Source organism: Nicotiana tabacum, chromosome 10 (assembly GCF_000715075.1).
Source record: "Nicotiana tabacum cultivar K326 chromosome 10, ASM71507v2, whole genome shotgun sequence".
NCBI classification, from domain to species: Eukaryota; Viridiplantae; Streptophyta; class Magnoliopsida; order Solanales; family Solanaceae; genus Nicotiana; species Nicotiana tabacum.
This window is the reverse complement of record NC_134089.1, coordinates 96,989,615-97,061,703: the sequence shown is the minus strand read 5'-3', so window position 1 is coordinate 97,061,703 and position 72,089 is coordinate 96,989,615. Positions and strand designations below refer to the sequence as shown.

At 36.5% G+C, this 72,089-nt stretch overlaps 4 protein-coding genes across 4 annotated transcripts; 2 read left to right on the top strand and 2 right to left on the bottom strand.

Moving 5' to 3' along the window:
* Window positions 1-33,993: 33,993 nt before the first annotated feature.
* LOC142165260 (uncharacterized) lies at window positions 33,994-36,932 on the bottom strand. Its single transcript, XM_075223852.1, has 4 exons — window positions 36,815-36,932; window positions 35,557-36,084; window positions 34,856-35,466; window positions 33,994-34,362 (listed from the first exon to the last, which is right to left on the bottom strand). The coding sequence occupies exons 1-4, from the start codon at window positions 36,930-36,932 to the stop codon at window positions 33,994-33,996; spliced, it is 1,626 nt and encodes a 541-aa protein (XP_075079953.1).
* Window positions 36,933-37,714: 782 nt separating this feature from the next.
* On the top strand, window positions 37,715-41,802 carry LOC107825786 (uncharacterized). Its single transcript, XM_016652701.2, has 5 exons — window positions 37,715-38,119; window positions 39,744-40,410; window positions 40,500-40,740; window positions 41,150-41,212; window positions 41,565-41,802. The coding sequence occupies exons 1-5, from the start codon at window positions 37,837-37,839 to the stop codon at window positions 41,637-41,639; spliced, it is 1,329 nt and encodes a 442-aa protein (XP_016508187.1). The 5' UTR covers window positions 37,715-37,836; the 3' UTR covers window positions 41,640-41,802.
* Window positions 41,803-45,510: 3,708 nt separating this feature from the next.
* On the top strand, window positions 45,511-47,379 carry LOC142165259 (protein FAR1-RELATED SEQUENCE 5-like). The gene is made up of 3 exons (XM_075223851.1): window positions 45,511-45,946; window positions 46,122-46,732; window positions 46,936-47,379. The coding sequence occupies exons 1-3, from the start codon at window positions 45,511-45,513 to the stop codon at window positions 47,377-47,379; spliced, it is 1,491 nt and encodes a 496-aa protein (XP_075079952.1).
* A 2,234-nt stretch (window positions 47,380-49,613) lies between these two features.
* LOC142165257 (uncharacterized) lies at window positions 49,614-50,872 on the bottom strand. The gene is made up of 6 exons (XM_075223850.1): window positions 50,861-50,872; window positions 50,622-50,753; window positions 50,434-50,539; window positions 50,265-50,345; window positions 50,068-50,148; window positions 49,614-50,003 (listed from the first exon to the last, which is right to left on the bottom strand). The coding sequence occupies exons 1-6, from the start codon at window positions 50,870-50,872 to the stop codon at window positions 49,822-49,824; spliced, it is 594 nt and encodes a 197-aa protein (XP_075079951.1). The 3' UTR covers window positions 49,614-49,821.
* Between the last annotated feature and the right edge of the window lie 21,217 nt (window positions 50,873-72,089).

Here is a 72,089-nt window from a genome sequence, read left to right as displayed (position 1 = left end):
AAAAGAAATGACCACAGGTGGCTGTTCTTGCAAAAACAGCCTTCCGGCGCCCTTTTCAAGGACATTCGGCTATTTCTGACAAGAATGGCCTCACCCTAACTATTTTTCAAATAATAGTAAAATTTTGTTCTTTTGACTATTTTTGCGAAAAGGAAGTTGGACCCGATGAGGGTTGCCTACGTATCTCACACCCTGTGAGAATCAAACTGGCGTAGTTCGGGCAATTTTGACAACACAAAAACCAACTTTTTTTTTCTTTTTTTTTTTGAAAACAATAAAATTCACATTTTTTTGTTTTTTTTTTTTCAAATTTCGGCAGAGTTTCGGTATATATAGGTTTTCAAAACAGGTAATTACCTCCCTTAGCCCTCACACTGCTATTTCTTTTCCAAACTCTTTTCTTTTATTCAAAAACCGGTCAACATGCAAATCCGAAGCAAATAAATGCACAAGTAGCAAGTAAGATGCATCAGGATGGTCTTTTCATTTTTTTTTGTACACCTGTCCTAGACAGACCCAACCCATGTGTTGAGTCTCCAATGTTAAAATGCATGTGATGCAGACAAACGTTCCTACTAGGGATCCGGTATGAGGTCTTGTTATACTAGGTTAAAAACCTGGGTTTATTTGTTCTAGACCTGGCTTACCCGAGTGGACAACTCGAGCCGAGGGGGGGCTGCGTACCGGTAATCAAAAGATCATTCGGCTTTGCAACTTGTCCGAACCTCATTCTATTTGGAATAGGACTCTAACAGAAAGAAGTCACGACCAGCGTGCACTCCTCGGGAGAGAGAAGAGAGGGGTTTCGTAGCAATTTATATACAGTTCAGATAATATCAAAGCGGTAAAAAGCAACATTTAGCACATTAGGCCCAAACATGTAAATAAGACCAGATAATAAATAAAGCCAAATATAACAATTATCTTAAGCTCGAATTCTGAACCCTGAACCACAGATTCTGGGTTCGGTTCCCCAGCAGAGTTGTCAGAGCTGTCACACCTCCGTTTTTTACACTACACCCCCGTGAAGGGTGTATAAAGGGAGTTTTTTTCAACTTAAAGTGACAATCGAAACGGAATTTATTTTAAGAAATTCAGAGTCGCCACTTGGGAGATTTATGGTGTCCCAAGTCACCGGTTGAATCCCGAATCGAGGAAAAGTTTGACTCTGTATTATAGTCTGCGAACACAGAAATCCGGGTAAGGAATTCTGTTAACCTGGGAGAAGGTGTTAGGCATTCCCGAGTTTTGTGGTTCTAACACGGTCGCTCAACTGTTATTATTGGCCTATTATTTTGGTTTAAAACACTTTTAAGCCTATGTGCCTTTTCATTTTAAAATCGCTTTTATTTAATTATTTTTTGGGAAAAGATTCAACATCATCTGAAATGCGTCTTGATCCACGTCACATAAATGCACCCGCCGTCCAGGACACATTTTATCTAACGTTGTTGAGATTTGGATTTGGATTTGGGTCACATAAATGCGCACCCGAGTTTAGGGAAGTAAATTTTAAATAGCGCGCCTAAAGCAACTACGCACTTTCAACTTTGCGAGGCCCATAGAAATTCAACTAAATGACATGCCTCGATTTCTAAAGATTCAGATTAATTAAATGAGGGTCATGCATTTGAGATTTTATTTGACATGGCACGCCTCAATTTTATTAAAGGACAAGCATTCAACTAAGTAAACTATGTATATTCATAATTATCTTTAAAACTAAATCGGGATTTATTGTGATTGGTCTCATAGTTATGGACAAGAATTATGGAAGAGGTGGCTGAAATTCTTTTGCACAATATAGTTTAAATGAGTAAGACAATGGTTTGTGCTATCAGGTTGTGCAAATAGGAAAATAATTTCTCAATAAAGTTATACTCAAGAAAATGAAAACCAGCACCTTTTCACGTGATTTTGCGCCTAGCATTCAACACCGTAATTAGCAGCACAAACACAACAATATACTGGTCATTTTAGGCCTTGACCAACCAAAAGCACGTTGGTATATTTTACCATCTTCAAGTTATTTCTTATTTACTTTATGGAATTACAAAATCCATACAATAGACAAGACATTCTATGAGGAGCATACTCAGTATTGAAGTTTAGCTACCAAGGCAATAGTTCTAAACACAACAACTGGTGATTTAATCCGAGGCTGATTCACAATTTCGACTTCAATACAATTTCGAGAGTGTAGCTGGAAGTAAAGATGAAACAGAAGGGTGAGGATTTCAGCAGTAACAGCAGCAGAGTTGGATTTAGATCCAAGGAAATAGTGCACCAAATTAGTTCAAAACCGTGAAATGCAACCCAGAATACCAAGGATCCAATTTCGGATTCACAGTTAAACCAACAAACTCAACATCCAAGCTAAATGACTGAAACTCAAACTATTTCTAGGTCCAAACAGTTAAGAAATTGATTCAAGGAGAGAAAAATTTCAGCTTAGCAAATTCAAACTCAATGGAACAGTGCTAAAGTTTTCAACTGTTTGCAGATTTTTTTTTTCAGATTTGTTTTCTCTTAGTCTCTATCCGTTAAGGTATGTATTCTCTCTATTCCTCGTATCTCAATGTGTGTTCTCCTTTTAAAATTCAAGCTTCTCTCCCTTTATCTATTAGTTAATCCTTCTTTCTAACCTGTGTATTCTTTTACACTTGTATTCCTTTTCCTTTCATCATTGCCCCCATGTTATCTTATTTCCAACTTTATCAAAAAAATACACTAAATAGAGTGTCATTTCCGCTACCAACCCCTTTTCAATTCTCAATTAACCCCCCCCCTAACTTAATGCTTTTTTAATTTAAACAACTATTGCAATTCCAACCTCACCACTACCAAAAGCTTCCTAAGTAGGTGAATACCTTTTTTTTATCAAACAACTCTCAAGCTAAATACAACTAAATGTGTTCAAGCCAATATAATTGGAGGGCCAGAGATGTCATATTATTCTAGCTAACATCTACAAAGTGTACATGGTTAAACCTACGCTACTTTGAAGTTCCCAGTGAAGGTCTTTATAGAACATAATGTTGGAGAAGCATATGACTTATGTGACTTATTCATGAATTTAAATACAAGAATATTAGTAGCGAAAGAGAATGAGCCGACTCAACCATTTCGTTCCCAATCTTGAATGGCCCAATTCACTACAGTAATCAATTAACAAATTCCAATCAAAGCATTAACTTATCAAAAATATGCAAGACCAAACAGTTACCCACATAGCATTTGAATCTACACATAATCACACTAAAGAATCTCATTTTATACAGCTCTGCAATGCTCAATCACTCTCTTTATATATATCACTTCGACATGGTTCAAAATAAATAAACATATGATAAAATATTAGCATTATTTATCTATCTACTAACAGACTATTACCACCCCAAAAACTTTCCATTGATTTCCATCAGAAAATTACCACAGACACAAAATTTGGACTGATTGGGGAAAAACCTCATACAAGTATCCTATAATCAGCATCTTTGAATTACCTAGGATATACAAAATATACAAAGAAGACATGCCAATTGAGGTAATTTCCAGCTACGATTAATTCAAACTCAACCACGAGAAGCTTAGACGAACAAAACCAACAATCAACTGGCCAAGCAAATAAACCAGTAATTCAGAACATCTTTCACCAAACAAACAAGGCACTCAGTCACATTAAATATCAAAGCAAGTAATAAGGAAAACGATAAACAGACCTAAAATTAAAGGTCAATTAACAAAAATTTCCAACAACTCAAGCAACATAAGTCAACTATAAATGCCGAAATTGGAGACGAATGGAATTTGAAAAAAATGTCTTCGAACAGCACCCCCAATCAATCAACCTTGGATCTTCAATAAACTCAGTTCAACAATGGCAACAAAAACAACTGCTGGATTTTTAAAAGAAAAGAGAAGACGATGGAGATGAGGTGAGCCGCAGTGGACCCGCCTGCATGTGACCGTGTGTGTGCTCGATCTGTCCCTAAAATTTCCGTCCTTATTCGATTCCCCTCTACTGTTTTTCATTGTTCTCTTGCAGTTGTTGGTGGTTGACGAGAGAGAAGAGAGCTCTGTTTGGTTTCAGGGGTGGTGGGGTGCGACGGGGATGAAGTTTTCAGGGGGGGATTTTGGGTGTTGCGGCTGGTTACTGAAGGGTGTAGGTCTAGGTTATTTTTAAGAAGGATCCGGGTCGGGGATGGGTTTTGGGTCGGGTCGTGGGCGGGTTTTGGGCCGGATTGGATTGGGTCTGGGGTGGGTGTTTGTTTTGGGCCTGGGATTCTCACTAAATTGGCCCAAACCAGATTTTCCTCTTCTTATTTTCTTTTTCTTTTCAATTTTCTTTCTAATCAAAATAAAATACAAACCTAAATTTAACCTTGACCAAATTATCCTAAGAATATTAATTAACTCTAAGTAGTTATTATCACAAATAACTAAATACCAAATTAAAAGAAAATCACACAATTTTGACATTAAACACTAAAATGCGAAGTACGTTATTTTTGTGATTTCTTTTTTTCATTTTTGTAAAAGAACAACTTACTTAACTAATCCTAATTGTAAAATTAAATCCTAAATGCTTGCAACATATTTTTGTATTTTTATTAATTTAACAAATAAACATGCACAGACAAATGCAAACAATAACATAAAATACCACAAAAATCCAAAAAATTGCAAACAACGGAAAAATTATTTTATTTTGAATTTTTGGGGAGTAAATCTCATAGGGCAAAAATCACGTGCTCACATGTAGTATTTAAATAGCCCATCTGCGACCCTTCTTCATTTTTCCACAATTTTTTAACGAGATTGAAACTTTTGAGGGTGATTTTTGAGAAAACCAGAGGGGAATCACTTAGAGGTAACATTTTTGACTTCATAACTCGCTTATAGGTGATTAAAGACCTAATTAGTTGTGAAAAATTTGGGAAAAATTGGTAATTAGGGCTTGAGATTAAGAGACCTTAACATGGGTATTTGAGGGGTCAATTGAACTCCGATTTCCATGTTCTTGTTATGTATAGACTCGTGAGAGTATGAAGATTCTGAAAATGTAAATTTCACCTGATTCTAAGATGTGAGCCTGAGGGGCATTTTGGTCATTTTACTTAATTTCGCGTATTAGCTTAGAATTTATTTGTAGAATCAGTTACTTGAAGTGTTATATACATTATGCAATTGAATTGAATAGATTTGGATCATTTGGAGTTAACTTTTGAGTTGGTTCGAGGTAAGTGGCTTGCCTAACCTTGTGTGGGGGACATTCCCCTTAGGATTTGGTATTGTGGTAATTGAAATGCCTTGTACGTGAGGTGATGAGTGCGTACTTGTGATAATTATTGAAAATCATGTTTTCACTTAAGTATCTTTAATTGTGTTTTCCTTTCCTGCTTACTCTACTTGAAATTTAAATATGTTGTTAGCTTAGAAAAGCATGTTTACTTAATTGCTTTATTGCTTAAATTGTCGTAATTGTATTATGTGAAGCATGTTAGGTTAGAATTACCTGTTTTGCTTGGTACGAAATTTAGCTTAATTGAGTGTTCCTTGTGTTGTTGTTGTGTGTTTTACTTTGGGACTACGGGATGACATCCTGGGAGATCCCCTGTACGTATTTATGATTTGAGTTGAGGTGCGGGATACCGAAAGATCCCTAGCACGTATATTGAGGATACCAAGAGATCTTCGGGATACCAAGAGATCCCTAGCATATATTGAGGATACCAAGAGATCCTCGGGATACCAAGAGATCTCTGACATGTATTGAGGGTACTAAGAGATCCTCGGGATACTGAGAGATCCCCGGTTATTATCTTTGAGAAGAGTGGTATCCCTAGCGATTGTTTCTGTTTTGTTTCAGTTATATGTATCCTTATTATATATTGATTCTTATTGTTATCTTTCAATTGTATTGCTTTATCTTATACTGTCGCAACTTATATTTCATTTAATCTCAGTAGGGCCCTGACCTTCCTCGTCACTACCTGATCGAAGTTAGGCTTGGCACTTACTGAGTACCGATGTAGTGTACTCATGCCCTTTCTGTGCATGTTTTTCATGTGCAGATTTAGGTACCTCCACTTAGACTCATCACGCTTGAGACGGGGCACTTGTAGAGACTCCGACATATATCTGTCGCGTCCGCAGACCGAAGAGTCCCTTTCTACTCTCCCTTTTTAGCATTAGCCCTTCTGTATTTTCCTTTTCTTTGTTAGATGTTCTGGAGTTAGATACTTGTAGACATTTAAAGGCTTGTGATCATGAGATTCCGGGTTTTGGGAAGTGTATTCAGATTTCGAGAGTTGTTATTGTGTATGCCGAGCGGCACTTTTAAACACTGTTTTATTTCACTATTTCATTTTTATTATTTCTTCCGCAAATTGGTTTATTTTCCACATTGTTAGGCTTACCTAGTCGTAGAGACTAGGTACCGTTACGATGGTTCACGGAGGGCGAACCGGGATCGTGACACAAATTTAATGTTAACAACGGATCCAATCGAACAAATGAGCCAGTAAAAAGATAAGAAAATCTTACCAGAGAATAAAGCTGGCTTCCCCTATTTTGAATCCTTTATTTGATCAAGCGATCCTCCTCGCGGTCTGAGGTTAGAGAAGAAAAAATCTGTAGGTTCTTTATTCCATTCTCTAATCCAAACAGTGCTTAAATAATAAAGGAAATATCTTTACAATAATAAAAGGTAGTAACAAAGATGGGTCCCCAAATAGCCCTTCACCCAACTGGTTAAACTAAAAATAGCCGTGAAAAATATAATATATACATAATTTATATATTATATAAGTATTATTGTATATATCGCTAAAAGGGATAAACATTAAATATAGACGGCTATTTGTGTAAACATTTAGAGTGGTTAACTGTTTTATTCTTTGAGCTCGTTTGTCGAGTCTTTGGGCCGCTTGGTTCTTAGGCCCTTCAGATACAAGTGTGCATGTGGCCGTAAAATTGGTACAGAGCTCCCTATTGATCGTCCCCATTTAACCTTTATACATTTTTTAAAATATTTTAACTAGTACCTAAAGTATAAACAACTTCAGTCATTTTTCTTCTTCTTCTTCTTCGGGTGACAGTCATTTTATATAGTGTTTGTGAACATATTTTAAGGCAGTTTATGATGTTTTACAGTGGTGAACTGTTGTGGTGCTTTATTTTTTACTATTGCTTAGGGTTTCTTCTTTTTCTTTTTCTTAATTGCAAAAAGGATTCATTAGATTTATTGTTGTTTTCTACAAATTGATAATTGAGTTTTGTTCTTGATGATTTTTGGAGGTTATATTTTAAATTTGAGCCCATTTGGAGTATATTTAGGTGTAAAATCGTATATTGGATTTGTTAAAATTCGAAGAACAAATTTAGATTTCTAGGCAATTTGCACTTCAGCCTGATTTAGCCTTAAGTGCATGAAAGCGTAAGTTGTACTTCAGACCTATTTGGCTTTAAGTGCGCCTGAAGTGTAATTTTTTCACTTCAGACTTATTGGCCTTAAGTCCATGAAACCATTGGTTGCACTTTAGACATATTTGGCCTTAAATACATTTGAAGTGCAGTTTTTTCACTTAAGACTTATTTGGCCTTAAGTGCATGAAACCATTGGTTGCACTTCAGAAATATTTGGCCTTATGTACATCGGAAGTGCAATTTTTTCACTTCAGACCTCTCTAACCTTAAGTGCATGAAAATATTTATTGCATTCAGATCTATTTTGCCTTAAGTGCATTGCACTTCAGACATTTTTTTAAACTTAAGCCTCAATTAGTCTAAAGTTGATCGTAAAGCGGGTAGGCTTGCAAATTTATTTGCAAAGTGGATATAGCTTTGAATTGTTATCCCGAAATCGGGTATAGATGCAAAATCCCCATGCGGGCCTCCCCACATCTTTTTATAGGGGACCCTTTGCAAATATCCACCCACCAGCTATTTACCCGCCCTACCCATAAAGTTTTTTCCCTACCAATTTTATTTAATGCCCAGTCCTTCCAGCCAAAATAAAATACTAAGCTACTAAAACCAAGCCAATTCATACTAACACAAGCCATGCCAATTCAATCCAAATCAAACCAATCCAAGCTAAATCAAGCTATGTTAAGCCAAATGAGTAGGAAAAGTAGGGTGTGTAGGCGGTGGCGGAGCTACATTGAAGCAAGGGGTATCAAGCGACATTACTTCGCCGAAAAGATAATTTTTTTTTTGTTTTATGTATATTTACTATACGTTGACTCCCCTCGGCTTTTTGATGTATCTAATTTTTTGTATTTTGAAATTCCTGAATGAAAATTCTGGATCCGCCACTGTGGGCAGGTAGGTTGGGTAGTTAGTTTTAATTGGGTAGGTATATATTGTAATTAGCTTTCAAATAGTCTAAGCTCAATAGGTATTTTACATAAATTGCTCCTTTTTATAAGGAAAAAATATAAATAAGCAATATTTAAGAAAATGTTCAGAAACCTAATAAATATATTCCATCACTCAATTCCATTGAAATATGAACGTTATTTAATAATTCTTAAAAATAAGCAAAAACAAAAAAGGAAAGAGAATAACTTTAATAAATTAATCTTCCAAATTCCACTAAAATAGGCATACCACTTAACCACACATATAAACCATATAAACTACTGAACTTTCATGAATTACTACAATATTAATGTCACGATTCAAAATCCGACCCGATCGTAATTGCGCCTATTGTGGAACTAAGTCAGCTACTTATTCCAATTTTTCATTTTTCCCAAATTATTAACTTTAGAAAACATCAATTTTTAAATAGAATTCCATTAATAAAAGATAGAGGTATCAAAACAGCGAAAAGAAATACAACACCGACCTGGGGTATCACTAGTCATAAGCAAACTAATACAACTGTCTGAAATACAAATCTAGAATAGTTTGAAACATCCAATAAGTAAAGCTAAAAGAAGATAGGGAAGGAGAAGGCGGAATTGCGGTCACCAAGCAGCTACCTTGCAATCTTCGGTGGAAGTCCGCACAACGAAGATCAACAACCGCTACCGTGAACACCTGGATCTGCACACAAGATGCAGGGGGTAATGTGAGTACACCAATTCAGTAAGTAATACGTCCAACCTGTGGACTGATAGGTAGTGACGGACCAAATCTCAACAGGCAATTAGCAATTAACAGAACAGAAATGTAGACATGCTTACAGTTCAAGTAAAACTCAACAGTAATAGATGGAACTGATCAATAAAGAGTTCAAAACTCAGAGATTTCATATATGTACCAATGCACAACTAGCATGATCAATGTTCCACAACCTCCACTCACAAGTGCTCAACCACTCGGTACTGTATATGGTCATCCGGCCTAGGGAAGATCCATCCCAGAATATATATCACTGACCGCAGTCATTCAGTACTAAGGACACATGCCAATCCAGCCTCACAGAGAAGATCTATCTCCCGGTATAGTACTTCGGACAAGATCCATGTCCAGGGAAGATCCATCCCTCAATATAATCATCTATTGCGCTCACTGGGTGTGTAAAGATTCCGGAGGGGATTCTCTGAGCCCAAGCTTTATATCAATGCCAGCGAAGGCATGACCAATATAATTGTTGTGGCGTGCAGCCCGATCCCATACTGTCAATCAATATTCGTCTCTCGGTCTCACTCAGTCAATACTCTCCAGTCTTACACACATGGGCTAAGATGTCATAATACAAGCCCGAACAATGATATGATATGTCAAATAGCAATAATCGAGACTGAGGCATGATATAATATGCATGAACAGGACTGAGTATAGAATATACATGAATCTAATGACATGATAGCAAAAAAAGACTTCTCGGGTCTCAACAGTGTTGGCGTGAAGCCTTAACATGATAATTAATATGATTTGCAGCTTATCAACTTAATCACATGATTACAACACATATATCAACATAAAGGAGTAGCTAAGCAGTGCCATGGAATGATCCAGGCCACATTTCTCATGGTGCACGCCCACACGCCCGTCACTTGGAATAGTGTCACCTTCATAATAATCATAGAACACATCGTTCGGTATTTCGAATCCGCAGAACCAAGATTGGAAGCGTTACTTACCTAAAGTCAAGCTAAAACTCTAGCCCGCGACGCCTTTTCCTCTCTAATCGACCTTCGAATGCCTCGAATCTAAAAAAAATCAGTTCATAACCATCAACCCCATACGAAATTAACCAAATTACAACACAAAATCCGAAATTGACAAAACCCAATCCTCGGGCCCACGTCTCGGAATTTGACAAATTTTACGTCAATAGATTCTTATTCCGCCACGAGTCTATTCATACCAAAAGTACCAAAATTGGACCTCAAATGGTCCTTCAAATCACCACTCAAAGCTCTCCAATTAACCAAGCCTTAACCCCCAATTACCACAAATTTTCCCTTAAATGCTAACAACGATAAAAATCATCATAATAACAAGCTTAGGAACCAAGGACCTTACCTTAATGAATCCCTCTGAAAATCTCCCTTGAAATTGCTACCAAAAGCTTCACCCCAAATGAAATATTGAGAAAAATGACCAAAAATTGCAAAGGAAATCTTTTATACTTTCTAACCCAGGCTTTTCGCACCTGCGATCTATTTCCGCTTTTGCGGTTTTTCACTTAAGTCTTCTTTCTGCACCTGCGACCTAGACTCCGCATCTGCAAGCCTGCAGGTGCGGCTCACCTCTCGCATCTGCATCTTCTACTCTATTCACCTGTGACCGTATCTGCGGCTCCATATCTGCTTCTGTGAGTCCGCACCTGCGGTACCCTAGTCGCAGGTGCGGTTATGACAGCAATAGAAAACTTCAGCTGCCAAACCCAACTCAAAATTTCCCGTAAACCAGAAATCACCCTAAGGCCACCGGGACCTCAACCAAAAGCACGAACAAGTCATATACCACTATACAAACTTATACCAATCTTAAAAACACCTCAAACAACATCGAACCAACCAAATAACATCGGATTCAAGCCTAAGGTTCCAAAAATCTTCTAAATTCTGCTTTTGATCAAAAAGTCTATCAAACCACGTCCGAATGACCTGAAATTTTGCACACACATCCTAAATAATACAACGGACCTACTGCAACACCCGGAATTCCATTTTGACCCCTATATCAAAATCTCTCCTATCAACCAAAAAATGTCAAAATTTCAATTTCGTCAAGCCTAAATCTACTACGGACCTCTAAAACACGTTCTAATCACACTCCTAAGTCCTAAATCATCTCCCGAAGCTATCCGAACCATTGGAATTCACATCCAAGCCCATTTTCACATAAGTCAACATTCGATTGACTTTTTCAAGCTAAGCTTACTCAAAAGAGACTAAGTGTCTCATTGCTTTCCAAAACTATTTCGGATTCGAACCGACTAACCCGATACCACATAACACGAATAAACAAAGCATAAAGAAGCAGAAATGGGGAAACCGAGCGGTAACTCATGAAATGATCGGCCGGGTCGTTACATCCTCCCCCTCTTAAATAAACGTTTATCCTCGAACGGGTCAAGAAACATACATGAAGTCCTAAATAAGTGAGGTTATCTGCTCTGCATCTCCCGCTCGGTTTCCTAGGTATCCTCCTCCACGGGCTGACCTCTTCACTGCATTTTCACTAAAGCTATATCCTTTGACCTCAACTTTCAAACCTGACGTTCCAAAATAACTACTGGCTCCACATAATAAGTCAAATCACCATCCAACTTAACCGTGTTGAAATCCAAAACATGCGACGGATCGCCAATATACTTCCGGAGCATAGAAACATGAAATACCGGATGCACACTTGATAAGCTGGGTGGCAAGGCAAGCTCATAAGCCACCTCTCTAATCCTCTGAAGCACCTCAAAAGGCCCAATGAACCGAGGACTCAATTTACCCTTCCTCCTAAATCTTATAACACCCTTCATGGGTGAAACCTTCAACAGAACCTTCTCACCAACCATGTAGGCCACATCACGAACCTTTCTGTCAGCATAACTCTTTTGTCTTAACTGCGCGGTATGAAACCTCTCCTGAATCACAGTGATTCACCTTGTCTAAAGCATACTGCACTAAGTCTGTACCCAAAAGCCTAGCCTCACCCGGCTCAAACCAACCAACTGGAGATCTACACCGTCTCCCATACAAAGCCTTATATGGAGCCATTTGAATACTCGACTAGTAACTGTTGTTATAAGCAAACTCCGCGAGCGGTAGAAAGTGATCCCATGACCCTCCAAAATCAATGACACACGCGCGCAACATGCCCTCCAATATCTGAATAGTGCACTCAGACTGCCCGTCCTTCTGAGGTGAAAAGTTGTGCTCAACTCTACCTGAGTACCCAACTCCCTCTGCATGGCTCTCCAAAACTGCGAAGTAAACTGAGTACCTCTATCTGAAATGATGGAAACTGGGACACCATGCAACCGAACAACCTCTCGGATTTAGATCTCTACCAACCGCTCTGAAGAATAGGTAGTACATACAGGAATGAAGTGCGCGGACTTGGTCAGCCGATCTACAATCACCCAAATAGCATCGAACTTCTTCAAAGTCCGTGGGAGTCTAACTACAAAGTACATGGTGATTCGCTCCCACTTCCACTCCGGAATATCTATCTGGTGAAGCAAGCCACCCGGTCTCTAATGCTCATATTTCACTTGCTGACAATTGAGACACCGAGCTACGAATTCCACAATGTCCTTCTTTATTCTCCTCCACCAATAATGTTGTCTCAGATCCTGATACATCTTCGCGACACCTGGATGAATGGAACACCGCGAGCTATGGGCCTCCTCCAGAATAAACTCCTAAAGCCCATCTACATTGGACACGCATATCCGGCCATGCATCCTCAATACCCCATCATCACCAATAGGCATATCTCTAGCATCGTCGTGCTAAACTCTGTCTTTAAGGACAAGCAAATGGGGATCATCATACTGGCGCTCTCTAATGTGATCAAATAAGGAAGACCGAGAAATCACACAAGCCAATACCCGACTGGACTCCGAAATATCCAACGTTACAAACCAATTAGCCAAGGCCTGAACATCAACTGCAAGATGTCTCTCTCTAACAAGAATAAATGCCAAACTCCCCATACTCAGGGCATCAACCACCACATTGGTCTTTCCCGAATGGTACAAAATATTAATATCATAGTCCATTAGAAGCTCTAACCATCTCTACTGCCTCAAATTGAGATCCTTCTGCTTGAACAAGTGCTGGAGGCTATGATGATCAGTAAACACCTCACAAGACACACCATACAAAATAATGCCTCCAAATCTTCAATGTATGAACGATGGCATCCAACTCCAAATCATGAACATGGTAGTTCTTCTCATGGGGCTTCAACTGACAAGAATCATAAGCAATAACTCTACCCTCTTGCATCAACACTCACCCAATACCAACTCTCAAAGCATCACAATACACGGTATAAGAACCTGAAGCTGATGGAAACACTAACACTGGAGTTGTGGTCAAGGCAGTCTTGAGCTTCTGAAAGCTCTCCTCACATTCATCCGATCACATAAAAGGAGCACCCTTCTGAGTCAACTTGGTCAAGGGTGATGTTATAGATGAAAATCCCTGAATGAACCAGCGGTAATACCCCACCAAACCAAGAAAGATATGAATCTCTATGGCCGAGGATGGTCTGGGCCAACTCTGAACCTCCTCTATCTTCTTCGAATCAGCCTAAATCCCCTCGCTGGACACCACGTGCCCCAAGAAAGCCACTGAACTGAGCCAAAACTCACACTTGGAGAACTTTGCATAAAACTTCTTCTCCCTCAATCTCTGCAATACCACTCTCAAATGCTCTGCGTGCTCCTCCTAACTACGCGAGTACAAAAGAATATCATCAATGAAAACTATAACAAACGAGTCGAGATAAGGCTGAAACACGTTGTTCATCAAATGCATGAACGTTGTTGGGGCATTGGTCAGCCCAAAAGACATCACAAGGAACTCATAATGGCCATATGTGGTCCTGAAAGTTGTCTTAAGAATATCTGAGTCCCTGATCTTCAGTTGGTGATACCCTGAATGCAGATCAATCTTGGCGAACACTCTCGCTCTCTGAAGCTGGTCAAACAAATCATCAATGCAGGCCAGGGGATACTTGTTCTTAATTATAATTTTGTTTAGCTTCCTATAATCGATGCACATCCTCATGGTGCTATCCTTATTCTTCACAAATAGGATAGGAGCACCCCCACGGCGAAACACTAGGCCGAATAAACCCCTTATCAAGGAGTTCCTGAAGCAGCTCCTTCAACTCTTTCAGCTCTGCTAGTGCCATGCAATACGGTGGAATAGAAATGAGCTGAGTGCCTAGTATCAGAATCAAATATCCTTATCTGGTGGCATGCCCGGCAGGTCTGCAGGAGACACATCAGGAAAATCCCTTACTACTAGAACAGAATCAATGCTGGGAGTCTCTACACTGACATCTCTCACAAATGCTAAGTATGAAAGAAAAACCTTCTCAACCATACGCTGGGCCTACAAGAATGAAATTACCCTACTAGGAATATCATCAGTCGAACACCGCCACTCAATCCGTGGCAACTCCGGCATAGCCAACGTTACTGTCTTAGCGTGACAGTCCAAAATATCACGACACGGAGATAACCAATCCATGTCCAATATCATATCAAAATCCACCATAATGAGCAATAGTAGATCCACTCTGGTATCCACACCCCCAATAGTCACTACACACGACCGATATACATGGTCCACAATGATAGTATCGCCCACTGGAGTAGATACATGAATAGAGGAAACAAGAGACTCGCGGGGCGTATCCAAATAATGAGCAAAATATGACAACACATAAGAAAAGGTGGAACCGAGATCAAATAATACAGAGGCATCTCTGTGGCAGACAGAGATAATACCTCTAATCACCGCATATGAGGTAATAGCATTTGGTCTGGCTGGGAGGGCATAGAAACGGGACTGACCACCCCCTGATCGACCTCCCCCTCTAGGGCAACCCCTAGTTGACTGACCTCCACCCCGAGCTGACTGAGCGGGTGGGGAAGTAACTGGTGCTAAAGCTGAAGGCTGACTCTTCTGCTGGGATGACCTCCCGTAAGATGGGGACAGTAAGGCGTGATCAATATCATTGTTGTGGTGTGCAGCCCAATCCCATATTGTCAATCAATATTCGGCTCTCGGCCTCACTCAGTCAATACTCTCCAGTCTCTCACACATGGGCTAAGATATCATAATACAAGCCCGAACAATGATATGATATGTCAAATAGTAGTAATCGAGACTGAGGCATGATATAATATGCATGAACATGACTGAGTATAGAATATACATGAATCTAATGACATGATAGCAATAAACGACCTTTCGGGTCTCAACAGTGGTGACGTGAAGCCTTAACATGATAATTAACATGATTTGCAGCTTATCAACTTAATCACATGATTACAACATATATATCAACATAAAAAGAGTAGCTAAGCAGTGCCATGGAATGATCCAGGCCGCATTTCTCACGGTGCACGCCCACACGTCCATCACTTGGCATAGCGTCACCTTCATAATAATCATAGAACACATCGTTCGGGGTTTCGAACTCGCTGAACCAAGGTTGGAAGCGTTACTTACCTCAAGCCAATCCAAAACTCTAGCCTGCGACGCCTTTTCCTCTCGAATCGGCCTCCGAATGTCTCGAATCTAACCAAAATCAATTCATAACCATCAATATACGCAAAGAAGTGAAACCCATACGAAATTAACCAAATTACAACACAAAATACGAAATTGACTAAACCCGACCCCCGGTCCCACGTCTGAGAATTCGATAAATTTTACATCACGAGAATCCTTATTCCACCACGAGTTTATTCATACCAAAATTACCAAAATTGGACCTCAAATGGTCCCTTAAATCATCACTCAAAGCTCTCCAATTAACCAAGCCCTAACCCCCAATTAACCACTAATTATTCCTTAAATTTTTATGCTAACAACGATAAAAATCATCATAATAACGAGCTTAGGAACCAAGGACCTTACCTCAATGAATCCCTCTGAAAATCTCCCTTGAAATTGCTCCCAAAAACTTCACCCCGAATCAAATATTGAGAAAAATGACAAAAAATCGCGAAGGAAATCTTTTATACTTTCTAACCCAGGATTTTCGCACCTGCGGTCTATTTCCGCTTCTGCGGTTTTTCACTTAAGTCTCCTTTCCGCACCTGCGACCCAGACTCTGCATCTGCGGGCCCGCAGGTGCGCGTCACCTCCCGCATCTGCATCTTCTGCTCTCTTCGCCTATGGCCGCATCTGCAGCTCCATATCCGCTTTTGCGAGTCCGCACTTGCGGTTCCCTAGCCACAAGTGTGGTTATGACAACAATAGAAAATTTCAGTTGCCAAACCCAACTCAAAATTTCCTGTAAACCACCCGAAATCACCCCGAAGCCCCCGGAATCTCAACCAAAAACACGAACAAGTCATATACCACTATACAAACTTATACCAATCTTTAAAATAATTCAAACAATATCGAATCAACCAAATAACATCGGATTCAAGCCTAAGGTTCCAAAAATCTTTCGAATTCCGCTTTTGATCAAAAAGTCTATCAAACCACGTCCAAATGACCTGAAATTTTGCACACATATACCAAATGACACAATGGACCTACTGCAACTCCCAGAATTCCATTCTGACCCCTATATCAAAATCTCACCTATCAATCGGAAAACGCCAAAATTCCAATTTCGCCAATTCAAGCCTAAATCTAGTACGGACCTCCAAAACACGTTACGATCACACACCTAAGTCCTAAATCATCTCCCAAAGCTATTCGAACCATCAAAATTCACATCTGATCCCCTTTTCACATAAGTCAACATCCGGTTGACTTTTCCAACCTAAGCTTACTCAAAAGAGACTAAGTGTCTCATTACTTTCCAAAATCATTCTGGATTCGAACCGACTAACCCGATACCATATAACACGGATAAACAAAGCATAAAAAAATAGAAATGGGAGAAACGGAGCGGTAACTCATGAAACGACCAGCCGGGTCGTTACAATTAAACTAATTGCTACTTTTCTTGAACTGAAATATACATTAACTCAATGTGTTATCTTAAATAATATCAGGGGCGGCTTAACAACGTAGGTGGCTTAAATTCAATGATGAAAGGCCTTAAAAATTAATATTTTTATTTGAAGAATATTTCTCAAAATTTTGATATGCATAGTTTTTAGTAACTTATTGGCATAATTGACTTCTTCTAATCCATTTAATTTCTTTACTATTAACATTGTTCATTAATTATGCCTATGCATTTGGAAAAAAATTAAGTCTTTTTAAATTTAATGAGTATATCTTGATTTAAGGGGTCGCTTCGTACAAGGAGGGATATCCGAGGATATTTCATAGAGCGGGATATAAATTCCACCATTTTAGTGTAAAATTTATCCGTAAATTAGCTAATACCTATAAATAAATATGGGATAAATACAATCTCAAATTTTATTCTGGGATTATTTTCTTTATCTCTTGTACCAAACAAGAGTAATATCTTCTATTTGTAATATGTAATAACTCGACCGGTTAGTTTACTTTCTACAATTTCGTTCCCTTATTTGAGACTTCATGTATGTGCTTTCCTATTTTATGACTTGTACGGGCAGTAGGTTTGGTTCAGGAAAGGTTCGGGTTAAATTCGGAACACTTAGTTCCTTGGTAGTAGCCTAAGGTGGTCAAGTTTGACTAAAGTCAACAATTTGAGTAAACAACCTTGGAATCGGGATTTGGAGGTTCCAATAAGTTTGTACGATAGTTTGGAACTTTGGTATATGTTCTGGTCGAGTCTCAGGTGGTCCAAGAGCGATTCGGCACTTATTGTCAGAAGATGGCATTTTAAAGGTTTTAGAATTGGCTAAGTTTAATTTGGAGTGGACCTGGGTGATATCGGAGTGGTATCCGAGCCAGCTTGACCGCTCCTCAACTATTTCATCAGGTACCTCCTTTCTCCAACCACCAGCAGCAGTACCAAATAATTCTACCAACCAAGACTTAAATATATGAGAATAAATCACTTAATATTTGTGTATACAGACCATCACATATATTATAACTAACAACCAAATGGAATATACTACAAAGTAAATGCATATAACTCCATAATGGATTGACCCTTAGTAAATTTCTCCAATGAGTGAAAGCAAATGATAGAAAATCGTTCAGATAAAATAGTTTTTATTATGATAAAGATGGACATTTTTAAATGTATCGTAGTAAGATGTGGAGCATCCACCAGGAAGCTGTACAAACTCCACAATGAAGGAACCTTAGGAAAGGGATACTGCTCACCGCTGTAATATCAATAGAATTTCCCAATAAAAATAATTTCCGCATCTTCAAGCTGCAAAATCCAAGAATTATTATATAAGAAAATCTCTTATCAATTAAAATTTCAATACAAGAAAAAATAACAAAAATGATGGGAAGACTATTTTTTTCTTTGAAACGATAAGGAAGCATATATATTAATATTAGCAAAAAACTTATATAGAAACTACATAGTCCCGTAGGACATTACTGTTGTTTAAAATCACTAGACTATTGCAAACACTGGTACTTAGTTGCTTAACTCCAAAACAGAGACCTTGCATGTCTTTTTCCAAAACAGAATCAACAAAAAGAGGTGAGCGTGCAAGGTGATAGCATTTTTCAGGCTTGAAGTTCTTGACTGCTTCCTTAGCTAAACAATCTGCTACTGCATTTCCCTCCATAAAATTGTGCCTGATCACTGGGGATTTCAGTTGGTGTATCAATAGTCTGCAATTGAGTAAACAACTGTTAGTAGTGGCATTCTCATTCGTAATCATTTTTATTATATCTATTGAATTTGATTCAATTTCTAGAGCAGCTAATGACATCTCCACAGCTAACTTGAGGCCTTGCTCCAGTGCTAGAAGTTCTACCTGCAAAGAGCATGTTGCATAGCATGATTTGAAATATCCCATGATCCAATTACCAGTGCTATTTCAGAAGACTCCTCCTATACTTGCATGAAGCTTTTCTTTTAAGAAAGCCCCATCAATGTTAAGTTTGATAGTTTTTGGAGGGGGCTTTGGCCAATGGATTCCAATTTTAATTTTTGATTGTTGTAGGAGATTTTTTTCAGTGAAGAAAAAATATTCCCATAATTGATGGAGAACCTGGTTAGGATTAATATCTAGGTCCAGATTATTCACATTATTGCTATTTCTATTTTTCCAAAAATTTCAAATCGCAAATGGGAGAATATTTTCCCATTTATAGCGGTGATCACTGCCTTGCAGATTAGAGTTCTTTAGGATAGTTAACCAGCGGGTTGGAACATCGCTTTAACTCACAATTAGACCAACGCTTGACCGAAAACGGGAGCTATAGGGCACTTAATGAAGATGTGAGAGGCATCTTCTGGCCTTCTTTGCACATAAGGCAGCTCAGATCAATATTAATACCAATATAATGGAGGTAGGCTCTACATGAAATTTTATTGTGCATGCATTACCAAATAAAGAATTTAGTTTTATTGGGACATTGGAGATTTCAAATCCAATTATAATTAGGCTCTTTATCCGGATTGGACATGTATTTATCCTCTAGAAGCTTGTAGCAAGACTTGGAGGTAAACACACCGTTACTATTCATGTCGCAGATCATGTGATCCTTACCAACTGAGCATAAAGGCATAGGAGTAGCGTTGATCTTTTGGATTAGGTTGTCGGGAAGATCAAAGGATATTTTTTGAAACATCCTAGTGATCACCATTTATAAATTGTTGAAAAGAGATGGAGTGATCTGATTTTTGGAGAGGTCCTTCTATGCTACTTCTAAGGCTAGGTGTATTGTGGATCTATCTAGAGATCCAAATATTAATGTTAGAATTTTTACTTGGATGCCACAAGGTTTCTTTCATTAAAATTTTATAGCCTTTTACTAGAGCTGCCCAGATAAAGGAATAAATTGTGGATGATTTTTTTGGGTATATTTACTGACAATTAGTTGTCCCAAGGATTTTTAGGATGATTGATAAGTCTCCAACTGAGGCTAGTAAGGAGCACAGTATTTTTTGGAACGCTGAGCGAATTCCTAGGCCACCTTCTAATTTTTCCTTGGTGACAGTCTTCCAATTCACTAAGTGTAGTTTTTTCTTAGTGTTAGTGGTACCCCATATGAAATCTCTTTGTATTTTTATCTATTTGTATTAAGACTTTTGTAGGGAGCATAGTATATTGCATTATATGAGAGGGTATAGCGTTAAGAGTGGTGGATGCTAAGGTGGTTCTTCCCACGATATTCAGAAGATTAGTTTTCCAAAGAGATAGTTTTGATCGCATTTTATCAATGACAAATTGAAAGTCCTTGGGCTTGGGTTTGAGGTTCAGAATGGAGAAACCAAGGTATTTCCCAAACTCAACACTAGACCTCATATTGAATAAGTTTGCAAAATGGGTAGTAATGTCTCGAGGACATTTTTTGGAGAACACATTCTTGGATTTTTAATAATTGATAGACAAGCCTGTTTCTTCCATAAACAAATTAAGGCAGTGATTAATACAATTATCCGTCTTTTGGTTGGCTTTACCAATTAGGGTCAAATCATCCGCAAAAAAACAGGTAAGAAAAATAAGGACCTCTAGGGTTAATTCTAGAGGTACCTCAATATTAGCATGTATCTCTTAGTTCTTTCTCACAAAATCTTTTACTGTGACCACATCTGATTTCCATAATATCACCATTCCTCGGACTGTCCCTCTGCCGGGACTTCGATCATTTGAGTGAAGGAAAAGTCGTTAAGAAGAGAGATGTGGTTATCCATACGAGTCTCCAGTAAGGTGACAACACTAGGTTTGTGAGTATCAATCATTTCCCTAAAGTTTCTTTTAAAAGCATCATTATTACCACCCCTTATGTTCCAAATGATAAAGTTTATTGGATGAGGCATCATATCAGGGAGATTAGGGTTGTGCATGCTACCATTATCCCTCATTGTCTGTGGAAGGGATATTGGATTCCTCCTGATCGAGGGAACCAGAATCATTGCATGGCTCCCAACAGTGAGATTCTGTGGAGGTCTAACATCCATCGAGAATTTGTAGAGTGTTGGGGGACAACTGAGAACGTATCTCTTCTCGCGCATTTCCCTAAATAGATAAACTTTTACATCGTTTAGACTTGAAAACTCTAGGATTTGTTCTGACCCCAGCAGGTTCAATTCCTCTACATCCTCTATTGGATGATCTTCTGGTTCTGGTTGATTGGGAAGTGGTTGCTGTTGTGGAGCATTGTTTTGATCTAGTGGGCCATTTTGTTGAAGATTGTTTGCTTGTGGAGGATTTTGCATTTGGTTGGTCATCTAATTCGTTGCATGGTTGTTTGGCATTGACCAAGGCATGAATATTGGATTCATGTTCGAGATCTCTCCTGGTAGGAAGAATAGGAGATCCATTTGCATATTCTATGTTTGGATTGGATTGTAGTGAGGTGGTAGACTCCATTGGTTTCTCATGGTTTGGGCTAGGTTGGAATTCATAGATGGATCTAGAGGGTGTAATATGTTGTTCAATCAGACATGGTTAAAGTAGTTGCTCATTGCCATATGCATCCCTTCCGATACCAGCTGGGCTAGAAAGTATAAATTTTGTAGAACTATCACAGTTTCCTGCCCGTCCAATATCATGTTGAATGATATTGCATGCCCCATTAACGCTTGTTCTATCCAAGATGGGGGTTGATGATCTTGAGGGAGTGATGGTTGAACAAAGAAGGTTTGGTTGTTCGTTTGTGATGTCTGAGGGAGTTGAGAATTGGACATTGTGTAGGCTCGTTGGTGCCTTAGGATTTGAACTAGACGATATCTTCTTCGTTGAGATATCGGGATTCTGGGCATGTTTACTAGTTGAGTGATGCTTTATATTAAACTCAAAGGTGAATCCATAATCATTACAAACTACAAAGTACATTTTTTTAAACAAATAATAGCACATATCCAACTACCAAAAAAATAAGATTCAAAGGGAATATCATTAATTTAAATTGAAAAACATGCATGGATGAGAAAATAGAGGAAAATTCAAGAAAGATTATATCAGATGATGAAATCATGTAATTTTACAATTTAAGGTACCAATTTAAAGATAAATCCTTCCAATAAGCAAATATATCAACTACATGTAAGAGGTAAACGAGCAAGATAAATAATTGTTATGTTGTTTTAGGCATATCATCAAACACGTGGCTACAACTCTATGTATGTTCACGCTAAAACTCTCAATAGAGGCATTTGAACAATTGTTCACATGTATGTGCAATTTTTAACCAATTTTAAACAAAACCAGTAGACCACAAAAAGTCACTAAATAAATCCACTCAAAATTCGGTTAATGGAGCATATTGAGTTCCGTATGTGACCCGATTAAATGTTACAGTATAACATACCATCCTTGGATTTGAATCACTTCATTCGCAAGCCAGAAAATAATTTAGGCAATTTTGGTAACTCAGAGGCCTTACATGGTGGGTTAAGCTCTATCATTTCCCATGATTTATTGTTAATGAGGATAGATATGGATAGCACACGGTCCAACTATTCCCGTACAATATTTAATTCAATCCCAAATATTAAGAATAATGTTTTAGCAGAAAACTTTAAGAATAGTTCGATTTAAAGGTGTTAAACGTGTGGGCCGGGCCCCTATTTTTTGGACTCGAACGGGTTACGGCCCGGGCCGGTTCCGGGATGGTTCTTAACGGGTTTAACGGGTTTGGGTTCATCCGGATAAAAATTGAACCGTAAGGGTTACGGGTTGAGGAGGCCGGACCGGGCCGGGTTTTGTGTATTTTTAATTTTTTTTTTGGAATTTTGTATAACTATTGTAGGTTATATTAGTTCAAAGTATTAACATATAGAATACAAGGAAGATGGGAAAAAATGCACTTGTTACAAGTGCTACATTTATTTCATAATTCAAACTTACAAATTGAAAGATTTACATTTTTAACAACAAGTAAATTCAAAGGTTTTGCATTGCCTTAGTAAGTTCTTCATAATCAATATGAACTAATTGATCTTCTTCTGGAGTGTTAAATTCGGATGGGTTACCATGTGTTAATATATCTCCAAGTTCCTCGTCTTCTGGGCTATCAACATCTTCGCGTCCTTGATTTCTTCGTTCCGATCTAATCCAATCTCTGAAACATACTAAAACTTCCAAAGCATTACTTCCCAATGAGTGACGGGTGTCTTCAAGTTGTTGTCTTGCTTGGCTAAATGCACTCTCTGATGCAACAGTAGTAATTGGCACATTCAGCACATCCCGAGCCATAGCGAAAAGAATAGGAAATTGCTTTCCATTTTCATGCCACCATCCCAACGGTGAAAATTCCTTTGTGCGAGGCTCTTTTTGCTTCTGCAAGTAGAATTGAAGTTCATCAATATTCCTGCTACTGGTTTGAGTGTTAGAAAATGTAGAAAAAATATTAAAACTATCAAGGCCTTCTTCATCATCCACAGTAGCAGAAGTCGTACAGTGCATAATGGGATTAACATTGCCTACAGCACGAGTAGCATCATCAATTACATTTGCGTAATAATTATATAATTGTTGTAAATAATCATTTAGCTTGTTCATAGAGACATATAAATCTGGATTTCAGTTGGTCCAATCTCCATATAAGTATATAAAGCATTCATTAATTGGTGACAATCAGACATCTTAATAGAAGGATTTAAAACTGCACCAATTAAGTAAATCGGAGGAATTGGAAAGAAATATATTTTGAATTTTGCTTGCATTTTTTCAACAACATCCTTATATTTTTCTTTCTTCTTAAATTCAGAGAGTAGAAAAGAAATTTCAGCTATATGTACTAAAGCCATAGTAACAGTAGGGTAATATGCTCCAGAAAACTCAACAGTAGCTGTATAAAATTTATGTAAAAATTTAACAACATCACTAATGATCTCCCAAGTACTAGTTGTTAACATACGGTTTGGATCAGTACAATGCGCATTAGCAACTTCAGTTATTGGGAATCTATATTTGTAGCAATATTTTAAAAATATATATGTATAATTCCATCTAGTAACAATTTCGTCTGGCATGAATATGGGTTTAAAGTTATACTGGATACACTTATTCTTAAATTCCTTTATTCTAGATTGTCTATTATTTCCTTGAATAACACCAACTGCTCTTCTAACATGAGTAATCTCAGTTGAAAATAAATCAAAGTCACTTTTAATAATTAAATTATAAACATGACATGCACACCTAACATGAAAAATTTCATCAAGAGATGGTTGCAAATGCAGTTTTAATATTGAAATTGCGGCATTATTGTTAGAAGTTATCAAAAGACATACATAATACTCTTTGCTTTAGATTATAAAATTCAACAACTTCACAAATAGTATTACTTATAAACGCAGCAGTATGACTCTGATCTTCATCATATCTAAAAGCGATAATACGTTTTTGCATACAAGTAGTATCATCTATCCAATGACATATAATTGTCAAATAATCATTTTTATTAACAGCATGGCCAATATCAGAAGTTAGAGAAACTCTACAAGGAAGGTGGCTAAACAAATAACGTATGTATGTTTGATATTGTCCATGAAGTCTAAAGATATCAATTCTATAAGTACTTCTAGGGATACCTTTAAATAAAGGATTGTAAATCCTTTTAATATACATAATAAGATATGATGAAGAAGCAAAAGAAAAAGGTAGACAACCCAAAGCAATCATTTTTGCTAACTCCTCACGATCCTTCATTTTATCATATTTCACTAGACCTCCAGTAGTAGGGTTAATAGTTGTTTGATTTCCATCACCATCAGCGCCCCATTCTATGGGATGCTCAGTTCTCATATGTCTACTAAGCGTCCCAGTCCCCCCTAAATTTCCTCCAGTCAAATGTTTAAAATCACATTTACAAATTTTGCATTTAACTCTATCAGTACCTTCTATTATTTCAAAAAAATTCCAAACCTTACTTCTTTTTCTACGATTAATAGTCGGAGCTACAGGTGGTCTACTACTAGTGCCATGACCACCACCCCTTGTAGCAACTCCAACATTACCAGCTCCAGCACTAGTAGGTGTAGCTGGTATTTCATCTTCCATTCCTATTTCATTATCTTCTATTCCAAAATCATCTTGTAATTGTTCATAATCTATATCTATATTATCATTAGGCGATGTTTTGGAAACATGTGAAAATGATAATGGGTTATTACTATTACTACCAGATGCTTAAAGGACTACCTCTTTTTTTATTTTTCCTACCAGTAACTCTTTTACACGCTCTTTTAGCAGCATTAAACATATTGTAAAAATTAAAGTATAAGCTAAAATTAAATATGCAATTAAAATAGTAAATAAGAGATAGAGTTGGAGGGAGTGCACTGAATTCGACAATAAATTGAGCACTTGATTACGCAATTCCGATGTTACCACGAAAAAATGTCAAGCAAGTATTTCAATTTTGAACTTCAATTGTTCAAACTTCAAAATCCGAATGATAAAACACGATAAATTAAATTCAAGAAAAGAGAGCCAAATAAAATTAGAAGATGAATTGAAGACTTGAAGTCTTGCAAATTGGAGAATGAGAGAAATTGAGATTGAGAAATGAGTATTGAGTGAAGAAATGAAGAAGAGGGGGGGGGGGGGGAGGTATTTATAGTTTTAGAGAATGTTAGTTTTGTAAATTGAAAAAGGGTTAAAAATTAGAGAAAAAAAAGGCTATTTGTGCAATTTTTCCATTGGCCAACGGACCAATTCAAGGTCTGGCCGTTGCCAACGGTCAGTGGGGCCCACCTATTTCGAAATTTAAAAAAAAAATCTAGTCGTTGTACCGGGCCGGTTAACCCGGTAAGGATAACTGTTCATTGGATCGGGTTCAACCTATCCGGTTACCCGTTTTAAAATTCTAAACGGACCAACCCCCTCTACCCCTCCTACCCAGCCCAGCCCCCTTTAACCGGGTCGGTTTCGGGTTTAACCGATCTGAGCCGGTCCGGAACCGGGTCAACCTGGCCCGTTTAACACCTATAGTTCGATTCTTGCAAATATGAGACGTCCATAATTAGATTGGAACAGAATGAAATTGAAAGCTCATACATATAAAATGGAAAAAGAAAAACTGAAATTGGAGAGTAAAATACGTTGTTAAGTAAGCTATTCACTCTGATTTATCTTGTAATAATCCACATTATCTATTAAAAAAATCAAGATTGAGATTATTTTTAACCAATTGAACATATTGTTGGAGCACATCATCTTTAAGATTTTAATTCTTTTATAGTTGCTCTCGTGGTTCATATATATATAGAGAGAATCCGCATTTTCTTACATACTATACAAATAAACTGAAAAATTAATTAATTAATTACTAAAAAATAAAAAATAAAACTTTTATTTTTTAATAATTAGTTGAGAAACAGGTCAAGTTTTTTTTTCAAGATAATGCTTCTTAATTTTTCTGAAACAAACGCCACTTGGAGAAGCACGATAGATAATGAACTCATTTCTCATCCATATAAAGTTAGCATCGAGTAGCATAAGGAGAGTTGTATACTACTAATATATTTACTTATTTCATTCCCGATCTAAACTTTATGAAAAATTATTTAATTTTTTATTTTCACTCCTGCACTCAAACTTCTTAAAATAAATAAAACTTACATAGTAAAAACTTTACTCTAAAATAGTATTTTCTTAAATTAGAATTATTAAAAATAAAAAATAGTGCAAATGCTTGCTCATAAATGATAAAGGAAATTTTACACCCTATAGAAAACCTTAGTACCCTATTTATTTTAAATAAATACCATTTTAAAATATTACATCCTATAAATACCTTTTATCCTTTATAGCAAAATATCTAATTATAGTTACATCCTATATTTAAGGCACCATATATGCTAAATAATATTTTTTTTTCTCTCCTTTTTAGTATTTTCTCTCATATAATCACCGTATATCTGCTCTAAACACGTTCTCTCTCTCTTTTTGCATACACTTTACTCTCTTCTCCCACAAACTCACGTTTCATAACTCTTCTCCCACACAAATTCTCTATTTCTCCGCCATTATCAATCCCACATTCAAAATATATCTTAAATCACTGTTTTATTGCCAATTTGTTTTCTCCTGGTAAGTTTACTTCTTCGAACTTTGATATCATTATATTGGTTCTCTAATTTTTATACCGATTTTTCATAAATTTCTGAAACAATAACCATTGGTATTGTTTACTCACCAGGAAGCTTTGGTTTTTCTCTTCAATGGCGGATTCAACGCCACACAAGATGATAACCAGGGGTATACCCACCAAAATTCTCAATTTTGATGGGCCCTCTTTTTCGTTGCAAATAGCTCAAGGGGAGTCGGATTTTGCAGGTAAGTCAGCAACTACAGTTTCACAGAGAAGAACTAAATTACACAATGACAAGTCGAAAGAAGTCCAAGTTGAGAAATCTTCAAAAGAAACAAAAATCCAGTTGTTTCAAAGATGAAAAAACCTATGAATGATTCTTCATGTGTCAATGTAAAGGAAGTCGCTGCAAAAAAAATATCAGATACACGACACGAAAAGGTAATTGCTATTGTATCAATATGCATTCAAAGAAACTTATATGTATTCATAATTATTCAAGTTATTTTACATGTACGATGTTGTATTCGTATGTATCTGGTTGTATTTAAATATATTTAGTTTTATTCAATTTCACATTTTTGTACTATTTGGTATTACTGTATTCAATTGTATTTATAAGTATGTATATGTATTCTTATGTATTTTGATAGTTTGCAACTGTTCAATTTTCCAGTTTGTTTTTAATTGTATTCATATGTATTCATCTTAGTTATTTTTTGTTTGCAACTGCTCAATTTTCTAGTAAGTTTTTAATTGTATTCATATGTATTCAGCTTACTAATTTTTTATGTCATGTATGTTGTAGCTAGTTTTTTAATATGTATTTAGCCTTTTCAATGTATTTAGTTGTATTCGTATGTATTCATGTCAGATGTACTGTAATATATTCTGTGTATTCAATTATATCTATACTTCTAAGTGTTTGTAGTTGTATTCATATGTATTCATGTCAGATTTACTATGAAATATGCATTGTATTCAATTGTATTTACATGTATTTATTCTTGTTAAATGCAGGGAATTAATTTTTTTGTGAAACACCAGCCAAAATTTGCATCCCATATCAGTGTTTATACTAACACTGATATAGTCTTCCAGCTAAAAGAGAACCTTACTCCTGATCAGTACCAACAACTTGACAATACTTGCTTTGGCTCATTTCTTCAAATGAAGCGCTGTGAAGCTCAACATCAACTCTTCAGATGCTTCATGGCTCTCCAGTTAGAAGGCACTCCTAACAATGTATTTCCAGTACAAGTCAATAGTACTTCATTACATTTCACATTAAGGGAGTTTGCGCTTGTGACTGGCCTCAAATGTGTTGGTAATGATGAAGATTTTGAGTTTTGTGAAAAGTTTTCTAACCGACTTATTGAGACTTACTTTGGAGGTGATAATCTTGTCAAGAAGGAACAATTGCTGAAATGCTTTGCTGACAAGAACTAGGGTCCCGACAATGATGGTGATGCTTTGTTGTATTTCATACACACCTTTATTTTTTCATCCGAGAAGAATAGTACAACTATATCAAGACTACATTTTAACTTGGTAGAGAGTGAGCGCTATACTGAATATCATTGGGGTTTAAAAGCATTTGAAATGCTGACAAAATCGATTAGCATGCAGATGGATGCTAAGAAGAAGTATTACAAGATAGCTGGGATGCTACTGGCTATGCAAATGTGGTTTTATGAGTGTTGTTCAGATGTTGATTCTAAAATTGCACTCCGAGTTGATGACGTGGTCCCCAGAATACTCAATTGGAGAACCACCGGATATCATCCAACCTTTGCTTATCTGATGAACGGCATATTCAATGACACCGGAAATATGGTAATATACAAATTGTATCATTGCTAGTTTACATTTTATTAATAATTAATAGACATACATTTGCATATAGAAGTATGCAGTTGCATTCAGATACATTTTTGGTGATGTAATACCTGCTGTAGTTTCAGCTGTCATATTCTCACAAATATGTTGCATACAATTGCATACAAATGCATCCAGATTACTCGTACATTTGCATAAAAGAGACTGCATTCATTTTCAGGGGATGCATACAACATAATACATTTGTATACAAATACATACAGATAAAAATATTTGTATAATCAGCTGCATACAGATACAAAATACAACTGCATACTACTTCTATAATCAGTTGCATACATTTTCAGGGGATGCATACAACAATATACATTTGTATACATATGCCTATAGATATAAATACTTGCATACAAATTCAAGATACATGTATACAAATGCATAGGGACTTATAAACAGCTGCATACACTTGTATACAAATGCATACAGAAACTGTATACATTTGAATACATCTAATGCATATAAATGCATTCATATTCATACAGTAATATACAACTGTTGTAGCCTTCATTATTAATTCTTCATACAATTGCATATTATTTCCAACTCATTAGTGCTGCCTTATATTCAATTCAAATTTTAGTTTGTATTCCAGATCTACATCTGTATGTTTCTAGTAAAACTTTGATTGTATTTCATTTTTTAGATTGTTTACAAGGACATCAGTCCAAGCGATATAGAGCTTGTCGTTGTTCAGATTCCTCATGTAGGTGTCGATGTTGAGAAGAGACCTTTTCCTGCTCGTTCAGACAAATTGGGAGAGGATTCAGATGACTTTTCTCCTACACCCGAGCTTCAATATAAGAAGAAACATGTTGCAGGTGTTGGTCCATCTTTATCACCGCCCCATAAAAAGTGCAAGGAACATGAAAGGCATCCTAATGAAACAGAATATCAACCCAAGATTCCTCCTATTTGTGTATCCAAATTTGGACATAAAGTTTTACATGACAATCAACTGCCATTCCCAAAATGACGAAGTATCTTTTTTGAGGAAAGACCTAAATTCATTCAAAGAATACGTGCATATTTAATCACAAATTAAATATTACAGTTTAATGAATAACATTCATATATTTTTGGCGCAATCTTCTAATTATTTTTGTATTGTTAAGGTTGTGGGAGAGTTCAAGTCTCTAAGAACATTGATCAATGATAACTTCAAGAAGCTTTCTGACCATCTTCAACAAAATCAACAAACTAAAAGTTTACACCAGATAAAGGAACCCATAGGGATACGTGATGATGGCATTGACACAGACGTCGGAGATAATGTTGAGGTTTAACATTCTTAACATATTGAGCATTTGTTTATATCTCCTGCTTGTTGTTATAATTAAATAATTGTATTATAAAAGTTGTATGTATTCGACTAGCATTTAACTGCCTCACTAGATTATAAATTCATCGACCAACACATGTATTTAGCTGTATTCATATCTGTGTTAACCTTAATATGTAAATGGAATTAACTACTGTATTTAAACATATTCAGCTGTATTTTGATGTATTTCAAACTCCCATTTCCATTACCAAAATCTATTTTCTTACTACACTTATATGTATTTAACTATATTGTAATATTAAGTTAATACACTAACAATGATACATACAACTAACAGAAACAAGTGCTTAATGATCAATGTTTGGAGTCAAGAGGAGAGGGGAAAACTACATCAGAGGTGTCGTCCAACATACCATCTACTGGTCAAGAGGGTGTATCTACAGAATTCTATGTATCTCAATTTGAGCTGGACGACAAGTTTCTTCCCAGTCAAATTCCAGAAACTAGAATTGTGATTCACAATAGTGCAAAAAAAAGCTGAATCAACCCCAATACCATCCCATAGGAATCAACGACTAAGTAGATGGTACTCTTCGCCTTATGAGTCTAACTTTGACTCTGCAGGTTAGTATTTTTATAGACTAAAGATTCAGCTTTCCTCATGGTTTTTAAATTTAAAAGTCTCTAATCACGAATTCAATGAACAACATGTACCTCAGTAAAGTTGACCCCCATTTTTGAAAAAAGACACCCCTTTGAGGATGATTCAATAACGCGGCCGTATCCTATGTTAATCATTCAGAAATATAACAAATGGATTCGTGATGGTCTTCTCGCTAGACATGATCAGAGGTGAGTTTTCCCCCGGTATGTGTATTAAGTTTTTATATTTTTAAAAATGTATATAATATTTTTTATACCATACTTGTAGAAGTAATTTGGAAGACCATTACAAGAAGAACAAGTCAACACTTCATATACCATTGGATTTTGGAGTTGATCAAGTTAATTCAAAAAATTGGTTTTACCTTCTATCGTTTGACGGGAAGCTATGGGATGACAACGTAAGTTTTTTCCCCTAACTGACTAATTTTCTTTGAATAACAACATGTTGTTTTATTCAGTTGTATTATTCATCTGCATTCAGCTGTATTCAACTGTATTCAAGCTATAGTCAGTTGAATTGAATTGTATTAATCAGCTATAGTCAACTGAATTCAATTGCTATATTCAGCTTTATTCAACATCTGCATTCAGCTGTATTCAACTATATTTTGGTGTATTCAGATGTATTCAGTTATAGTCAGTTGAATTGAACTGTATTAATCAGCTATAGTTAGTTGTATTCAATTGTTATATTCAGCTTTATTCAACATCTGTATTCAGCTAATTTCAATTAAATTCAACTGTTTTAATCAGCTGTAGTCAGATGTATTCAACTGCATTTGTATTCAGCTTTATTCAACTCCTGTATTCAGATGTATTTAACTATATTCAGTTGAATTCAAATGTTTTAATCAGCTGTAGTCAGTTGTATTCAACTGCATTTCTTTGTATTAAGTTGTATTCAACTGTAGACAGTCATATTCAAGTCTTTAAATTATAAGTAGTCAATTGTATTATTCAATATTATTCAGCTATATTCAGTTGTTTTCAATTGTTTTAATCAGATGTAGTAAGCTGTAGTCAGTTGTAGTCAACAATTTTATTCACATACAATCTGTTGTATTCAACTGTATTTTTCATATGTATTTCTCTGTATTCAGCTATATTCTTTAATAGTTTGATTAATTGGACTCACATCATGTACTTAACTTTGTGTATAGCATATTGAAGTCATATTCCACTATTTGAGAAAGAAGGGAAAGTATAATCAAACAAGCAACTTCAAGTATACAACTGTTGATTGTATATTCAAGACAAGAATCGCTGAAATATTCGACAGGTATGCTGATACAGATAGTAATGCTAATGTAGCCAAAGAAGAGGATGTGGTATGTGAGTACATAAGAGGCTACAGATTGCATGCTAATGTACCTTGGCATATTGTGGATAATGTCATGATACCAGTCAACTTGAAGGACAAACTACACTGGGTATTGGTTGTTGTCTCATTCAAGGAGAGATGTATCAAAGTGTATGACTCGTACAGATCTGCAGGTCATGATGCTTATGTAGTTTCTGAGATTGATAAGCTAACTAAGCGTGTACCTCTGTATCTATCAATCAGTGGCTTTTATAGAGATAGTCAAGGCATAGATTGGTCTACTTACTCAACATACACTAACAAGTCACATAATGATCCCTTTGAAGTTTTTTTTCATTTCAGATCTGCCTCAACAGAAAGCTGGTATCATGTAAGTATTCAAGCATCATTATTGTATGTTATATACAAATCTAATTGTATGAATTATTTTTAATTGTTTCAATCAATTATTTTTAGGGATTGTGGGGTGCATGTTGCAGCATACGCAGAGTTTCTGAGCACTCTTGGAAAGATTCCACAAATAACATTTGATTCCACTCTACTCCGTCAAAGATACGGTGCTCTCCTCTGGGACTATGCTATGTGAAAGATAAATGATGATGCCATAAGCGAGAATGAAGCACCTTCAAAGATTGCTAGGCAAATCACGGAGTCAGATTCAAAGATGCAGATAATGTTAGAGTAGCTTTAGGTTATTGTAGTTTTGGAGTATAGTTTCAAGATGAATACTATTTTGAGTAGTTTTTGGTGTAGATGGTATTTAGTTTGAAAAACTTATCACTTTATTAACAGTGTTCGTGTATAACAATTGCAACTTTTCAATCACTGTTTCACTAGTTTGTTCATAAGTATTCATACTTATTCTTCAGTTTGGATACATATTTATCTTACAGGATTCAAGTATGTGTTAATACCAAGCAACTTTGCTTGAACATATTTTAGTTAATGAACATGTTAATGTCAAAGTCAGAAACTTTATGTATGCTGATGGTAGGTTATATAAAAGAATTCAGATGTATTTTTTCTGAATTCAGTTGTATTTAACTGTCAAATTCAGTTGTATTCAGCAACATCCTTTCAGATGTATCTTTTAAGTTCATATAACACATATTAAAGAACACAATTTCAGATGTATTAAACAGGTTGTACGTAATCAGTTGTATTCAGATGTACTCAGTTGTATTCAGCTTGTTTTATTTAGCAGTAGTTAGTTGTATTTAAGTGTATTATTCAGCTGTATTCAGTTGTATTTTGGTGTATTCATTTACATTCAGTGCTACTCAACTGTATTATTCATAAAAATACTTCAGCTGTATCCAGTTGTATTTTTTAGTATTCATCTATACTCAGTTATACTCAACTGTGTAGTGCATATGTATTTATCTATATAAAAATACTTCAACTATATGTATTCAGAAACTATTCACGAAAGTCATTTCAAAATATATTACTTGACAATGAGAATTTATTACTTGACAATGTTATCATAAGTATAGCACCAATACATGTCAGAGTGTTAACTATTTATTACGTGGAGCATTTCTACACGTTCGCTTGTTATGTCCTCCCTACCCACATATGCTACATGAATGTTAATTTTTCGGCTGCAGCAATTCACTTAAAGTTTTATCGCGCTTCTTCTTTGGCCTTCCAGGAGGTCTTTTCCATTTGGGTGGTTGTACATCCTCCTCTGCAACATGTTCTGGTATATTCCAGTCATTTATGTCTGGTAGCGGGTACACTGGCAAATCATATGTCATTACAATTGTATTTGGTTTGTAATAGTTAGAGCAATATTCTTCTGACATTAGAAACTTGCTCTTCAATACAGCCCAAGCATGTGGGCATGGCAATTCATCAACTTGGAACCTCCCACAAACACATTTTCTCTCTAACAGGCAGACTGTGTAATTCCTCCCACCATCGTTAACCGTATGTAAGTATTCAGTTGATGGTACCACCTACATTTAAAAATAAAAATATAAGTTTTGAGCACATATATCTGAATTACCAAATGTATAATGTTGAATTAATAAGTTACATACAACTGAAATTTTTGCATATAGATGAATACATCAGATATTTAGACCAGCAGAATATCAACTGTAATTAGTGCAGAACTTATCAGAATTCTGCTGTACTTTAGGCAACAGGATTCTAACAAAAGCATTAGAATCGTATGTATTGACAATACATATTAAAATTACATATAATACATCTTTGTTAGTTATATTCTGATGTATTTCAATAGTTTTTGCAGTATGTTTTTAGTTATATTCAGTTGTATTCATATCAGCTCTACGAAAAAATATATCTTTTATGAGTTTGAATATAGTTGTATTCATATGTATTAATGGTAGTTCTACTTAAAAATTATTGTATTCAGTTGTATTCATGCCATTAATTCAGTAACAATTAAGCTATATACAACAATGACATTAACATATAACTTACAGTCATGCGTGTAGACATTGCCTCATTCAAAGTCAGCATCTCCTGGTATTTTTTTCCAAGCTTCGTGTATGTATGTGTAGCTTCTTTGCGGTTACTACAATTCCAACGTCCAAACATCTTCCTAACTTCTTCAAGGAAGTCGTATATTGGCAATTCCCTTGCTGAAACTAGTGCAGCACTGATTGACTCAGCAATATTTGACGTCATTGTCCATCCCCTGTTAACAGGTGCATACAACCTAGTCCACTTTTCGTAACCAGCTAACTCTAAGTATTCTTTCACCCTAATATCTACCTTCTCCACCTTCTCCATCAGACTGTCAAATTTAGCTTGTGTGTATGCTTTTGCCATCGAGAAGTATATCTCGCTCAACTTGGCATGGCTCTTTTTGAATTTCTTAAATACGTTGTTCCATAGATGCCATATACAAGCAAAATGCGTTACATCTAGACACACTCTTGATAAAGATTTAATGATACTCTCATTTCTATCTGAAACGATGCACATGTTTTCCCTTTCACCGTATGCTATCTTGAATTGCTCAAAGAACCACGTCCAAACAACATCGTTCTCTAAATCAATAATAACATATGCTAGTGGCAATATATGACCTGTAAATACAATTGAATATAATTATTTTTAAAACATGTATTTCAATATTTAAAAATATTAACAAATTGTATTATAATTTAGATACTCACTTGCACCATCCAACGTGCTTGCCGAAACGAATTTCCCGATGTAGTAAGATTTTAGGTAACTTCCATCCACAACAACAATGGGTCTACAATGATCAAACCCTCTTATAAAGGCATACAAGGATATATACACGTACATGAATTCATTTTTTGGCGATTTTACTATTCTTATGTGGGAACCTGGATATGTCATATCCATTGTATATAAGTATCCTGGTAATTTTTTGTATGAATCAGCCGGTTCACCTCTCAGAAAATTCATTGCCTTTTCTTTAGCCCTCCACGCCAACATGTAGCTAACATCTACACCTAAATCTGATTTCACATCATCAATAATATCCCTTGGAGTGTATTTCCTCTTATGGTTTGTAAGCTTAGGCCTTATCATACCACCTATAAGGCTGCTACTAGCCTGCCGCTGCTCATACACCTTGTCCTTCAGCGGACATGTATGGTTATCATTGAATTCTCTCACTTTGAATAGTTCTGATTTGTTAATGCTTGAAGCCTTAAACCTCCATTCACAATCTTCTGAAATACAAAATAATGCATAGATGCAAAGAATTAATTATTTTACATTTGATTAGCATAAGTGTTTACAAAAAATGCAGCTCATATACAGACAAATACAATCTGACATAGATACATCCTGATATTTATATATATAAATTTTTATACTACTGAATTCCATTATAGTTATATGTGTTTGAATACAATGAATACAACTGAATACACTTGTTTGTATATGCATACACTTAATACCACAGTAGACATAATAAGAAAATAATTAGAGCCACTGTTGTGTATTTATACCGGTAAAATACATATGAATACATGTATTTAAGTGCCCTAAACAAACATATGTTTACTTCATCTGTGATCATCTAGAGGAAATACACAAATACGCATAAATACAACGACGTTAAACTTACAGCTAGAACTAATAATAAAAAATACAACGGAAATTTTTTTTAAATACATGCAAACCTGACAGCATTAGACCTATCAACCCGGAATTGAAACCTTTGAGCTATAGCATAATTCTCCATCACCTCTTTCAATATAGCCTTATCCTTATAAACTTGTCCAGCCATAACCTCCTTTTTGATTAGTTTTTGAAATTATCAAATCTTTGTGGAGTTCGAACACTCCAATCGCTTCTCCTGAATTGACAAAATCTAGAGCAGTGTATCATCTGTATCGGAATCGTACCTTTGAACTCCTTCGTCTATTTGCACAATGTCTCCTTGATTTAAACTACCTCCGGATATAAGATCTTTTTCGATAGTTGTTATGCACAAAGGATACATCCCAAATTCTCTGTTCTCTTTTTTCAATTCTACATACACTCTGTAACCCATATCATTGTGTATTTCCATTGGTTTGCAATTTCCTTCTACTTTGTATTGTATTTTAATGGTCTTTGAGCTCAAATCTATACCTAGTTGATTAGAAATTGAAGCAACCAGATCATTAAAGGAGGCATACTCCTTTATCAGTATTCCCTCAATTGAAAATCGATGTAATTGCCCTCATCGTTCCACTTGCCAGAATGACGCAACAAAACTGTTAAACTTGGCATATGTATAGAGGATGAATACCTTATTTTGTATATAATTTGTATCAATCGAAAAAAAGGAGAAGAGAATGGAAGAAGTTCGATCTGATGTTGCTCTGTTTTTTCGCTGTATTCACGTTTCTGAGATGCCGTCTTTGAGCAGAATACAGATTAATGTGTACTAGTTTTAGTTCGTTGAGTTAATTTAGGAGAATATCATGTGATTTGATTTCCTTCCGTTTTTAACCAGTTTAACCTTCCAGATTTTGCGCAGATACGTTACTGTATTTCACGTTAATGCCGCTTAAATACAGCTAAATACATATCAGACTTAGCTGGAATTCCCGTTTTTACGCCTATTTTTTTGTTGTATTAATGAATACAACATCTTAAATACATGAAATATATTGTATAAAAATATAAAAGGTATCTATAACACGTAATATAGCAAATGATATATATAAATGACTAATTAGACCTAAAAGATGGTTCTTTATAAAAAATTCTCAATGATAAAACTGGAGAAAACAACATAGGTGGGCCGTGGGCATAATCCTCCAGCAACCCGAGGCCCAAAAGCGCGAAAAGTATAGTTCAGGTCTCAAAATTTGGCGCAAAAATCAAAGAAATTCCCCCAAAATTTCACTATAATTTCATTTGCAAATCCCTCCAGTTCATATTTCAAATATACAACCCCCCAAAAATTTTTCCCAATTCACCATTCAATGGCAGATTTCGAACCTCCATCTTTCTCTCTAGGGCTTGATTTCGATATTGATTCAGAGCCCCAGTCCACTGTACCGACAATCCAAGAAGCTGATGATATTGAAACCCCCACAATTGCTGAGGACACGGAAGATTCAGATCCACCTAGATCTCTCAAACGCCTTCGGCGTGGGCTCATTTCCAAATCCGAACCGGCGACCCTAAAAAGAAAGCTAGGAGATGCTTGGTGTAGTGTGGACGATGATATTGAAGATTTCTCTTCTCAGGATGATGAGCCCAAGGGTAAAAGACTCCACCTTTTTTAGGGTTTTGTCTTTAGCTAGGTTTTTACCTTTTGGTGTTTTATTTCCTTAATTTACTTGTGTTTCTGTTACAACTCCGTCAATTTGAGCTACACAAAATATAGAGGTTGATTTTGGGGTAGTCTATTAGTAGCGAAAAGGCTCTTTTTTCATTTATTAACTGGGACTTGTAAATATGTTGAGCTTGGATATCGTATTTCTAGTTTCTGTATCACCAGAACAAAGTTGAACGATGATGCTTAATTTTGTACTTGAAAAGTTATGAAGTAGCTTAGGAGGCAAAGGTGGATCCAAGATTTTAAGTTTAAGAGTTCTGAATTAAGGTTCCGGATAGATTATTTATACATATTTAGTGGATTCCTAAAAGAAATATCTATGCCAAAGCTATTGGGTTATGTCAGAACCCCAACTTCTACATTAGATTCGCTCTTATTGGGCAGTTGAGTGAAATGGATGAATGTAAGACCCTTGTATTTCAATAATATGCTATTGTGAAAACAAGATTCTGAGTTTAAGCTTGCTTTAGAAATCAAAACTTGCACTAGAAGTTTTATTAAGATCCTTTTACAATCCAAATGTATTGTTCTGTATGTGCAACACTATTATAATTGAATGTGCTAAAAAAAGTGAGATAAACCAAAATCACTTGGATGGAAGTTATTTCAAACATAATAAATGCGGGATTAGAACAATACATAATGAAAGTAACCCTATATACTAACAAATTAGTTGGGATTATGTATTAATTGTTGCGTAAGGCTTTAAGCCTTGGTGGACATAATTACTTGGTACTTGTATTGGTGGGAGGTAGCAGGTGCAATTAGTCGAGGTGTGTGCATGCTGGTCCAGACACCATTGTTATAAAAAAGTAACTTTTGTTACATATATAATACGTTTGGTGTTAGGAGTCTCTTTGGTGAGTTAGAGACTGCATATCATGGATGGATAAGTGTGCAATTTTTGTTCTTTTATGGTGGTTTTTGGGCCAACTTTATGCATCTAAACTATTCAGTGAGAGTACTTGCAACCTCACACCAATAGAGAGAATAGGATACTTAATCCCACAAGGATGATATAGACATGGAAAAGCTACCTTATTATATTGTCTACCTAATTTATTTTTGTCTATGTTGGGATTTAAACTCTGGTCCTATGGTTTTCATTCCCTTGGGGGCAGGGAGAACTTATAATTTGTTTTAAAAGACAAATTATTTAGTATTGGAATGAAATCAGTCCTAGTACAATGAAATGGATATCAAAGATTCATATAGTTGAGCTTAACTAGTTTGCAGTTGAGTTTTTTGCACAAGGAAAATGTGTGGTCATTGGCCTTACTATGTACTAGAATCAAAAATTTGTGTGTATTGGTGGACATTCTGTTCGTATGATCTTAAATAATATAATCTGAAAGATGCGCCATCCTCGTTATCTTCTTACTAGGAGTATTGGTTGTTTATGATAATACTCTGTGTATTTCAGTAAAACTATGTAGTAGCAAGATCTCCAGGTCTAGTCTGACAAAACTGTTGTTTCTGTAATTTGTTATAAATCTGTATGAAAATTTATTAATAACCCTCATGCATTTTTAATATTGTTCGCATCAGATCATCCAAAGCAGTACAGTTCTGTGTGTAGCAGTTCCAAAATCCCGTTACAGGGGCGAAGGGTATTATCCTCGCAATCTGCAAGCAGATGCACAGGAAGGAAGAATGAGGTTTCAAATGTTTCTTCCATTTCCCCAAGTATGGAAACTAGCACTAGCAATTTTGTCTTCCCAGAGCTAACTATTAGTCCACTGAGAAGGTTCCAGTTGATCGACTCTGATTCTGATGAGCTTTCTAAAAGTGAAGCCATGGAAAAAGAATCAGAACATGTAAATTCTCCTTTGAGCGGTAATCCACACAATACTGGTGCAGATTCAAGTTGCCAGAGAAATGCAGGACTTTCTGCTGGAAAGTTAAAGACTAGAGATCTGTGGGAAGACTTCTGTTCAGATAAGACCTTTAATATTTCTACACCTGCTCTTGATGAGGTTTGTGAAGAATATTTCAAATCAGTAAAACATGGAAAAAACACGCAGACTATTAACAGTGGTTTAACTGAAAGTAGCGTGCGACCTCAGGGGCCCCTTCTCCCTGCTCACTGTTATTTTTTCCATAAAGATCCAAGAATCCAGAAGCTAGTTCGTAATCGTTTGCCTAACTTTTTTCCTTTGGGTGCTGAGAACATTCCTGGACAAAAGCAAGATGATGCATCAGTTATAGATTACATGTAACACATTTGCTTCTTGCTTCTGTGTTAGTTTTTTTGTCATGAATTATATGATTTATTCCAAAGATCTTTGTGCATGTTGTCTTCAGGGGCCAATTTTGTCACGAAGGAGGCTCTAAAACGACTTCTAAGAATGGCGCTGTTGCGACAAACTCTAGAAAGAGCAGAAAGAATGTGAAGCAACCAAATTCTGTGGAGGAATCTCAAGGATCCGAGAGATGGGTGAACCCTAAAAGCTCTGCTGGGATTCCAAAAGATGCCGGCAGAAGAAGGGTCCAGGCAGTTGGCAAATCAGCGGGTCATTGGTACACAACTGGAGATGGAAAGAAAGTAAGTTGATATTTGATTCAATTGTTAAAAGCAGGTCATAGATACACTTGTTGAATTTTTTTTGGGTTAAATAGTCATTGACGATCTTAACAAATTCAAGAAGATGTACTGTAGATGTTGGTTGCTGCTGAAATTTGGGTAGAGTTTGTACTAGATTAGTATGCTTGATGTCTAGCCATGGTTGGGATATGGATGTCAGTGGGTAAATCACTAAATTTTATCTCATTCTCCTGCAACTTGGAATACTTGTTAGACATTTGTGTGTTTGTGTAGTTTCATGGAATCTCCTTGTTCTTTTAGGATTGATTCATGACATTCATGAAATCTTTTTGGTGTTATTTTAGAGTTGATTCATGACATTCTATCTTCTGTACATTAAGCAAAGAGTTGATCTACTGCTCTTTATCAGGTTTATGTCGCCAAAAATGGGCAGGAGTTTTCTGGTCAAAGTGCATATAGATGTTACAGAAAGGTAAATGTTTCTCTATTTTCTTCATTGCTATAGTTAGTAATGGATGTGAACACTGAAATCTTTGTTCTCTTTTTATGTCAACGTCTTTTTGGCTTGATATGTTGTGATTGATAAAGTTTGATAGTTTGAATATCTTTCTGTATTTCTGTGTGTGCTTATCATGTGATTACCTGAAACCAAATTAGCCTGGTCATCTTTAATCACACGAAGTACTCTTTCTGGGGATTGACTTGCCTACCCAATGATTTAGACTTGATATTAGTTGAAAATAGATAGTTATGGTCAACATTTTGTGGATCCTATATACACAATCATCTGATGAAATCATATCCTGTATTTTCTCCTTTCGCAGGAGACTGGAGCTGGGTTTAAAAAGTCAACAAAGAAGAGAACCGGCAAAAGGAAAGCAGCTTCAAAGAAGAAATAGAGCCCCTGTAAGAAAAGAATATACACTCCTGTATTTGCCATGTTCATGTCAATATGTTCTGGAAAAAGAAATTTTGATCAACCAATGTATTGTATATGAATTTGTTTTCTATGTTGACAGATAATACAAAATAACTATATTTGACAACTTATTAACTCAACCCAATGCATGATATTTCTTCCTTCATATTTTCTTTTCTTTTTCCAATTATGATCCAATTAACTGTAATTGCTTAGGCCTATTCGTACTGAAAATGATCATGCTCAAAATCTAGCAAATTAATAACACTCTTTGACATGAAATTTAAAACATAGTAAATATTAACTGTGTAAAAGTCATCTCATGACTTTGATGAGTGGAACTATTCATCTCCTCTAAAGTTCTGCTGACGCCATGTTTTGCTATGAAAAATATTTACTCGCAGTCAGTGACTGCACCAAACTGCATTCATATAACTTAGCAAACAATTATTGGATGTGTTCATACAGATTGGTCAACACTTGATACATAAAAATCCTCATAAAATCGGCTAAGTTTGCAATATACTATGTGGGGTTTTCTATTGGTCTCATGATCTATAATTTTTTGCGTTTATACAAATATAGAACAAATTTTAGAGGGAGGTGTTGTTCACGCGCCAGATATCAGATATGTGACCAAAGTATCTGCCATGCTCATGCTAATATGCTGTGGAAAAAGAAATTTGGATTAGCCAAAGTATTGTACATATAGTACCAAAAATTTTTCTATGATGACAGCAAATACAAAAAGATTCAGTTCCAGATATCTTACAATAAATACATTTAAATATGATAATCCAAGGCACAAAATATTTGATTTTGCAATGTTCTGCCACAGGTCTTTGGAGTTGTTAAAGACTATACGCATCTAACCCTATCATCCTTCATTCAGTCTCTTCAAATAGAATGGGATTTTTACACAAATAGCCATTTATATTCTTTTTTTTTAGCCATATACATAAATTATACATTGATTATACACAATTATACACATATAATACATAAATTATGCATATATTATATCTCCACCGGCTATTTTTAGTTTTAATAGTTGGGTGACCAACTATTTGGGTTAATTCTTCAAATAGAATTGGTCTAAAAAGGATAGACAAAATAAAAAGTACAAATAACAACAAAAAGATTGTAAACTAGAAAAGAAAAACAAGCTTAAGAAAGAGTAGAGATATGCTTTTCTATAATTCATTTTTTTTTAAATTTGTTTTCGTCATCTTTATTTATGTTTGACTATAATATAAAGTAGTTAAGTTACATAGAAGGATAAAATTCAAGATTAAAAAATTTTAAAGTAAAATTAGTTAGTTTTCTTACACTAAGTAGAAGAGAAAAACAAAAGGGTCAAATTTGCCCATTTTCCAGCTAGTTTATTATGCTAATTATGATCGAAGTAAATTTTTGTAATATTTGGAGCCACAATAGAGGTATATGTTACCAATCGAAATCTCATAGAGGTTTGTGAAAAATATTCCAAAATACATAATAAAAGGGAAAGAGAAAAAAGGGAAATAAATAGGAATATATACATAAATAGCCGGTTAAATTCACTGTCTATATTTCCTACGTTATACATAAATTATACACGGTTATACACACATTATACATTATTGTACATCATTCGACTATTTTAGCTTAAGTGGTTTGGTGGCGGTTATTCAGTCAAAATAGCATGGGCTGACCGTTTTTTACATTGGTATTGAAAAACAACCACTATTTAATGCGGAGATAAAATCTAGACAAAAATACTCTTAACTGAAATATGGAAAAAAATCAGTATAATATGTTGGATTCTAGAACTCATGCATATACAAATTCAGCATATTATGTTAGAATTCCACCACATTATGAATTTCATACATTATGCTTGAATTTTATATGTAAAAATTCGGATTCCATCATATTATGCCGGAATTTTCCAGGATTTGTAACGAAGGGTATTGGTTCAAATTTTATTTTCGCATGAAAAAGTAGCTAAATTTTGATTAATTGTGAAACTGTAGCTAACTTTCAGTTAGCAATTGCAAATCAAGCTTTTTCCAAATTTCTCCCGGCTATTTACGTTAATGGGCTTAGGCTATATCTGTGGTGATACTAATATTGTCTCCTTTTGTCTTTTTGTCTTCTTGAGCCGAGGGTCTTCCGGAAACAGCCTTTCTACTCTTTCGGGATAGGGGTAAGGTCTGCGTACACATTACCCTCCCCCGATCCCACTAGTGGAATTTTACTGGGTTGTTGTTGTTGCTGGGCTTAGGCTATATGCCACTTGCATCTGAAGGGCCTTTTTTTTTCTTTCAAAACCAAGCAGCCTAATAGCCCAAAAAACAGCCCACAAAAGCCATAAAACCCGCGAAAAGAACTGACCGGATCCCTGAAACCTTTTATTTAAGGGATTTTTACCTATCTATACCATATATCAAACCTTATTAACAAAAATGTTCATAATTTGTTATTTACCCATGTAGTCCACACTTTTACTACAAATTATATACCAATCCAAAAATAGGTTGATTTTGCCATTAAAAAAGCCCTAAAATGAAGGCACCAGATCTGATGTGATTCTATCAAGGATTTTATTCGAATTTTGAAACTGAAGGAGATCTCTCTTCCTGATGAAGGCACCAGATCTGATGAAGGCGCCAGTTGCGTAATTCTCTCCTTCCTCAACAGAAAGAGATCTCTGTTGATATCAGCTACAACAAAAAACGCAATCAAATTGTACAATTACTGATGAGAGACTATATCTGTTCTTCGTCTCAAATTGTACAAAATTGCTCTTCGTCGATATCAGTACTCAAATTGTAGAAACTATATCTGTTCTTCGTCTTTTTTCCTATCAACTACACGAAATCATGTCAAAAATCCCAATAATGCTAAAATCGAATGGTAATTGGGATAACTATGGCAGATTTAGAGATTTTGAAGTTGATGCCATTGTGGTAGATGATAATGCAAGCTACGGAATTCTCAGTTCTACAATTGCAGAACAATTATCGATTGATACATCGGATAAAATTATAGAAATCAAATACATTGTGAACGAGAATTGTCCTCCAATGGAGATTAGGAATGATATGGGGGTTCGTGTGTACATGGAAACCAAAAAGGAGAATAAAAACTTAGGTTCGTATCCTTTATGTATAAGCGTAAGAGATTTCAATATGGAATTGGCAATCAACAATGAAAGCACCAGTGCAGGTATGTTTGATTCGACATTGCAGAGAGTTATGGTGTTACTATGTTATCTACAATATTACTACAATTACCTACAATTAAACTACAAAGCTCACATAGTACTGAAAAGGATAAAGCAATGTTGCTTTCAAAATTATCTACATAGAAACTACATTTATGAATTTATTGTTTGCAGGTTCGTCTGGATCCCTAAACTTACTTGAATTTCCATCCTCACCAGCTATAGAGGAATATCAAAGTGAAATAATAACTGAATCTACGCAAACATATATTGAAAAAGGACAAGTTTATCAGGACAAGCAAACAGTAGCTGCTGCAATGAAGAATTATTCAGTGATGCACAAGTTCCAGTTCAGAGTAAAAAGATCTAGTCATAGAAGGTATGTAGTTATTTGTGGATAATATATCAGCAAAATCAGTATATGATTGAAGATAGGTGGGTTTTATAAATTGTAGTTAAATTGTAGTTAGTTTGTAGTTAATTGTAGTTTTTTCATAAATTTGTGTAAATATTGTATTTCTTTTGTAGCTACTGGCTTATATGTGTTGCTGAAAGCTGTAAATGGCATTTCAAGGCAACGTCAATTAATGATTCGGCAATGTTCAAGATAAGAAGTTTCAGCCGTCAACACACATGATGCCTAATGGACGAAACATTCATACAGCGCAAACGTACTGCAGCAGTACTTGGTAGCATGGTCGTTCCAAAATATTGTGATCCTAAGACTGTTTACACACCAAAAGACATACAAACTGACATGTTATCCGAACATGGACTGAACCTAAGCTACATGCAAGCATGGAGAGCAAAGGATAAAGCTTTACAGTTTTTGAGAGGGAATCCGTGTGACTCCTACAACAAATTACCCAAATATTTTTATATTCTTGAGAAGAATTATCCTTGTTCTGTTGTTAAATTGAAGAAGGCAGCAGATGATTGCTTCTTATACGCATTTGTTGCTCTTTGTACATCAATAAATGGTTGGCAACATTGTAGGCCGGTAGTAGTGGTTGATGGGACATTCTTAAAGTCAGCCTACATGGGGATTATGCTGACAGCAAGCACCATGGATGCAGCAGGTAAATAATGGAATAATTTTGTACTTATTTTGTAGACAGTCTTTAAAATGCAGTTAAATTGTAGTTATGTTGTAGTTATTTTGTAGTTATATAAAAGAATGTAGTTAACATGTCTATATTTCTCAATATATATTGTAGTTGTTATTTAATCATATTTTATGTCTTAAAAATGTAGGTACTATTTTTCCCTTGGCATATGCTGTGGTTGATTCTGAAAACGACGCGTCTTGGAAGTGGTTCTTTGAGCAATTCAAGGAGGCATATGGTGAAAGACCTTCAATGTGTGTTGTTTCAGATAGGCATGAGAGTATACTGAAGGCAACATCAGTTGTCTATCCAGGATTGGCACACTACTCTTGCATGTGGCATATATGGACAAATATAAGGTCAAAATTCAAGAAGGGACATCTACAATTACATGAATTGTACTTTGCTACAGCACGGTCATACACTCTGGATGAATTTAATGAAAGGATGTTGAAGATTGAAGAGGTAGATCTGCGTGTAAAGTCTTACCTATATGATATTGGGTATCATAAATGGTCAAGAGTACATGCAACAGTGAATAGAACTTTTACTATGACGTCAAACATTGCCGAGTCGTTGAATGCTGTAACAAAAGATGCAAGAGAGCTTCCAATATTTGATCTATTTGAGTATATGAGGACTCTTCTTGAACGTTGGACAAAAGAAAAGTTATCGAAGGCAAATGGTACTTTCACATACCTTGGTCACAAATACAACAAAGAATTGGAAGACAACAGTACATTATCTCAGAAACTAAGGGTAAGATATTTTTTTTTGATGCAGTAGAATCAAAAAGTACTAGCTGCAGTGTTTCCAGATTATAGTTAAACTGTAGTCAAATTGTCGGTAATAATAGTTTGTAGATGAGCTGTAATATATTTGTTGCTGATTTGTAGGTAAATTGTTGATAATCCATTTTAATGATTGATGTATTATTATTTCTGTTTGGTCTTCAATTGTAGGTGAGGGCTTCAACAGATCATATACATACTGTGTTAGATGGTGTGAAGCGGTACATTGTGTGTCTAGAAAACAAGAAATGTAGCTGTGGACAATTCCAACTTGATGAACTTCCATGTGCGCATGCTTTGGCAGCATTAAGGCATAGGAATGAAACATACGAAAACTATTGCTCTCCGTATTACACAAGGAAGAGCCTTCTGCTTACCTATGAAATGCCAGTAAATCCTCTTCCTGATGAAGACAAATGGGATGTGCCACAACATATTTTGGATGAGGTAGTAAAGCCACCGGCGGGAGATAAAAGGCAGCCAGGGAGACCTCACAAGGAAAGATATAAAACATTTGATGAAATAAAGTCAAAGAAATACAAGGTGTCATGTGGCAATTGTGGAGGTGAAGGGCATAACAAAAGAACTTGCAAGAATGCGCCGAAAAAGAAATGAATATCATGTAGTTAGAATAGTTATTCAAAATAAATGTTAGTGAGCTCAAATTATCGGATTTTCTTGTGTAATTGTTTAAGTTTTTGAAGATGAATAAGAAGTATAAACATCAATTTGTGTATCTGCACTATTTATGTTTTTATGTATTCTGTCAAGCATCTAAAGTTTTCTTTCTTTTTTTATAGAATAGTTAAACTTTAATATTTACTGTATACAAAAAAATTGATATTAATAAAGAATGCATTCAACGTAAATTGTATCCAGATTGTAGTGAATATGTAGTTTAACTGTGTTAGAACTGTAGTCCTGTTATTCATATGTAGAGGAGTTGTAGTTAAAATGTAGTTTGACGTAGTTTAAATGTAGATAAATTGAATTTTTTTGATAAACCTTGTTGATAAAAGATGGCTAAATTATTTATATGATTCCTGTATTTATTTTATCTTTATGCTGTATAACAAATGATAGTTATATACAGATATTACTTGGCACTTGAAGGTATTTATAAAAATAACTTGAAGATTAAAGTCAAATTGTAAGACAAAGCTGTTGCTGTAAAAATGTAGTGAGAGTACTCGAGTATAATGTAATCAACAAAAAGTGTTGTAGAAAACCAAAACGACATATTTCCTACATTGTTTTCCAATTCAACTACCAAATTTCACAGACCAAACTAGGAACACAATAGTCTATTTCTTCTTTCGTTGCACTCTAGTCCTCTCGTTTTTTGCCGGAGCACCCTTCCTCCTTGCTAGCCTGCCAGTAACCTCACTCTCACTAATTGACCCATCTTCTTGCTTCTTTGTTGCATAGTCCCACAGTAGAGCTCCATAGCGTCTACGATGTTGCTTCTTTCTTGCTTTTTTATGTATGCCTTTGTGCTCTTGAAGTTAATGTCTTTACGTTTACCATAGAAACCAGTGCATGACAAATACAGAGGGATAATGATTGAAAACTTGTCAACCAATGTCTCAACTGTTTTATGACGGTTTGCTCTCACCATGGAATCATAAACATAAAGTTGTCTGTCCTTTATGTCAAAAACTAGCAACAACCAATGGAAGTTCTCTACAAGGTTCACAGGTATGAGCACATAGTCAACAAGATCCCAGGCAACATTAGCAAGAATTCTGTACCCAAGAATATATTCTCCAACATCATCCTCGGGTTTAACAACCGAATACCTTTGTTCCGGTGGAGAACTTATGAACTTGTCATAGATTCTTTCAATCTTTGTCTTGAACAAGCAATCCGTGGTTGTGAACCTAGTATTATTGTTGGGGCCATATTTGCCTCTTTTTCGCAGATAATACATAATAACATCAATGTGCTGCCAAAATAGAATAAACATATACAATAAGGTACGGTGTAACCACACTTGTCTACAAGACAGCTACAGATTAACTACAATTTGAATTTATTAAAAACTCTAATAGATTGCTGCAAATTAGCTACACTATAACTACAGAAATATAACAGTTAGTCCAAGTACCTCACAAAATGTAATTTAATTGTAGTTTGTATGAACCATAGTGAACAAGTACTATATGTACAATTGACCCATCAGACTACAAAACAACTACACATTAACTATATTTATGCACTGTCTACATTTATTCACTATACAGAGGAACAAATGAAACATACCACCTAACTTAAGGTCCCAATAATCAGCAAGTTCAACGTACAGTTAATATTAATAGGCACAATCACAAGGTCTACAATATTACTACAAGGTAACTACAGTTGTGGTACACAGAGATTCCAAGTCAGTCAAAAGTACCAAAATTCCAGTTTGTACATACAATCATCATCACATATGATACATAAGGTCCATAAAAAGCAAAATTTCACAGCTGAGACATAAATATAGTAACATATATATGTTGTCTACAATATTACTACAATTACACATCATAGCTGAAAAATAAACTACAATTACACTACACAGCTGAAGACAAAACAGATATTGTGAATGATTATGTTCTTTATACTTAATGTGTTATTGATGACTTGTCCGGGGTGAGCAAGGTCATAAAACCAGTCCTTCTTATCAATCTTTTCACAACCAAAATTCAACCAAGGCTTGATTTGGTTATCCTTCTTGGAAAAGTAATATTTCCTCCTGTAATAACAAAAAATATCAAATACAAAAAATTGACAAAATGAATTACAATTTTAAAGTATAAAAATGGTGAACAAACAGTGTAAAATGAAGCATTCATACCTCCTAGATACTTTATCACTACGAATGTATAACCAGTTGGTGAACCTTTCTGTCAATTCAGGATCTACATTTTCACCTATGACACTTGTGAAGGGGTGCTTGAGGTAAAAAAATTTAGGTCCAACAGATGTGCTGCCTCCAGAACTATACAAAGATGTGAAAGGTGATCGTGCATGTTTTCCCGGTTGCCTGGTTCTACCGGGATGAACAGGGGTTTATTCATCTGGTATGGGCTCGCCATACATGACCAACTGTGATAAGTTTTCTGGCAGCTCAAAGTCATCCAATGTCAAACCTTTGTTTTCAATGCCTTTAGGAACAACTTTTTTATCAATGCCTTCAGGAACAACTTCAGTCACAGTCACACCGTGAATTGGCGACTGTGGAACTTCACCTTCTGTAGATAAGTGTAGATCTATGTAGATATGAATAGTATTATGGAGTTATAGAGAATATATTACCTGCTTGTTGTGCCTCAGCTACTTCATCAATTACTGGTTCTTCCTCAATATTTCCTTGTAGATGTTCTGTTGAAACTTCAGCTTGAATGAATAATTGGAAATGAGAATTGTAGATATATGTAGGAATATGTAGTTACGGTGTAAATTATTAAAATTTTGCATAAAAACATTATTGTAATGAAGGAATGGTTCTGTACCTGCTTTATATGCCTCAGCTACTTCTTGGAAGTCAGGATATAAGTCAACATGTGGTTGAAAATGTTCTGGAGAAATTGTAGCTGCAACACATAGTAAAAAAATGATTAGTATAATTAAATAATGCTGTCTTGAAATTTGTAGATATGTATGTAGGAATTTTGTAGATACATGTATTGCTTGTGCTTCCATGCAGTTGATCACCAGCATTGAACTGGAATTGCTGGTTGTTCTCTCCTTGATGTTGGTAATTATTTTTTGTTGAACTACCAGCAAACTACAATTTTTGGGAATATTTGAGACTACTTTATTCATATGTCTTAATTAGTCTTAGTACAAAATTATATGTAAATTCTTACCTTTGACTCGTCCAAATCAAACCTCTTGTTTATCACATTCATAACACCCTTCAAAGATTGATCTATGAACTCTCGAAGGCTTGAGAGTTCCTCAAAAACAGCCTTCCTATAGGCATCTAACTTTCCATCAACCTAAAAATTAAATATATAATTAGTTGGTAATCTTATTCTAACTGCTACAGTTACACTACAATTCAACAAACTATAATTGTTATAGATTTATACCACAAATTAACTACAATGTATAACATACTATAATTGTTATGTAATGAAGTCAAAATGTAGCAAATTATGTCAATATATTGTAGTTATTCATAATACCTGCACAATCCCCTTTTCCAACTTCATGAGCTTGCTACTGACAGATTCAATGTCCTCTTGACAATCTGTATATTTGGGTTCAAATGATGGAGAAGCAGCAGTTGGAACATGTGATGGTTGAGCACCATGTTCATCTTCATATTGAATCTTGTCTGGCAGATTAAGCACTCCAAGCTCTTCTCCAGATTCAATCATGTTTGTGAACTGAATGATGAAAATAACAGTTAATTCAAGTGACAAAAAAAATGTAGATTCAATGTAGTTATTATGAATGTAATTGTAGCATCATACAAAAGTGGAAAAAAATACCTTGATCCACTCAGGCTTGATCATCTTCTCTTCAATTGCAGTTAACCAAATCTGCCCCTTTGTAGCTGACCATCTTAAAATGCGAGGTATAGATTCAGAATATCTCGTAGCAAGCTCGGTGCTGACGGACGAGCAACACTCATATAGCCACACTTGCAAGGCTAATAAGCATCCTCGTATCAGATAAGAATGTACATGGGGATTAAGACGATGTCGGACAGATTCAATAACTTGCTTGAAGGATTTGATACCCCATGGGTATGACTCAAAATTACCAGACTCTATTAGAAAGAACATAAACTTGTCTATGAAAGTCACATGGTCTTTATCAGAAGGACAAACAAAAAATTCCAACATATAAAGAATGCACAACTTCACCGCATCCACATCGTTTGCCCATGCTTTATTAGTCACTACATTTTTCAAATGCCGTTTCTCAACCCTTTCTTTGTTCGGAAAATATGTATTCATTAAAGGGCTAACATAGGTGAAAGTGTAACCATAGTCTGAAAACTTATTCACACAATTAAGACCAGTTATCAACCCAAATTCTCTCAAGGAAAAATTCAATTTTTCACCCTTAAATAGTACTGAAAAATATGAGTCAGTAGACTTTGTCAATTCATACTTCATGAAGATGAAGTGATTGGTTTTGCATACAGATTGTGGGGAGACCTAATAAGTAACCAAAACAAGTTTTTCTGAAAACCCTTAAAGCATTCGGAGAGAGTAAAACTTGTATCTGGATAGGTATGCTAGGATCACACAAACTGTGGAATCTAAGCACACCATAATCAACATTTTGTTGTGCAAAGTAAGGTCCATTCTGTAGAAAATATAAAATTAATGAACATTAGTAGTTTGCATAAAAAGGAAGCAGTAATCTACATATAACTACATGACAAATACAAAATATAACTAGAAGAAGAATAGCCTACCCACACCTATAACTACAAAACAATATCAGAAGAACAATGCACGTGTAAACATTATCTACAGGATGTAACAGTTACTTCAAGTATCTCACATAAATGTAGATTAACTGTAGTTAGAATGAAGTTAAATATATGAGCTATACAGGCTACAATAAAAAATAACATATCTACAATTTAACCATCAGACTACACATCAACTACAAACTAACTACATTTATACACTGTCTAAGAGTCACAGTTCCAATTAAACTACAAAATTGAGACAAAGAATCTACAAAACAGTTACTTCAAGTATCTCACATAAATGTAGATTAACTGTAGTTAGAATGAAGTTAAATATATGAGCTATACAGGCTACAATAAAAAATATCATATCTACAATTTAACCATCAGACTACACATCAACTACAAACTAACTACATTTATACACTGTCTAAGAGTCACAGTTCCAATTAAACTACAAAATTGAGACAAAGAATCTACAAAAATAGTTACTTCAAGTATCTCACATAAATGTAGATTAACTGTAGTTAGAATGAAGTTAAATATATGAGCTATACAGGCTACAATAAAAAATATCATATCTACAATTTAACCATCAGACTACACATCAACTACAAACTAACTACATTTATACACTGTCTAAGAGTCACAGTTCCAATTAAACTACAAAATTGAGACAAAGAATCTACAAAATTAGGACAACACCACATTTTACCAAAATACACTTGAACAATCAAAGAAGAACAATGCACGTGTAAACATTATCTACAGAATGTAACAGTTACTTCAAGTAACTCACAAAATGTAGATTAATTGTATTTAGAATGAAGTTAAATGTAGCAGCAATACAGGTTGCAATGAAAAATACCATCTCTACAATTTAACGATCAGACTACAAATCAACTACAAACTAACTACAGTTATACACTGTCTAATAATCACAATTCCATTAAACCTACAAAATTGCGACAAATAATCTACAAAATTAGGACAATACCACATTTGGCCAAAAAAATACTTGAACACTAAATTAACACTTGAACAACAGATTTTTACAACCAAAATCAAACTACAAAACAGTGAGGAAACATAAATAGTGTTTACCTTTATTGAAATTTTTTCCTTAACCAATTTTGGTACTTTTTTTGAGGGTTTCTTCTTTTTTGGTTTTGATGAAGAAGGAGAGACCTTGTGTTTTTTCACAGATGGAACTTTGGGGGAATCATCTACAAAATCATCATCTACACTCAACTCTTTCCCCTTGCGTTTGAGTTGATTCTCGACTAGTTTATAAACTCCACCAACATCAACATCGTGCAAATGCTTGCTTCTCATTTCTGCACGAATTTTTCTAGGAGATGAAATACAGTAGTTTGTTCACTTGCATGCGTCGATTGTGGGTTTTTGGGTGGTGATTTTGGTGTTAAAACACCCAAATCAAAGGTTGGAATATCAGCTAATATAGCTTTTGATGATTTTTTTGGGGAGTGTTGGTTTTTTTCATGATTTAGGAGTTGAAGACAAAGATGGAAGTGAATTCAAATCGTGGGGGATACAACTGAAGGTAATTAAGTGGAGAAGAAAGTGATGGTAATTGTGGGTGAGAAGAGATTGTACGAGAATGGAGGAAAAACTGAAGGTAAATCGTGGGGGGTGGGGTGGGGTGGGGGGAATGTAAATCATAGGGGGTGTGGGGGGGGGGTGGGAGGAGAGAGAGGCGGGTAAACCAAATAACGTAAAAATACGGTCCTAAAATCACGCCTACAATAAATGAAGGAATAATTATACCCTTAATTTGAATTATGGTATATAAAAGGTAATTTGGTATGCTTAAATGTAATTAACACAATCCTTAAACAATAAAGGTAATAAGATTTGATATATGGTATAGATAGGTAAAAATCCCAAGAAAAATTGCATCTAAAAGGCCCTTTCCTTCTTTCGAAACCAAGCGGCCCAAAGACTCGACAAAGCAGCCCCAAAAAATAGTTAGCCACCTAAATAGCCGACTCGTCTTTGTTACTATCTTTTATTATGGCATAATGACTTTCTGGCCACTTAAATTTGTAAGGCTTTTGAAAGTCGATATATGAACTTTGAATTTTTCCATTTGAACACTTCTACTTGAGAAAATGTCTACTAATAAACATTTGCCATGGTGTGTGTTGTTCAATTGTTGCTGACATGGATTTAATTTAATATTTTATATAGCCACATCTTCCATTCATTCACATTTGTGGCCACCTGTATGTTCAAGGTCCCACTTCTTTTTATTTTTTTTATTTTTTTTGTCAAATTAATTGTTTCTCCATATAACCCTTATACCCCAAAAACTGCTTCCTCCTTCCTTGTTGCAGATCTTCTAAAGAGATAGTACGTATGTGTAACTCATCGCGCAAGCGAAAGCCATAAAACCACCTCCCGAGCTTCCACCATTATACATGTACTTGCCTTTGTGAAATATTGCAGTTACTTTTCAACAAATCAAAAAGATGTATTATGCTGTTGCTTTTCAAATCAGCAAAAAATTCAACAAATCAAAAAGATGTTGAAAAGCAACGAACACTGTTGCTTTTCAATTTCTTATTACCCATTCTTACTCCAAAAATTTGTCCCGATCTCTTCCATCTTCCTTGATTCTATGAATTTATTTTATGATAATGGATGTTGACTTTTCTATAATATAGAGTTTTTGAGTGTGATTGATGGTTAAAATTAAAGAATAGTCAGATATGTGGGTTGAATATGGAGCTTTTGAGTTTGATTTATCAAAATTTTGATTATGGCTTTAATTAAGAATAAAAAATAAAAGACGGGAAATGAAGAAGATAAATGGAGGGGGTGGGGCGAAGATAAATGGAGGGATGGCTTTTCTCTAAATTTGACCCGATGATTTTTTCTATTTTTTTTAAATTATTTATTTTTTAAAATTATTTATCATATTCGCGCGCTTAATACCTATGATTAACACGCAATTGACCACATCAGCTATAATATTGCCGTATAAGCATAGTCAACGATCAAAGGTGTTTATTAATAGACATTTTCTCAAGTAGAGGTGTTCAAATGGAAAAATACAAAGTTCATGTATCGGCTTTCAAAAACCCTACAAATTACAAATTTAAGTGGCCAGGAAGTCATTTTGCCTTTTATTATTGTAAAGATTTTTTTTATTACTAGTATTATCACCCGCGCGAATGCGCGGACATCAATCATATAATATATTTGAGTTATTTGAATTATATGTAAATAATCTTAAAACTTAAACTTTCTCTATTAAATATAGATAATCATTGGGTATTAATTAAGAAACACTACATGAAAAAGATTAACCATTTCTCAAATTTCCTAGATATAATTCTATTTTTCTTTTTTGATACCATTCTCGGCGGTGTCATTGGATCCTAAAAGTAGTCGGGAAGCAAAGTAATAATTCATATTTATGACAAAACAATCAAAGGTTGAGACTATGAAAGACTTTTTGGATACGACTTGACTCTTTTACTACTACTTGAACTCTTATTTTGTGCGTTGATATCTTTCAAAAATTATTTCTATTTTAAAATTTCAGTTTCTAAAATATTTTTTTCAAATAATAATTTATTTTATAATAATGTAAGTGAAAATATTATCCTTAATTCAAAACTCATTTTAGTCGGCTATCTAAAAATTTTAAAAATTATTTAGCCAGTAAATGTTTTTCCAATATGATTCCTGTGACGACCCGGCCAGTCGTCTCATGAGTTACCGCTCCGTTTCCCCCATTTCAACTTCTTTACGCTTTGTTATCCGTATTTTATGTGATCGAGTTGATTAGTTCGAGTTCGGAGAGGATTTGGTAAGAAATGAGACACTTAGTCTCTTTTAAGAAGGCTTAAGTTGGAAAAGTCAACCGGTGTTGACTTATGTGTTAGAAGGCTCGGAAGTGAGTTCCGATGGTTAGGTTATCTTCGGGAGGTGATTTGTGACTTAGGAGTGCGATCAGAATGGGTTTTGGAGTTGTAGAGAAGAATTAGGCTTGAATTGGCGAAGTTAGTATTTTGGCGAATTCCGGTTGGTAGGTGAGATTTTGATACGGGGGTAGGAATGGATTCCGAGAGTTGAAGTAGCTTCGTTAGGTGATTTTGGATGTGTGTGCAAAATTTCAGATCATTTGAGGTGTTTTGGTCGGGTTTTTGATCAAATGCGTATTTCGGAAGTTTTTAAGAAATTTAGGCTTGAATCTGATGTAATTTGATGGTTTTGGTGTTGTTTGTGGTGTTTTGATGATTGGAACAAGTTTGAATGATGTTTTAGGATGGGTTGACACTTTTGGTTGAGGTTCCGGGGGCCTCGGGGTGATTTCGGATGGTCAATCGGACCAATCTTGGTTTTTGAAGTTGCAGATTTCAGCTGAGTGTTGCAGAACATTTTTGTTCTTTGCGGTCGCAGGAATGCAATTGCGATCGCATAGAAGGTTTGGGTAAGGCCGTTCTGATTGCTCAATGCGATCGCGGAATAGGGTATGCGATCGCATAGGTTGAGGAGGTTGTTTATTGCGATCGCATGAGGAGTAATGCGATCGCGTAACGTTAAATGGACCTGAGGTTCTGAGGGGTACTTTGCTCAATGCGATCGCGGAGTAGTGTATGCTATCGCGTAGGTTTGATTGGTGAAGCAGTGCGATCGCAGTTAAGGGGTCGCGTTCGCATAAGACATTTTGGAGGCCTGGGAAAGTTGAGCTATGCGATCGCAGAGGATTGGATATGATCGCATAGAGTAAAATCTGGGCTAACAGAAGGGTTTTAATAAATATTTCACTCACGAACCAAGTCCCATTTCCTCCATTGTTGAGTAACCTTGGGAGCTTTTGACGAGTATTAAAGAGGGTTTTGACTGGGAATCGATTGGAGGTTAGTCCTATGGCCTAGAAACGTCATTTAATTATAGATTCAACATCTAAATTCATGGAAATTTGATTAAAAAGGGAATGATTAGGGCTTGACTTTTGAAATAGAAATTTGGGGGTTTGAGGGAGCATTTGAGCTCGAATTTCGGTAAATTTGATATGTATAGACTCGTGGCGTGATAAGGAATCCGGTAATGTCAATTTTCTGATTTTTCGAGAAGTGGGCCCGGGGCTCGGGTTTTGCCAACTTTGTGATTTTCGATATTTTTCGAGTCTTTTCGATTGGGTTGTATTACCTTAGCCTATTGTAACGTATTACTTGTGGTTTTGATCAGATTCGACGCTCGAGGAGGTTGATTTGCGAGGCAAGGGAGTAGAGAACTAGGATTTCGGCTTGCTTGAGGTGAGTAATGGTTGTAAATGATGTCCTGAGGGTTTGAAACCCCGGATTTGCACATCGTAGTGCTATATTGAGGCAAGATACGCGCTGGATGATGAGCGTGGGGTCTTTCACTACTAGGGATTGTGACTTGGTCCATCCCGATTGATGATTTTACCGAATATTTGACTGAAATTCATTTGTTATCATCATGATTTGGGCTAATTGCCATATTTGGGCTTCGTGCCAACTATTTGAACCCTTCGAGGATTTTTATCACTGTTTCCTCACTGCTTGAATTATTATTTGAACTCAGTCCTGTTGATATCTACTGTTTTACAAACTCAACCACTTTTACTCAGATTTGAAACTTAAATAATATTTCTACATCATGTTTTGGGCTGAGAACTACTGCTTTACTAATGCCCAAGGGGCTTGTGATGATTTTTGGACTGAGTGAGTCCGAGGGCCATATGTGAGGATATGTTGAGTGATATGAGGCCGAGGGCCTGAGATACTTTATATGCCACGAGGTAGCTTGAGTGATGTGAGGCAGAGTGCCGAGTGATGATGCCACGAGGTGGCTTGATATAGCGCTTGGGCCATAAGGGGCCCTCCGGAGTCTGCACACCCACAGTGAGCGCGGGTACCCATTTTTTCTGAGTGATTGATGCTATGCCCGAGGGGCTGATATGAGTGATTGTGAGGTAGCCCGAGGGGCTGATACTATTATGAGAGTGAGCCCGATGGGCTGACACTGTTCTGAGTGATTGATACTGAGCCCGAGAGGCTGATACTGTATTGAGAGTGAGCCCGAGGGGTTGATACTATGCTGAGCGATTGATACTGTGCCCGAGGGGCGGATTTCTACTTGTTATTTACCTGTTAAATTACCGGTTTTACTTGTTTTAAAAGGAATATCATTTGATTTCTTCACTGATTTACTACTTTAAGTGATTTTTACTGCTTGATATGGAATTGCTTTGTGCCTTTACGTGTTTTCATACTTTCAGCCATTATTTATAATTATTACTCACTGAGTTGGAGTACTCACATTACTGCCTGCACCGTGTGTGCAGATTCAGGTATAGCAGAGTCCGCACCTGAGCGCTGATTCCGTCCACGCTAGGCAGTGATTTGGAGTTACGAGGTAGTTGTTGACGCCCGCAGCCCCTTGTCTCTCTTATCCTCTATCATTTATGTTTTCTTCAGACTGTTGTATCGGATTCCGTCTTTGTAGCCCTATAGCAGATTCTGTAGTAGCTCATGACTTGTGACACCCCGATTTGGGCTGTGTCGGGATGGTTCTTGCGGTTATTATCGTTAAATTTTGCAATTTATGAGTATTATATTATATGTTATTACTGTTTATGATGATTAACTATATTAAAGAAGTGTTCCATTTTGGTCTGGCTGGCCTTGTCTTCATGAGAGGCGCCATCACGACCGGGTTCGGGGATTGGGTCATGACAATTCCATTTTGATATTTGACATTAATCATATTAAATATCAGAGTTATTCGAATGATATGTAAATAACCTTAAAATTAAAACTTTCTAGATAATCGTTAGATATCAATTACGAAACAGTACATGAAAAAAAACTAATATTTTCTCAAATCTCGTAGTGATAATTTTATTTTTGCACCTAAAAATAGCCATATTTTTGCACCTAACATTCTCATTGGTGTCATTGGAACCTAAAAAAAGCCAAAAAAATAAAATAATAAGTTGTATTTATGTCAAAGCACAAAGTGTTGGCACAATATGAATGATTCTTTGGTCACGACATGACTCTTTTACTACGACTTGACCTCTTATTTGGTATGTTGTTATCTTTCAAAACATATTTCTATTTTGACATTCCAATTTCTAAAACTTTACATATATATAATTATTATCTTTATAATGATGCAAGTGAAGATGTTAGATGTTATCCTTAATTTAAAATTTACTTTAGTCGTCTGTCTAACAATTTAAATAATTCTTTAGCCGGTGAAATTTTATTTCAATATGATGTTATTTTGAGTTTATCGATATCTCTAGCCACAGATTTTGAATTTGGAATATCCTATATACAGAGGTGGATTGTAACGACCCGATCGGTCGTTTTGAGCTCCGGCACGTCATTCAGCAGTTTGAGGCCATGAGCAGCTTCATCTCAGGTATATTGACTTGAGTGTATGGTCAGAATTAAAATTCAGGAAGTTTGGAGTCAAATCTAAATGGAAATTCTCATTTTGAAAGCTTAAAATTGAAGAAATGAACTAGGATTGGAATTTTGAGTAAAAGACCTCGGAATTGGGATCCGAAGGTTCCAGCAGGTTCGTATAATGATTTCGTACTTGGTCGTATGCGCGGATCGGGTTTTGGATAACCCGGGAGTGTTTTGGCGCATATTGTGGAAGATAGCATTTTAGAAGAAATTGCATCAGTTTGGCTTAAAATGCATTTCAGTGTTATTGATGTATGTTTGGAATTCCGAGACTGGGAGTAGCTCCGTATGGTGATTCTGGATTTGGGAGCACGATCGGATGTGAATTCGGAGGTCCGTAGTTCATTTTGGAGCCGTTTGGTTAAATATAGAAATTTGAAGGTTTTTGAGAGAATTCGACCGGAAGTGGAAATTTTGATATCGGTGTCGGAATGCGATTCTGAAAGTTGGGGAAAGTCCGTAATGTCGAATGTGACTTGTGTGCAAAATTTGAAGTCATTCCTGAATGATTTTGGTAAGGTTTGAGACACTTAGTCTCTTTTAAGGAAGCTTAAGTTGGAAAAGTCAACCGGATATTGACTTATGTGTTAGAGCGCTCGAAATGTGAATTTTATGGTTCGGATAGCTTTGTTAGGTGATTTGGGACTTAGGAGTGTGTCCGGAATATTTTTGTGATGACCGGTGTAGAATTAAGCTTGAATCGGCAAAGTTAGTATTTTGGCGAATTCCGGTTGATAGGTAAGATTTTGATCCGAGACTCGGAATGGAATTCCGAGAGTTGCTGTAGCTTCGTTATGTCATTTTGGACTTGTCTGCAAAATTTGAGATCATTCGGACTAGTTTTGATGTGTTTCGACATCGGATGTGAAAATTTGAAGTTTCAAAGTTCATAGACTTGAATCCGTGGTGAATTTAGTATTTTTGCGTTGTTTTTGGTGATTCGAAGGAACAACTAAGTTTATGTCATATTGTGGGACTTGTTAGTATACTTTGTTGGGATCCCATGAGGCTCGGACAAATTTTGGAAGAGTTTTTGGAAGATTTTTGCCGTTTTGAGCATAAATGTAATGACCTAAAGGTTTATTTTTAGTTCTAGAGATCCAAATTTGATTCCGAGACTACCAGAATTTTGATAATGAATTATATGACTGATCTGGAAATTTTGGTCTAATTTCATCAAGTCACGATTAAGTTTTTGACGCGAAACATGAGTAATTGTTTAACGAGCGAAATGGATATCGCACTGGGTAAATGAGCTCCGAATTGAGTTTTGATTGAAGGGTTGTGTTCGTATTATTATTTGTGACTCATAGGAATATGAATCGTCTAATTCCGAGTAAGTATGATGGAGTTAGAGCCATTTTAGTTAAAAATGGTTGTGCTGCAATTTAAATTGGCTGCTGGTGCATTTTTTAGCAGCAGTGAACAGTAACCCACGCGTGAACAGTACCGCGCGGGTGAACAGTAATTGCGAAAAATCTGGGCAGTGAGTTTATATCCGATTTTGGGTAATTTTTCCACCATTTTCAGTCATTTTGAGAGCTTTTGGACGGGGATTGAAGGGAGTTTCAACTGAGATCGTTTGGAGGTAAGTTTTATAAGTTAAATACATGATTTTATTGAAGAATCATCCTTGAAATCCATGAAAACATAGCCAAATTATAATAAATTAGGGCTTGAGATTGAAATTCTAAAATGAAGATTTGAGGGGCCATTTGAACTACGATTTTAGTAAATTTTATATGTACGGACTCGTGGCGAGACGAGGAATCCGGTGATGTGACTTTCGTAATTTTTTGAGAAGTGGGCCCGGGGCTCGGGTTTTGCAAATTTCGTGATTTTCGATATTTTTCGAGTCTTTTCGATTGAGTTATATTCCCTTAGCCTATTGTAATATATTCCTTGTGGTTTTGGCAAGATTCGACGCGCGAGGAGGTCGATTCGAAAGAAAAGGGCATTGCGGAGTAGACTTTTGACCGTCTTGAGGTGAGTAATAGATGTAAATGTTGTTCTGAGGGTTTGAAACCCCGGACTTTCACACCGTAACGCTATATTGAGGCGTGACACGTATTCCATGGCGAGTGCAGGGTCAAATACTATTGGGGATTGTGACTTGGTCCATCCCGTGTGATGTTTATACTATACTGGTGATTGCTACACATACTTCACTGATATTACGGGGCTTGATGCCATGTTTGGGGCCTTGTGCCGATTTGTAAAATCCTTCGAGGATTGATATTACTGCTTAGCATGATTTGCATATCATTTAATTTCAGTCCAAGGTTTTAAATGCTGTTTTGCAAACTCAGCCATAATTCTAAGTGTTGAAAACTTAAATGATATTTTTAAATGTATTTCGGGCTGGAAACTTCTGTTTTGTAAATGCCCAAGGGGCTTATTATATTATTTTCTGGACTGATTATAAAGTGACTTGAACCAGTGGTAACAATGACACTGTATGATATACTTGAAACAGTGGTAACAATGACACTGTGGGATATACTTGAAACAGTGGTAACAATGACACTGTGTGATAATAGTGGTAACAATGACACGGAACCAGGAGTAGTTTCAATTCTAAGTTCAACAGTCAGGAGCCCGTCTAGAAAATGGAGGTGTTGAATATTTTAAGCAGTCGAAACCAGGAGCCCGCCTGGGGAACAGAGGTGATATAATTCAATTTTAGTTTTCAATCCATCTCTTTGTCTATTTTGAAGTAAGGAGCCCGCCTGAAGAATAGAGGCATGCAATTCAAGTTTCGGAGGTCAGGAATCCGCCTGGAGAATAGAGGTATTATAATTCAAGTTTTAGTTTTTAAAATCTCGGCCAGTAACATGTGCTCAGTTTTCAAACTGGGGCAGAAAGTTTTCTTTGTTGTGTTTGTGTTGTGAAGTCAGGAGCCCACCTGGATAACAGAGGAATACATACAGTTCAAGTTTCAGAAGTTGGGAGTCCGCCTAAGGGTATAGCAACATGGATTTTATCGAGAAAGAACAAGACAACAAGGCAACAAGGAAGTACAAGAGCAAGTTTGAAGAATTTAGATAGGATTTTTATAAATCATAGAGCATAGTTAGTTTAGCTTCTTTTATCTTTGACATGGTGTAATAAGGGAGGTCAGCAAGCAGTAACAGTAGCAGTAACAACAGCAAGCGTAGTACAATCACAGTTCCTGGTAGTCCCAGCTACCAGACATCCCGAACTACACTGACCTGATTCCTGTTTAGCCCAGGATATGTAGGCAACCTCCGAAGTAGGATGCGGTCAAACTTTTCAAAAATGCTTCACACGAAATTTTCAAATGGGCAAAAATCGCTCGTATTTGTTCACTTATCTTTGCCCGAAAACCCTTCGTGTTTCCGAGCAAAGAGGGGCAGCTGTGAGCACGTGATTTTTGCCCTAAATATGATTATTCCCAAAATCCCAAACAAAATAATTTTCCTTTATTTTCTTACAATTTTTGTGCATTTTGGTGTCATTTTCTGATAATTGTTGCATTCTATTTGCGCATGTTAATTCTATAAAGTACAAAAATATGCATTTTTGCGTTTAGGTTTTAGTATCAATAAAGGGTTAATTGTTTTAAAAATAAAACATGAAAATCACAAAAATTAGTTCACTTTTGCATTTTAATGATTTTTATTGTGAATTTGTCATAAAATAGCTTTTGAACAATTTTAGTAATTAATTAGTCTTTGTTTTGAAATAACTAGGATTTCATGTTAGTTTTACATTTCCATAAAAATTAGAAAAAATTATAAAAATTGTAAAAGTGAGAAAAGAAAACAAAAAGGAAATAAGAATAGAAATTGGGTCTTAATAAAAGACCCAAATTTGGGCCAAATCAAAAGAATTTTTCAGGCCCAAATGCCTTAAACCATTGCAAATCAGCCCCACCCCAAGTCCCCAACCCGGTCTGTTCCCCCTTCTAATCGAAACGAGGTCGTTTCGTGGTCTCTGAATCAGGACCGCTGGATCTCATCAATCCAACGGTCCGAAACTAACGAGGTTCCTAATTTAAAAAGGTTTGAAAGCCCACCCCAGACCCTCGTCTTCCTCACCCTACCCCTCTTCTCAAACCCTAATCCGCGTCGCCCCTAAATCCCTCGCCGGCAGTGAATGCAACCTACGCCGTTCACCCCCAGATTAACACCACAGATCCTCCTCACTCTCCTCTTTCCATGGCACCCACTGGTTCCCTTCGAATAAGGCCGGAGCTCGTCGAATCTTCGATTGAAGTTTCCGGTCAAATCGAAGGTTCATCCAAATCAGCCCAAAATCACACCACACAACCCCCGACCCTCCCTCAACACCAATCCATGGTTATTTTCCTTCAAATCACTGTGAAACGACTCGAATCTTAGATCTGAGGATTTCTGGCCAAAACCCTAAACCAAATCTTTGTGATTTCGAACCGTAGTATCCTTAACCATGTGTTCTCTTGTAAGAACACATGGTTAGGGATGTTACACGTCAAAAATCTGAAAGGATTCAGACGTTTTTGACTGGCCGGAGTTCCTCGTGCTTCTGTGAGTTTTTACTGTTTCTTTTTACTCGCATGGTTGAAGTTTTAATTACCGTTTAGGTTTCATTAAGTGTTCGGTTAAATTTACGATTTATTTTGTGCATTAGTATAATTCTGCCAATTGTTGATCAGTTTTGAGTTGATATTTGTTTGAATGATTATGAGTTTATGGATTAAGAATTAGTTTCAGTTCATTTAATGTTGTTCATGTTAGCTTAAGCTTAGTTTGATTTCATTTAGTTTGATTGAGTTAATATAATTGAACAATTGGGTTTGGTCAGTTTGATTAATTGATTTCTGAGTGCTAATTAATCATTTTCAGTTAGTTTTAGATTGGATTAGGGTATTGGTTATAGCTGTTAAGGATGAGGGTAGGTTCAGTAACTTTGAGGAGCTTTCAGGGGTAGTCTGGGTATGGAAAAGGGTAATTCTGATAGGAATAGTAATATCAAGGTATATGGAAGGGCAGTATAGGTATTGTATGGGTAGAGGAATACCCTAGGGCCTTCTAGAATGAGATTTTAGTGCACATTTCAGCACAAAAGGGGGGCTTACGTGTTTAGCAAGTCAAGAATAGGGGGACTAAACTGAAAATATGGAGGGGACTAATTAGAAAATCAGAATCTGATCTATTCTCTTTGGGGTTGCCTATAAAAGGGCATGAAATGCCTTGGGAAAGGGTTTTTTTTTCTTCTTTCAGCTCTAAGCTCGAGAATCCCCACAAAGGGCTCTCCTCCCTGCTTTCAAATCTAGTTAGTAGTTCCATTCCAGTATTCAAAAATATAAATATCAAAAATGAGAAAATCAAAAACAATCTTACAGTTTCAGTATTAGTTCTGGATTTCAGTTGGGTTTTGGGTTTAGCAGCATTGCAGAGGTGTTTAGGTTCAGCTGGGAGGGCTAGGAGTGCATTTGAAGCGTGTGTTGAATTGATCTGTGGAGTCTGCTTATATTTCTGGTTTTCAAAGCATTTTCCGGCATGTTCTGTGATATATATTGCTGAGTTTGCTGCTGTTGCTGTTCAAAGTAGCTGACTCCTTTCCTTTTCTCTATTTACATTTCAATTTCCAGATACTTGTTCTGTAGCTCTCAAGTCTATGGAAATGAAGAAAATATGCTGTTTGAAGTTGATCTCTGAACTCCTCATGTTTTTGTTTGATTTAATGTATAAAACAATTAGCTTACTCGATATTTCATGTCATTTGTGTACTAGACTAATCTTGGATTGTGTAAATTGGAGTGATGAACTGTTAAGCATGAGTTTGTTCATTTTGATTATTAAGTGGGTACTTGGGTATTTAGATTCATGTATGTAGTCAAAACTGTGGGCTGTTTAGACTGTGCATTTCATGTTTATGTAATTGTAGTTTTCAGTTTTGCTTAAATTCCACAGTCTGTTGAAGTTAAATTTGCAAAGTTGTAATTGATTTTGAGTTCAATACACGTAACTGCTTTTAATTTTGGTTTAATATGAATTGTACATTCAATAGCTTCGTACTGGGCCAGATTTTGGGCCTGGCGTATTAATAGGTAGCCCAGATTTTTTTTTGGGTTAAGTGATAAATTGAATTGGGGCCTAGGTGCATTAAAGTTTAAGAAATTAGTTAAATCAAAAGGTGCCCAAGGGCTCGATCCCTGGGCTGTACGAATGCCTGTCAATAAGTTAAAATTTTGGCCTGCTTTAGGCCCGATGCTTAGAGCTCTAAGAGTCTACGCCTGCAGCATGTGCAATGGCATGATTTGGACCTTATGGGCTCAGAGCCCATTTTTCTCAGCATTTCTTCCTGGATGTTAAAATTCAAATTCAACAAAGTACTGGCCTTAATCAATTAGGATCCTTATGTACTTAATAGCATAATTATCTCACTGTTTAGATTTGGAAAGGTTGTTTAGTGAATTTCACCACCTTCCTCAAAATAACAATACGTTAGAATCTTTAGGCGCGATTTTAATTAAAGTACCTTCTTAAAACTCGGGTGCACATTGATGCGACCCAAATCCAAATCTCGACGAAGTCAAAACATGTTGACAACCACGGGCGCATTGATTGTGATGTGGATCAAAACGCGTTTTCACAACGTCACAATTCTGCTAAAATAAATAACAATAAAAGCGGTTTATGAATAAAAAGCACATAAGTTAACATGTATTAAAATCAGATAAAATCAAATACAACAGTTAAGCGACCGTGCTAGAACCACGGAACCTGGGAATGCCTAACACCTTCTCCCGAGTTAACAGAATTCCTTACTCGGATTTCTGGTTCGCGGACTGTTAACAGAGTCATATTTTTCCTCGGTTCGAGATTCAATCGGTGACTTGGGACACCATTAATCTCTCAAGTGGCGACTCTGAATATTAATAACTAAATCCCAATCTGATTGTCCTTTAATTGGAAAAACTCCGTTACGCCCTTGCGGATGGCATTTTTGGTTCCCGGTAAGTTGTCCCCTCCTCGATTTGAGTTGTCCGCTCGGGTACACAGTCTAGAACACTGACCCAGGTTTTGAATATAGAATAACATGACTTCATGCCGGATCCCTAGTAGGAACGATTATTTGCATCATGTTGCATCTGACTTAGTGGACTCAACACGGGGGTTGGGTCCGTCTAGGACTAGTAACCTGAAATGAAAAAGACCATCCTGATGCATCCTACTTGTTTTCTGCATTTATTTGTTTCAGACTTGCATGCTGACCGGCTTTTGAATATCGAAAAATTGAGAAAAAGAGAAAAAAAGAGAAATAATAGTGTAGAAAGCTAATTGCCTATGTTTTAGAAAAGAAAAAAAAACCCAATGCCCAAATACTGCCGAAACTCTGCCAATATTTTGAGAAATTTTTTTAGTTTTAAATAGTTTGTGTTACTCAAATAAAAAAAGAAAAAAAAAGTCTTTGTTTTAGTTTGGAAAATAGATTGTTTTATTATTTGTTGAAAATGAAAAATCGCTATTTTGTCTTATTTTCAAAGATAGAAAGTAAAACAGTTTGTCTTGCCATGAAAATAAAAATGATAAAGAGTCATGTTTTAAAATAGTTTGGTTAATTTGCCCGAACTACGCATGGTTTGATTCTCACAGGGCGTGAGATACTTAGGCAACCCTCATCGGGTCCAACTTTCCCTTTTGCAAAAATAACCAGAACATATCAAAATTTTAATTTTGTGATAAATAAACCAGGTAATGCCATTTTGTCAAAATTAGCCAAATATTCCCAAACGGAACGCCGGAAGGCTGACCTTGCATAAATAGCCACCTTTGGTCATGTGTTTTCATTTTTTTATTTTATTTGTTTTTATCTTGAAATAAAAAGAAGCTAAGTAGAGACGCCTTGTCATAAATAGCCTTAAAATCTTTTTCCCAAAGCTCTGAAAGGCCATGTTTGAAAGTCAAGTTCTTCACTTGAAAATATATAAGCAATTTTGAGTCGCAAATATAGACAGTTTTTTTTGTTGTTGAGTCGAACAAGAGTTTTCCGTTGCTTAAACGCTTTAATAAATGTGCAGGATGAGCACGATGGTAAATGAGCCCTTTTCAATAATGACCAAAATCCCTTTTGAGCTACAATTATGGTGGAATGATTTAGGCAAAGAGGGGCAAGACGAAGTCAGAAAATATTTGAAAGACCTTCCGGATTTATTAAACATTCAACCTCGGGGGGGATATTATCAGGGCATTGGTCTCCCATTGGGATTCGGCACATAATGTATTTCATTTCTTAGACTTTGAGCTCACCCCGACATTGGAAGAAATAGCGGGGTATATTGGAAGTGATCAAGCTCCATTGAGGTTCAAATACTTGATTGCTCCTAGGGCCATTACCATACATTGATTCTTGGATTCCTTGAAAATAACCCGAACAGTTCATCATCCAGATTTTGCAAAGGGTTGCTGCAGTTTCCGCTTCATGTATGATAGATATGGCCACGTGGGCGGGTTCAATAATCCATACTTTAAGCTATGCTGTAGAAATAGCCGACAAAAATGGGAGGAACACAGACGGGTGGCATTTATGATAGCCTTTTTGGGCCTCATAATATTCCCAAGGAAAGAGGGTAATATTGATTTGAAAGTAGCGGGAGTCGTCAGTACCTTGCAAACCATGGGGAAAAGCACTTTAGCACCTATGATCGTGGCTGACATCTTCCGAGCTCTCACTGCGTGCAAAGCTGGGGGCAAATTTTTCGAGGGATGTAACCTACTGTTACAAATGTGGATGACTGAGTATTTGTGCTCTCGCTCTCAGTTATTGAGTTATGGTTCGGTTGAGAAAACTTGTATAGGTGAATTTTACACAAGAATCAAAGGGGCTAGTCTACCTGAAGGAGTCACGGCCTGGGCATTATTATTTCGGAACCTCAATGCCAACTAGATACAATGGGTACTTGGATGGTTGCCTGTCGAAGAAGTCATATATATGCCCGCAGCCCGACCGCATTTTTTGTTGATGGGATCAAAAGCATCCAGCCCTATGCACCATATCGGGTTCTGAGGCAGCTCGGGAGATATCAAGTAGTACCGAGAGATGAAGATCTGAGTGCCCAAGTGGTCAAAATTAGTCCTGACGGTCGATTCCCCGAGGAAGAAGTTCGCCAAATTTGGAGTGAGTGTCAATATTTGATGGCGAACACTTGTGTGTCTGATAGGGTTAAAGGGGAAGTTGCCCCAGGGTATCATGATTGGTTCAGAGGTGATGTGGCATGTGGGAGACCGGCTAAAATACCTCATCTCGAAGATTTCGCCAAGTCGTCCCAAGAGCAGTGGGACTGGTTAGCAAAGAAAGAAGGATATCGAGTTGAGATTGGTAAACTAATGTAGCAAGTTGAGAATCTGAAATTTGATAACAGTGTACAGGTCGCCGCGGATCAAGGTGAAAAGAATAGACTGGCTCGAGAAAATGAAGTACTTAGGGCCCAAATCCGGCAGTTGAAGATAACTGTCGATAAGCAACCGAGGAGCCGATCCGATGAGCAATTTATAAAAAGATTGGAAAACGAAGTCAGGGAATGGCGGGATGAATTAGAAAAATCTAAGAATGTCGTGGCAGAACTTAAAGCACAGTGGGCTACAAGAACAGAGGAGCGTCGCCAATACTTGAATCAGTTGAAAAGGGACCATGAGAAAATTGTTGCCAGTTTAAAGAGAAAAGTGGTTGCCCTTGAGGGTAAAACGGTTAGGCAGGCTAGAGATTTTGAAATTGAAAGTGGACATTGTTACAACTTGTTGGCCCAAATGGAGGTAGAAGTACAGCGACTGCAAGACCAATACCTGCAGGACTCTCGAGCTTTAAAGACATGCAGCGATCAGATAAGACGCTTGCTCATAGAAAAGAAGCAAACAAAAGACAGGATTAGAGCCATTGCTCATGCCATTTTCAGGAGATGCCGGGTTTGTGAAGACATGACCCATACTACTTTTGTCTCAGCAGTGATGATCTATGTAAAGCGAACCATGAATGAGTTAGAGCAGCTTGAAAAGGATTTGGATCCTAGGCCCGCGGCGAGGCCGAACGACGCCCCGCGGACACCTAAGTTTGAAGCACTAGAATATGCATAGTCCGTGTCTGTAATTTTCTACCATTCTGAGTCAGTCTTTCGTATGTCCGTTATCTTTCCGGGTCAAGTATGTTCGCAGTCTTAGAGTCTGTATTTAATTTGCATCCGTTAGTTTCATTCCGAAAAGTGTTGAGTTTGTAATAGTTTGTTTTAGTAATGAAAATTGAAAATTTTATTTCCACCCTTTATTTGTGCATTTATTTTCACGAACTACGCTGGGTCTGATTCGTGCGGGGTCATGATACGTAGGCAATCTCTATAGGATTCGACCATAATCGTAAGAAAAATAGAAAGAAGGAAAAGAGGAAAATAGAAGGAAAACCGAGAAAGAGAGAAAGAAAGAAAAGAGCGGAAAAAAACAAAAAGAGAAAGAAAAAGCACAAGAAAGGGATGAGGTGAAGAAATTTGAAAGAAGGATAAAAAGAAACAAGGAACGAAGTGCCGGGATGACGCATGCAATCGAGCAAACACATAATAGAAATAATTAACTGTATAAGTGCATTCATGCCAACGTGCGGTTGTTAAAGCTATTAAGACTTAATCGCTAACAGAGTGGTTGTCTAAATGTGTGAGTTCAGGCAGGTGGTTAGTTGATTGGCAATTCTGGCAACTCACCCATACAACACCCGGTCGAAAGATCAAGTAAAAATGACAGGGCAGGATTCGGAAATCAGTATCGTAGACCCGTTGAATGAGGTTGAGGTAACAGATGTGGGTGCTATGAAAGAAGAGATGAGGAAATTAAAAGCGCAAATGGATGAAATGTATCGGGCATGGTCTCAGGGACATCCGGCACCACTATATCCTGCTAATCCATCTTACATCCCGCCCCTGGCTCAAGCTCAGGAGCCTACCACTCCCCACGCATCTTCAGCTTTCCCCTATCATGCTCAGGGTTATGGTACCACTTCATACGCTCCCCCAGCTCCACCCCCCAAACAGAACCCCCCACCACCCATGGGTCCTGTCTTTGTGGCACCTCCTCCAGCCCCACTACATAGATCGTCCAGTGAGCCGCTATTCCAAGCTCACGACACCCAATATTACCCTCCCGAACCCACTTTCAAAGCACCTGAGCCATATGCCTATTCTCCCCACTTTGAAATCCCTGGAGAGGCTGAGAAACCGGTTAAGAATACAGAACAAGAGGAAGTGATTCATAAAGTCAAAAGCCTGGAGCAATCCTTCAAGAACATGCATGGTTTAGGTAACCAAGTCAGCGTCGCATACAGAGATTTGTGCCCTTTCCCTGATGTTCAGTTGCCTGTGGGGTTTAAAATGCCGAAGTTTGATTTGTATGAGGGGCACGGTGACCCAGTAGCCCATCTGCGTGGCTTTTGTAGCAAAATGAGAGGTGTTGGGGGAAAGGATGAATTGTTGATAGCCTATTTCGGTCAAAGCCTGAGCGGGTCAGCGCTAGAATGGTACACGAGGCAAGACCCCGGCCGATGGTATACATGGGATGATTTGGCACATGCATTCATTGGCCATTTTCAATATAACCTCGAGATAGTCCCCGATCGTCTGTCATAGTTGAAGCTGGAAAAGAAACCTGGGGAATGTTTTAGAGAGTTTGGTTTCCGCTAGAGGGAACAAGCTGCAAGGGTTGATCCTCCCATGAGGGAGAGTGAGATGGTAGATTACTTCTTGCAAACATTGGAACCTACCTATTTTGGTCATCTAGTGACATCTGTCGGAAAGTTGTTTAATGAAGTGGTAAAGATGGGAGCCATGATTGAAGAAGGATTGAAATCTAATAAGATCTTGAGTTACTCGGCGTTGAAAGCAACCACCCAGGCCATCCAAAGCGGTACTGGTGGTGTGCTTGGAAAGAAGAAGAAAGAAGAAGTGGCTACAGTTGAAGCTAGTGCTTGGCCCAGGCCCAATAACCCTCCACTCTATTACAACCAACCCAGACCCCACCACCCAAACTACCAATATACCCCATATGGCCCACCGCAACACTATTATCCACCACCAGAACCACACTTTTCTATTCACCACGCCCAGACCTACACTCAGCCCCCGGTGCACTCGCAGTGGCGTGCACCGAATCCCCAAAAGACACATCCACCCCTACAAAACACCTATCCCCCCCAGGGCAAACAGACCAGGAACCAACTTTTGCCCAAACCAAGCTTTCAGAAGTGAGAAGACCCCAAACAGAAAAACATTTACTCCACTGGGAGAATCTTACACTGCTCTCTTCATAGATTGAAACAGTTGGGAATGTTGACCCCGATTGAATCCAAAGCACCAAAGCCCCTTCCCAGAAACCTGGACCATTCTGTTAGTTGCGAGTATTGCTCAGGGATGCCGGGGCATGATACTGAAAAATGTT

Excerpts from the sequence above, each read along its gene's own strand:
- LOC142165260 (XM_075223852.1), bottom strand. The coding sequence starts at position 36,932 with ATGGAAATACACAATGATATGGGTTACAGAGTGTATGTAGAATTGAAA. Across the intron at positions 36,085-36,814 it reads AAAAGATCTTATATCCGGAG|AAGATTGTGAATGGAGGTTT; the intron begins GTAGTTTAAATC and ends TTTGTATTTCAG. Across the intron at positions 35,467-35,556 it reads AAGCACGTTGGATGGTGCAA|GTCATATATTGCCACTAGCA; the intron begins GTGAGTATCTAA and ends TTGTATTTACAG.
- LOC142165257 (XM_075223850.1), bottom strand. Across the intron at positions 50,540-50,621 it reads TTGATTTGGACGAGTCAAAG|TTTGCTGGTAGTTCAACAAA; the intron begins GTAAGAATTTAC and ends CAAAAATTGTAG. Across the intron at positions 50,004-50,067 it reads AGCTGAGGCACAACAAGCAG|AAGGTGAAGTTCCACAGTCG; the intron begins GTAATATATTCT and ends ACTTATCTACAG.
- LOC107825786 (XM_016652701.2), top strand. The coding sequence starts at position 37,837 with ATGGCAGATTTCGAACCTCCATCTTTCTCTCTAGGGCTTGATTTCGAT. Across the intron at positions 38,120-39,743 it reads TCAGGATGATGAGCCCAAGG|ATCATCCAAAGCAGTACAGT; the intron begins GTAAAAGACTCC and ends TGTTCGCATCAG. Across the intron at positions 40,411-40,499 it reads GCATCAGTTATAGATTACAT|GGGCCAATTTTGTCACGAAG; the intron begins GTAACACATTTG and ends TGTTGTCTTCAG.
- LOC142165259 (XM_075223851.1), top strand. The coding sequence starts at position 45,511 with ATGGACGAAACATTCATACAGCGCAAACGTACTGCAGCAGTACTTGGT. Across the intron at positions 45,947-46,121 it reads AAGCACCATGGATGCAGCAG|GTACTATTTTTCCCTTGGCA; the intron begins GTAAATAATGGA and ends TTAAAAATGTAG. Across the intron at positions 46,733-46,935 it reads CATTATCTCAGAAACTAAGG|GTGAGGGCTTCAACAGATCA; the intron begins GTAAGATATTTT and ends CTTCAATTGTAG.